The sequence below is a fragment of the Lactuca saligna genome, chromosome 5 (assembly GCF_052625555.1).
Source record: "Lactuca saligna cultivar CGN05327 chromosome 5, ASM5262555v1, whole genome shotgun sequence".
NCBI classification, from domain to species: Eukaryota; Viridiplantae; Streptophyta; class Magnoliopsida; order Asterales; family Asteraceae; genus Lactuca; species Lactuca saligna.
The window spans coordinates 30,902,489-30,974,577 of record NC_136421.1 but is presented as its reverse complement, the minus strand read 5'-3'; the positions used below and the strand labels follow the sequence as shown (position 1 = coordinate 30,974,577).

Here is a 72,089-nt window from a genome sequence, read left to right as displayed (position 1 = left end):
GAGTCCACGCTATTTAATGAAACCCTAATTCCCAATGTTTGAGACCAATTTAAAGGGGCTTATGGCCGTCATTTGTGGCCACCAACCCCAGAGAGAAACCCTAAAGAGCTTTTGAGCGTTTTGGGAGAGAGAAGAGGCCATTGTTGACTTGTGAAGCTTGGTTTGGCAAGGCAAAGGAGATTCTAGCTAAGAGGAGGCAAGGGAGGTGGACATCCTTCGATTTTGGAGCTCAAAGCATCATTTTGGAGGTATATTTTGGCTTCCTTTTCTGTTGTTATGATGAACATGGGGGTTTAGGGTTTCTTGACCCCTTTGTTGGTTAGATTTGATGTCCATTTCGTCCGTATTTGTGGTGAGGCTTGAGATGGGATCCATAGAGGTCCAGAGAAGCTTTATTCCTTAAGATTTATGAGGATTCATGGGAGTTTTGACCTAGAGTTATGAGATATGGGGCTAAAACATCATTTAGGAGCAAATAGTTGTTGTTTGAGCACCAAGGTTTGGACTTTACGTGATTATCATGCTTGGGGAGGCCAGATATATGATTATATGGAACAGATCTGACCTCAGAAGTGAGTTTGAGTTTATGCATGGCATGGACTCACCGATTGTGAAGAATAGACTCGGCGAGTAGCATGAAGTTTGCCCGTAACCACTCAGCGAGTGGTCTTGTCGAGTTGAGGGGTCGACTCAGTGAGTCAGGGAGAGTCAGCGGGGATTTAGTCAAGCCGGAACTCGCCGAGTTGTTCTTGAGACTCAGCAAGTTGAGTCGTGGTGGCCCCGCGATTTATGCCAGGTGAAACTCGTCGAGTCAGAGAAGTACTCGGCATGACAAGAGAAGATCCAAGGGAGTCAGTGGACACGTATAGACTCTCCGAGTCGCCCTAGTGCACTCGCCGAGTCCAGTTAAAGTTGACCGTTGACCTTGTTGACCTTTAGGGTTGAGTTCAGTTGTATTAATTAGTGTATTACTTTGTGTGATTAGGCGGAGGCTAGATCAAATTTATTCCAAGACAGATATTTACCAAGATACGCGAGGTGAGTCTTCTCACTATACTTTATCTTGAGTAGGTAAATAGAGTTATGTGATACAGTGTTTTATATATATTGTTTTTGCACTGCATTCTTCTATGTGATTTATGTTGTGCATGCTTGCAGAGTTAGAACCTGAGGGTTCACAGAGTTTGGGTGCACGGACCCACAGAGTTATAGCCTCAAGTGGCTAATATGTGTTATATGTGGTATTTTGGGGAACTCACTAAGCTTTGTGCTTACAGTGTTTTGTGTTATGTGTTTCAGGTACTAGTGAGGATCGTGGGAAGGCGCCGGCTTGATCAGTACACACACTGGATTTTTATGCTATGAGATCTTGGGATTGTTATATGTTATAAATTGAGTTTCAAACAATGATGTTTTATGATTTACAAATGAATTATGTTTTTATAAATGCGAAAAATTGTTTTGGAAATTTACGGTGTTACAAGTTGGTATCAGAGCCTTGGTTTGAGGGATTCGGGTACACCTTCGGGAGTATTTGAACTCAAATTGAGGATTTGGAAAATATTTTCAAAAGAGAACCTAGTTTTCTAAAAGAAGTAAAAGATTTTTAGAGAAACATAGAGCAGAGACGTATGTACGATCAGTCAGCGCCCGAATGGTGATTTCCCAAAATACCCTTATGTTATATGTTTATGAGATTGATATGATGTATCCTCTTGCTAGAGTGGGCTAGGTATTCCTATTAGGACTAGGGTGGCCTGATTTGTGATGCCTTAGCCTAAGGGAAAGTGACATGCTATGAGATGCTTAAGAGTGAGTAGGTAGCAGTGACGAGCTATGAGAGATCTATAGTGATTAGATTATGCATAATAGAGTACTTGGGACTTGGGATCCTAAGAGGAGGACTTGGGGTGTACACTGATACGGTGCGGACAGTATTATTGGGCCCGTACTACTGAAAACACATGGGCGGTGTATAATTCAAGTAAGAATCTTTAGGATGCCAGAGATCAAGGAGGGATACGTTATCGAGTGCGAGTATGCTCGAATGAATTTCTAATATATCGTATGTTGTACTTTAGAGGTAGATCATGGTGAGGACACGAATTATGCCAGAGAGCAGCAAGACTAGTGATGAGGAGATCCGCCGGATCATCCATGAGGAGGTGGTTGCGGCCATTAGGGCAGAGATACCAGAGATGTTCGGGTCTATTAAGACCACGCTGATTGAGACTTTTGACGAGCGTTATGCTGCTCTTTCTGAGGCTGCTGTCGTAGCGGCCACTGCAGCCGTCACTGCTGCTAGGCCGCAAGGGGCTGACTCGTTGTTGTTCAGGGAGTTCAGCAACAAGAAGCCACCAAAGTTTGATGGGATGCAGGATCCGATTGCAGCGATGAGATAGGTATCTGACATTGAGGGATGTTTCTATACTTGCTCGTGTCCGGAGCACTTGAGGGTTCGGTTTGTGCTGAACCAGCTTCGCCTAGGGGCAAAGGACTGGTGGAAGTTCGTGACAGCACACTATTCTCCAGCAGAGCTTGCTGCGGTGACCTGGGAGAGGTTCACCACCATGTTTCGTGATGAGTACATTCCCTCGGTGGAACGAGATCGGTTGGCACAGGAGTTTTTGACCCTCAAGCAAGGTACGGAGTCTGTTACGGCTATTACCAGGATGTTTCATGAGAGGGCAATGTTTTGCCCTGAACACGTGTCTACTGAGCAGGCACAAATGAGCCGTTATTTGAGTATTTTGAGTAGAGATATCCAGGAGTTCGTGTCGAACTACTCATACCGGACGTTTACCGAGCTTCAGGCAATTGCTCGGAAGAGGGAGATCGAGCTTGATACTCAGGCAAGGGAGGAGGCGGAGTCTCATGGGAGGGATCGGCAACCAACACAGTCTCAGCCGGCAGCCAAGCGGGCCAAGCCCGCTGATTCCATGGCAGGGAGCCAGAAGGGCCGCACTTGTGGGAAGTGCGGCAAGGGTCATGATGGAGTTTGCAGAGCGGGATCTTGCTACAAGTGTGGCAAGGAGGGGCATATGGCCAAAGACTTCCCAAAAGGGTTTGCAGTATGTTTTCACTGCAACCAGACCGAACACCGGAAGGCAGAGTGTCCGTTGTTGCGAGGGACTACCCAGGGAGAACCACAGGGATCTGCCCCTGCTACTATCATAGCTACTGAGAGCCGGCCAGTGAAGGCCGAGGTACCGCAGGCACGAGGGAGAGCCTTCCAGTTGACCGTGGAGGAGGTCCGCGCAGCACCCGATGTCGTGGCTGGTATGTATTCTTTCATGTAAATATTTAATGTTTAAGATTTTATGCTTATATTATGATATGCGTAGGTACTTTTCTTGTGAATTTTGTACCTGCTTTGGTGTTATTTGACTCGGGTGCGAGTCGATCTTTTATATCGTTGGCTTTCAGTCGGCACATCAGCATTAGTGGAGAGGCGTTGAGTCGACCTCTGAGAGTTTCCATCACCGAAGAGAGAGAAGTATATGCCACGGAGGTGATTTGAGGATGTGTACTTGAGATTTTTGGTGTAGAGTTTCCTATTGATTTGGTCCCGATTGCGATGGGGGACGTCTGTGTCATCGTAGGCATGGATTGGTTTAGCAGATTTGGAGCAGTTATCGACTGCGAGCGACAGCTGGTGACTATACGAGACCCAAGTGGGGGAGTTCTTACTGTGTACGGCGAGGGTACCCGTCCCGATTCAGCGTTTTGTTTGGCTGCTAGAGCGAGCCAAAGTCTACAGCAGGGCTGTAGTGGTTTTGTAGCGTATGTGACGGATACGAGGGTTGGTGTAGGGAGACCGAGTGCGGTTGAGGAGGTCCCGATAGTGTGTGAATTCCCGGATGTTTTCCCTGAGGAGTTACCAGGTGTGCCTCCCGAGAGGCAGGTGGAGTTTCGCATTGATTTGATTCCGGGGGCAGCACCTATCGCCAAGGCGCCCTATCGCCTTGCACCTCCAGAGATGCAGGAGTTATCCTCGCAACTTCAGGAGCTGCTAGGGAAGGGGTTTATACGGCCGAGCAGCTCGTCGTGGGGAGCACCGATGCTGTTTGTGAAGAAAAAGGATGGTTCGCACCGAATGTGCATAGATTATCGAGAGCTGAATAAGTTAACGATCAAGAATCGTTATCCTTTGCCGAGGAACGATGATTTGTTCGATCAGCTGCAAGGAGCACCTTGGTTTTCCAAGGTTGATCTCAGATCTGGATATCATCAGATGAGGGTGCGCGAGGAGGATATCCAGAAGACTGCGTTCAGGACTCGTTATGGGCATTACGAGTTTGTGGTGATGCCATTTGGGCTCACCAATGCGCCTGCAGCATTTCATGGATCTCATGAATAGGGCATGCAGACCGATGCTGGATCGATCAGTGATTGTGTTCATTGACGACATTTTGGGGTATTCAAAGTCCAGGGAGCAGCATGAGGAGCATTTGCGGGAGATCCTCAGCGTGCTAAGATCGGAGAGGCTTTATGCCAAATTCTCCAAGTGCGATTTTTGGTTACGAGAGGTGCAGTTCCTTGGTCACCTCATTAACCAAGAGGGGATTTTGGTCGATCCGGCCAAGATCGAGGAGGTAATGAGATGGGAGGTGTTGAAATCTCCTTCTGAGATCAGGAGTTTTCTAGGGTTGGCCGGCTATTATCGAAGGTTCATCAGGGATTTCTCCAAGATTGTTGTTCCTCTCACCAGATTGACCCGAAATGGTGTGGTGTTCAGCTGGGGCCCAGAGCAGCAGGCCTCATTTGAGACTCTTCGCCAGAGATTATGGGAAGCCCCGGTGTTGACTCTTCCAGAGGGGATGGAGGACTTCGTGGTGTATTGTGACGCATCAATATCTGGGTTGGGCGCGGTGTTGATGCAGAGGGGGCATGTGATCGCATACGCATCGAGGCAGCTGAAGCCCCATGAGGCAAGATATCCCACTCACGATCTAAGGTTGGGGGTTGTGGTGTTCGCCCTCAAGATTTGGCGCCATTACCTGTATGGGGTTCGGTGTACGATATTCGCGGATCACAAGAGTTTGAAGTATTTGATGGATCAGCAGAATCTGAACATGCATCAGAGGAGATGGTTGGACGTGGTAAAGGATTATGATTGCGAGATCCTGTACCACCCGGGCAAGGCTAATGTGGTGGCCGACGCCCTAAGTCGTAGAGCAGAGAGCGCCCCGATTCGGGATAATTGTATGAGATTGATAGTGATGACTCTGGTATTGTACACCATCATAGGGGCTCAGGCTGAGATAGTGAGACCGGAGAACCGCAAGAGAGAGTGAGTTATCGGGCAGGTGACGGAGTTCGTGACCAATATCAGAGGGCTTATGACCGAATTTGGGTACCGTTTGTTGGAGGAAAGCGTACCACCTTGATGGAGGAGGCACATAAATCGAGATTCTCGATCCATCCCGGAGCCACATCAAAGCTAGTGGGAGCATAACTGGTATGGTAAATGTTGCAAGCGAGAAATGTTAATTATAGAAAACAAAGTTCAATTCGCAAAGTTTCAGGGTTTGAAAAGTTGTTTTGCTATAATTAAGGGAGAGGAATTCATACTTCATTTCAAATCTAAAAGCTTAGATTTGTATTTTAATCAAATTTTGTCATATATATATATATATATATATATATATATATATATATATATATATATATATATATATATATATATATATGTGAATGTTATGTTGGAATGGTTCAACATAAGGAAATTCTATATATGGAAAAGGTTAATTGTGTTCTCAAAACTTGGTTATGATTACGACATCCCTTTTCCTAATCTAAATTTTGAGAACATGGCAAATAGAAATATTATAGCAAAAGACTGATCAAGTGTCATGTCTTTATGTTAGACATTATAAATCGTATACCATATGCTTCGGGTATAGGATCGATTGCATATTCTATAATATTCTCATGTTCCAAATTTTCCAAATGTCTAGGGTATTAAGTGGGAAAACGACTAGAACCGGTCATGACTAAAGTGGCTAAACAACTGTTAACCACAATCTAAGGTTCGCCAAAGATTGGTCGCTTAAGGACAGTTGGAAGTATAGTAATGGAAGGCCCATATTGACATTATTATGAATAGACTAGAGTCTATTAATAATGAGTTGTCGTATGGAAAATATGGAATGTTTCCATATTGGGAGTTGAAGAATAGACGAGAAAGTTAGAAACTTTTATGCATGAAGGATGTTCAAAGGAATTTACTTTGAATTTGAGACTTCATTTCCATGGAATTGTCTTGTAACAATCTCCAAAGGAATGTTTTGTAATATTAGACAAATCATACAAGCCAAATTCATGACCGTCTTAAATCAATACCTACTTCCAAAGTATGACTGACTGTGGAGAGTTTGAATAACTTAGTCATTCGGGAAGAATGACCTAGTTATTCTGGAAGTCAAAACACGCAAAGTGAAACACAAGAATAATATGTAATCCTATATGATCCCAAACTCTTAAGTGTAAATAAAAACCCTTTTATCTAAGCACCATATTGATTACTCATTATTCATTGTTTCAATTTATCAACTCAATACTTGAATCAAAACAATAGTCATGCCATGCACCAAGCATGCATACTATGTTTACCTTTGGTCCTTTCTTTTGTGGAATAAATCAATTGAACACGGCTCCAGTGATGCTCAATTCACAATCCTAAATCCTTATTGTAAATTTAAGAATACCAAACTCTTGTCATTCACTGTAATCCGTTAGATTCTAAACTTATATGCAATGATCCCCTTGTAATTACTATGCACAGAAGTCACAAATACTAGGCAACAGACATTATAGAGTATTCCAATGGAAAGCAATTCCATGGAAATGAAGTCTCAAATTCAAAGTACATTCCTTTGAACATCCTTCTTTGCATTAAGTTCTTTAATCTTACACAGATTCAAAGAATAACTTCCACCTATGGAAACAATTCCATATTCCCATTTTGACCATCCAATTTTGAACAAGAGTTGCCTCTTTTCAAGATATGTTAATATGATCTTTTACTCTATACTTCCAATTATCCATGAGTAACCAATCATTGGTAAACCTCAAATTGTCCTCGACAATTGCTTAATCATTTTAGTCGTATCCTGTTCTAATCCCTTTTCCCTTCTTAATGCCCTAAGCATTAGGAAAAATTAGAATGGATGAATATTATAGCACATGTAATCGATCCTATGCCCGAAGCATATGGGACATAATTCATGATGTCTTACATAAAGACATGATACATTACCATTCCTTTGCTATAAATTTTTTATTTTCCATGTTCTCATAATTCGAACCATGAAGTGGGATTTCGTACTCATAATCGAATTTTGAGAATGCAACATATATAGAATTTCCTTATGTTGAACCATTCCAATATAACATTTATATATATTCTTGACTAAAGTTGATCAAAATCTCAATCTAAGCTTGTAGAATTGGAATGAAGTATAAAATCCTCTCCCTTAATTATAGCAAAACAACTTTTCAAAGTGAATTGAAACTTTTGTTTTCTTTAATTAACATTGCTAACTTGCAACATAATAATCATGCCCCTACTAGCCTTGTAACAACCCGTTCCCGGTATGTTAATTAATTGTTAATTGTCTAAGTTTTCAAGAGGGACTCGGCGAGTTCTAGCCTGACTCGCCGAGTTGGGTCGCGTATTTTGTGCACGCGGGAGTCGGGGACTCGGCGAGTCCATATCCCGGACTCGGCGAGTCCGTCCGTCTGGGTGAAACCCTAAATCCTCGGGTTTGCCCACTATTTAAACCACATTATAGCCTCATTCTCGCCACTTTCACCCTAAGAACACAGTGAGAGAACCCTAATCCTCCCTTGAGAGTTTATAAGTGATTTGGTGCCATTTTGTGAAGGTGTGAAGAAGGAGAAGAAGAAAGAAGCAAGGAAACGAGTTGTAGTGCAAAGATCCAAGGGCAAATCTGAGTTTATTGAGGTATTTTCGGAGTTCCCTTCTTGTTTTATGCTTCAAACTTCCATTAGAGCTCTTCTAAGAGCTATTTGATGTTTGTTCCAAGCCTTATGTTTGCATGAATGTCTTAATAAGTCGAAATACCTTTGGATCTGAATGTTGGGGTGTTGTAGAGCCTAGATCTACTGTCTTTTTGGAGTTACATTGCATATTATCCATGGATCTACTCATTTTGTGCATCTTTTAGCCTTATTTCCCTTATTCACGAGGTTGTGCACGTAAAGTTGGAAACTTTACATGGTAAAACAGCTTATTGGACCCAGATCTATCATTTGCATGTGTTGGATTCAAGAGAAATCGAGTAAAAACTAGCTGCATGGCAGCGAATCGGTGAGTCGGGATGAGCGACTTGGCGAGTCGGGTCGCGAGTCCCCGATTCCTTCGTTTTTAGCAGTGCCGAGTGCACCCAGTGAGTTAGAGAGTGGACTCAGTGAGTTGAGGGTAGACTCAGTGATGGAGGGATTCGACGAGTTGTTCATACAACTCGGCGAGTCCAAGGCAATCTCCTTAGGATCAAGAACAACTCGTCGAGTCTGTTCATACGACTCGGCGAGTCGGATGAAGATTGTCTGAGTTCTTGGATCAAGAGGGTACTCGTCGAGTCGATGCCACACTTGACGAGTCGCAGTGAGTATGAGTTGGAAGTGAGAGTGAGACTCGGCGAGTTGGGCGGCCCAAATCGGCGAGTCAGCCCCAAAAGTAAGTTGACTTTGGCCAAGGGTAAAAGAGTCATTTTACCCCAAGTGCAGTGTTTAGTATTTAATTGAGTGTGTTCATGGACTTGTAGCCGAGGAGTTTCAGGAGCAGCAGCCGTTAGCTTTCAGAGACACACACTCAGCCTCCAGTTTACGAGGTGAGTTTCCTTCCAGTAGGGACGGGTCTAAGGCCACAATGTCAGCCCGTCCAGTTAGCAGTAGTTTCCGGACTTGATCCGATGGAGTAGTTAGTATGTTTGATGCCTTCGTGGCTCAGACAGGATTTGTAAGCTATGTTTTATGTGTTATGTATTATGTGTTCCGGGCTACGGCCCGATGTAGTGTGCAGTATATGTGTTCATGCTAGTTGTTATGATATGCTATGCTATGCTCAGTTCCGGACTTCGGTCCGATGCAGTCAGTTCCGGACTTCGGTCCGATGTAGTCAGTTCCGGACTTCAATCCGATGCAGCCAGTTCCGGACTTCGGTCCGATGCAGTTAGTTCCGGACTTTGGCCCGATGCAGGGGACAAGGTCCCAGTCAGTTCCGGACTTCGGTCCGATGCAGTTAGTTCCGGACCTTGGTCCGATGCAGGGGACAAGGTCCCAGTCAGTTCCGGACTTCGGTCCGATGCAGTTTCCGGGCTTCGTCCCGATGCAGTGGGCAAGGCCCGATATGTGTTTATATGATATTGTCATTGTATGGTATGTGGTATTTTGGGGGAGCTCACTAAGCTTCGTGCTTACAGTTTCAGTTTTGGTTTCAGGTACTTCGGCAAGCAAAGGGAAGAGCTCGGAATGACGGCATCGCACACACCACCGCCTCAGCTTTAGCCTGGGATTGATTTAGTTGTTTGATTTGATGTAGCATGATATAGTTTTCCGCTCAGTATTTTATTATGTTTTGGAATACATCACGCATGGTTTTATTACATGATACTCTGATTACAGTTTTGATTATATTAAAAACAAAAATTTTTGGGTCGTATTTTTGGGTCGTTTCAAGTTGGTATCAGAGCCCTGGTTTGAGGGATTCGGATACACTTCCGGGTGTATCTGAACTCAAACTAAGGGAAATGAAAGATTTTATTAAAATAAAAACGTTTTATAAAAGGAATTTTGAAAGTACTTAGAAAGGAAGAATTTTTTTTTAAAAACAAGATAGAGGTGTGTGCATGCGGTCAGCCGAGCTCAAGTAAGTACTCCCAAATTACCCATACAAGTTATTTGTTCAATTTCAGTTTTAGTAGAACAGCATGCTAGTATAGGACTAAGGATTTAGGAGAATGCCTTATGTGCCTGCTTATGTGTTACAGCTTTATGAGTATTGCATGCTAGTACTGAGTAGGCAGCAGTAGGATAGCCTGATTAGGTTATGCCTGATAGCAGGAGCTTAGCATCTTATGCTAGTGCAGTTTCTTGTTATGAGAATAGTTTGCTTGAGTCTGTTTTCCGTGTCCGAATGCTGCTTGCTTTGTGCTTAGTGGGGTTCCGAGTGATGGGAGTTAGCCATTAGGTGAACACGTCACACCACATGTGACTAGGATTGAATAATCTCAGAGTACTGGAACTGGCCCTATTGCGCAGCTCTTGTTTGAGTCCAACCGTTATAGGGATGGGTCTTTTACTCGAAGGATTATCTGATCCTCATCACATGTGATGGTGTTTAGGGAATGGCTAATTGGCGTTATGAGGAAACCTTCAGCAGCTGAGGACCAGTTGTGTTGAGCCTAAGATTTTCCTAGGGCAAGCCTAGGATGAGAGTAGCAGAGTATAGCAGTAGTAGAAGTGACGTGGTGGAGTCAAGGCAGTTCTTGAGGAAAGTACGGATAGATGTGGAAGGTAGTATGGGCCCGTACTACTGAAAGCAGAGGATCCGTACTCGAATCAAGGAAGGCCAAGACAAAACCAGGAAGCTAGTAGCAGTGTCGCGATCCCTTGAGATATTTCAATGTTCTGATGTTGTTATGATATGTTTCAGAATGGTAGTTTTGCGCCCGAGACCAGCAGGCGGCAGCTCAGATGCCGGAGGGGGATCAGGATCGGGATCAGGCCCGGAGGTCGGGCAGATGGATGAGCAGACCAGAGAGTTCCTTTCTTCTGAGGTTACCCGCATCATATTGGAGTAGACTCCTGTGATCTTCGGTTCGATCAAGGAGGGTATTTTGGAGATGATGGATGAGAGACTGAGTACTTTCCGGGCTGAGATGGCGGCCGTGATGGGGTCGCGCACTCTTACATTCAGGGAGTTCAGGGCGTGTGGAGCTCCAGACTATCATGGGGCGCGGGACCCCATAGCGAGTACTAGATGGTTGGCGGATGTGGCCAACGCCTTCCGCACTAGCAGGTGTCCCGAGGGGGACAAGGTCAGATTGGCGTCCTGTCTACTGAAGGACAGGGCACGGGATTGGTGGGAGGAGGTCGGACACGCCATCGGGGATGATGCGGCGTTGGATGCTATGACCTGGACTGATTTCTCTACCAGATTCAGGGCGGAGTTTGCACCAGTCATTGAGGAGCAGCAGCTAGCCAGGGAGTTCCAGGATCTTACTCAGACTACCGAGTCAGTGGCGGAGATCACCGCCAAGTTCAGGGAGAGGGCTCTTCTTGTTCCTCAGTATGCAGCCGATGAGGAGATGAAGAAGGCCCGTTATCATGAGATGTTGCAGAGTGATATCCGCATGTTTGTGAGCCGGTCCAATTGTAAAATGCTGGACGACATGATTGCTAGAGCCAGGGAGAGGGAGATTGATCTCGAGATGGAGAGGAAGAGGAAACCGGAGGCGGTTTCGGGTTCAGGTAGTGCGGGCAAAAAGCCCAAGATTTCAGATCACAGGTCCAGGAGTCAGCAGAGCCACGGTCGGTGTGGCAAGTGTGGGAGGATGCACGAGGGGGCGTGCAAGGCAGGGAGTTCCGGCTGCTACAAGTGCGGTCGGATTGGGCATATGAGCAGGGATTGTACGGCCCCTGCTACTGCGGTTTCAGCATCAGACCTGATTTGCTTTCAGTGCAATCAGAGGGGACATAAAAAGTCCCAGTGTCCCAGTCTAGCTGCAGCAGGGAAGGTGGTTGCATCTGCCCCTGCCACCTTGAGGATTACAGATGGCCGGCAGGGCCGATCTGATGCACCAGCAGCGAAGAGCCGGGCGTTTCAGATGACAGCAGAGGAGGCGCGAGCGACTCCTGATGTGGTGACGGGTAGGTATCTTTCCTTCACCTTTTGATTATTATTGTTATCATTTGTATATTTCTTGATGATATGCTTTATTTAGGGTCGTTCTTGGTGAACGGCATTTCTGCTTTGGTATTGTTCGATTCGGGAGCTACTCGATCATTTGTATCGCTTGCGCTTAGCAAGAAATTTAGCAGAGCTCCAGGGGAGCTGGATTGTCCGTTAGAGGTTGAGATAGCAGATGATAGGACCGTGAGGGTCGGCAGAGTGCACAGAGGGTGTTCTCTTCAGATATTCGATGAGCAGTTTTCAGTGGACCTGGTTCCTATTCCCCTGCGAGGGAATAAAGTTATCGTGGGCATGGATTGGCTAAGCCCCAATGGGGCGGTGATTGATTGTGAGCTTCAGCTAGTGAGGGTTCGCACTCCCAGAGGGGGAGAGTTAGTATTCAGGGCGAGAGGCCACAGCGTGGTCCGATCTTTTGTTCCGCCGCAAGGGCGAGGCGCTATGTTCAGCAGGGTTGCGCCAGTTTTATCGCATACGTCTTGGATGCCCGGGAGAAGGGCAAGACGACGATTGATGATGTTCCTATTGTTCGAGATTACCCAGATGTGTTTCCCGAGGATTTGCCGGGGATACCTCCAGAGAGACAGGTTGAGTTCAGGATCGATCTAGTTCCTGGTGCGGCTCCGATAGCCAAAGCACCATATCGGCTAGCTTCCCCTGAGATGCAGGAGTTGTCTACACAGCTTCAGGAGCTGTTAGACAAGGGTTTCATTCGGCCGAGCAGTTCGCCTTGGGGAGCGCCGATCTTATTTGTGAGGAAGAAGGATGGGTCGCATCGGATGTGCATTGACTATCGGGAGTTGAACAAAGTAACGGTGAAGAACTGTTACCCACTTCCGAGGATAGATGATTTGTTTGATCAGCTTCAGGGAGCGTCTTGGTTCTCCAAGATCGATCTACGCTCTGGATATCATCAGATGAGGGTTAGGGATGAGGATGTACAGAAGACTGCTTTCAGGACCCGGTATGGTCATTATGAGTTCGTGGTGATGCCATTTGGGCTCACCAATGCCCCAGCCGCGTTCATGGATCTCATGAACCGCGTGTGCAGACCGATGTTGGACCGGTCGGTGATAGTATTCATAGATGACATCTTGGTATATTCCAAGACTCAGGGGCAGCACGAGGAGCACCTGCGGGAGGTGTTGGAGACTTTGAGGAGGGAGAGACTTTTTGCAAAGTTCTCCAAGTGTGAGTTCTGGTTGCGCGAGGTGCAGTTTCTTGGCCATCTCGTCAACCAAAAGGGTATTTTGGTAGATCCGGCCAAGATTGAGGCCGTGATGCAGTGGGAGGTCCCGAGGTCTCCATCTGAGATTCGGAGCTTCCTAGGGTTGGCAGGGTATTATCGGAGGTTTATTCAGGACTTCTCCAAGATAGCAGTGCCGCTCACCCGACTAACCAAGAAGTCGGTGGTTTTTCATTGGGGGCCTGAGCAGCAGGCGGCGTTCGAGACTCTCAGGCAGAGATTGTGCGAGGCCCCGATCCTTACCTTGCCAGAGGGAGTAGAGGATTTCGTAGTCTATTGTGATGCATCGATCACAGGTATGGGAGCATTATTGATGCAGCGAGGCCATGTGGTAGCTTATGCCTCGAGACAGTTGAAGCCTCACGAGGCCAACTATCCTACCCACGATTTGGAGCTGGGGGCAGTTGTGTTTGCCCTCAAGATTTGGAGACATTACCTGTATGGGGTCCGTTGTACTATATACACGGATCACAAGAGTTTGCGGTATCTTATGGATTAGCCGAGTCTGAACATGAGGCAGAGGAGGTGGTTGGACGTACTAAAGGATTATGATTGTGAGATCCTTTATCATCCAGGGAAGGCCAACGTGGTGGCCGACGCCCTAAGCCGCAAAGTGTCGGCGGCCCCTATCAGGGATCTGTGCATGAGGATGACAGTGATCACTCTGCTGTTGGAGCGGATCAAGGAGGCTCAGGTGGAGGGCCTCAAGGAGGAGAGGCAGAAATGTGAGAGGATAGTGGTGATGGGTTTTGAGCATTCTAACACTTCCTAAGTGTACATGCAACCCTAATAACCTTGGATCTATGTTTGTCTAATTTGTCATGCAAAGTTGAATTCCAAGGTTATATCCTATCTAGCATACATGGGGAACAATTTTAACATAAAGTATAGATAGAATAACTTACCTTGTTGTTGCTTGTGTTCCTTGAAACCTTGTGAGCCTAGCACCTCAAGTGGTGATGCCTCAAATGCTTCACACAACACCAAATGCTCTTGGAAGAACTTATGAGAGAATACACACTCTTCAAAATCGGCCAAGCCCCCTTATTCCTTAGTGTAACCGATTTGGGAGGAGATCATATTACTTATATAGTGTTGACACATCTAGGGTTAAACCCTAATGTGTCATGACTCTTCATTTCCATGACCCATGGGTTTGTAACTCCCATGGAGCATCCATGGAGCATCCTATGGGTGGAACCCAACTTGATGATCCATGGAGCCTTTTAGCCCACTATACAAGATATGGATGATTTACTTAATCAACCCATATATTTAATTAGTTATCTTTTGATCACTTAATTAATTCTAAATTAATTCTTGATCAAACTAATCAAATAATATTATTAATATATTAGAACTTATAATATATTAATAATCTCCAAGCGTTATTTCTCTCATTTAGTCTATCCAATTGCATGGTGCCATGCAACCCAAATGGACCATGCCGGGTCGGGTCAAGTACATACCAGAAATAGTTATGGACTTAGACACCTTATCCAACAGGTTCCCACTTGGATAAGTCTAGTAACTATTACTGCAAGTATGACTTCAGGAACCGATCGGCAATCGTAGCTCTTTACAAGGTTTCTCGAAACTTGAGAAGATGATGGTACTCCATTTAAGATAAGTGATCATAAAATCCTCTGTTCTAGATATCAGTCGGACAAATACATGGAACAATGTCTTACTTATTGTCCAACATTTGTTTCCCGATTTCCGATTTGTTTGACAAAGAACTTTATTGAACACATCAATTTAGTTCTGACCGGGCCCGGTACATAGGTCAAAACAAAATCATCGAGGGGCCCAGATATCAGCTTCTAATCCAAGAAGGAACAGATAAACTTCGACTCATATGTTTGTTCTACTACTCATTGAATTACACATAAGAGCACGATTTTATAACATCGAGTTACCAATGCGTTTTTCGTACAATCAATGCATAACCAACTTGTAAGTAACAAATCATATCTCTAGGTTTAAAGACTTATATGATATTACCGTCTCACGATCACTCGAGATAGAATTCCATGAAGTGATTCCAGTGAGCGTGGGTTGAGTCCAATGCTCAGAACTTATGAGCACTCATGATTGTTGTAGCCTTGTCCCAGACCTCTACAACCAAACATGACAGTCTTGATTCATACCTACTTCCGACATATGACCGACTGTGGAGGTTTGAATAATATGTTATACCAAACAAAATTATTCTGGAAGTCAAAACATGCAAAAGAAATATAGTAAACGATCGACAAGAGATAGCAACACTTTACTCATAAATAAAACACTTTTATTCATCATCAAATGTCAATTACACTTTACAAATTTCGAGATTATCTAACTACTAAATCTAATATCATCCTTCAGCCCTATGCTCCGAGCATGCTGGAGATGCTTAACCCGAGTCAGTCCCTTCGTGAGGGGATCTGCCGGATTCTCATCTGATGATACCCTCTTTGCCACGAGGAGTCCTTCTTCGATCCGATGTCTGATGAAATGGTATTTTCTGTCGATGTGTCTGGATCTCCCGTGATCCCTTGGTTCCTTGGCTAAGGCAACAGCACTTTCACTATCACAGAAAATTTCCATCGGCTCTTTAATAGCTGGTACAACTCCAAGGTCTCCAATGAAGTTCCTCAGCCATAACGCCTCCTTTGCCGCTTCGCTAGCTGCAATATACTCTGATTCACAAGTAGAATCTGCCACTGTCTCTTGCTTGGAACTCTTCCAAGAAATTGCTCCTCCATTTAGGGTAAAGACCCAGCCCGACTGAGAGCGGAAGTTATCCCTATCAGTCTGGAAGCTAGCATCACTATACCCTACAACTCTCAAGTCATCACTCCCACCGAGGGTAAGGACCCAGTCCTTAGTCCTTCGTAGGTACTTGAGAATATTCTTTACCGCAATCCAGTGTGCCTTGCCAGGGTTCCCCTGAAACCTGCTAACCATGCTTAAGGCAAAGGCTACATCAGGTCGAGTACACGTCATAGCATACATGATCGAACCTACAGCCGAAGCATAAGGTATTCGACTCATTTCTGCTATCTCAGCCTCAGTGCTAGGGCTTTGTGTCTTACTCAGCTTGGCGCTACTCTGGATGGGCAGCTCTCCTTTCTTGGAGTCTTGCATTCTGAATCTCTTCAGAACCTTCTCCAAGTAGGTACTTTGACTAAGTCCAATTAGTCTTTTACTCCGATCTCTCAAGATTCTTATCCCCAAAAGATAGGCAGCTTCACCAAGGTCCTTCATAGCGAAACACTTTCCAAGCCAGGACTTTACTTCCTGCAGGGTTGGAATGTCGTTTCCTATGAGTAGTATGTCATCCACATACAATACCAAAAAGCTAACTATACTCCCACTAGCCTTGACATATACACAAGATTCATCTTCACTCCTAGAAAAGCCAAATTCCTTGACCTTTTCATCAAAGCAAAGATTCCATCTGCGAGGTGCTTGCTTTAATCCATAAATGGATTTCTCAAGCTTACACACTCTATTAGGGTACTCGTTACTGACAAAACCCTCTGGCTGACTCATGTAAACATCTTCAGCCAACTTTCCATTAAGGAAAGCGGTTTTGACATCCATTTGCCAAATTTCATAGTCATGAAATGCGGCTATGGCTAACAGAACCCGCATAGACTTAATCTTGGCTACCGGAGAAAAGGTCTCATCATAGTCCACTCCAGGAATTTGAGAGAAGCCCTTTGCAACCAGTCTAGCCTTATAAGTGTGTACTTTACCATCCATGTCGGTCTTCTTCTTGAAAACCCATTTGCACCCTACAGTCTTTCGACCTGGTACATTCTCAACCAAGTTCCAAACTTGATTGTCATACATGGATTGTATCTCGCTATCCATAGCCTCTTTCCATTTGGCAGACTCGGGGCCCGCCATGGCTTCCTCGTAGCTGTTAGGGTCATCTTGACTTACTAGTGTCTCATCACTAATAAGTGTCTCACCTTCTGCAGTAATATGGAATCCATAGTAATGCTCAGGTGCACTCCTAACTCTCGTGGAACGCCTCAGAGGTACAGATTCGTCAATTGGCTCAACAGGAGTTTCCTCCTCAAGTTGAGGGCTAGAGTTTGAAGTTCCTTCACCACTTGACTCTTGAATTTCTTCAAGATCAACTTGCCTCCCACTGTCTCCTTGGCTTATAAACTCTCTCTCTCGAAAGACTCCTCTTCTTGCTACAAAGACCACATTGTCACTAGGTCTGTAGAAGAGGTAACCAAAGGATTGCTGTGGGTAGCCGATGAAAATACACCTCTCGCTTCGGGGTTCGAGCTTATCATGAGTCTCGCGTCTCACGAAAGCCTCGCAGCCCCAAATCTTGATGTGGTCTAGTTTAGGTACTTTACCAGTCCACATCTCGTGAGGAGTTTTGGAAACTTTCTTTGTAGGGACTAGATTAAGGATATGGGCGGCAGTCTCTAAGGCATACCCCCAGAATGAGATTGGTAGCGAAGCTCGACTCATCATGGAACGAACCATGTCCAACAAGGTTCGATTACGCCTCTCAGCCACACCATTCAACTGCGGTGTCCTGGGAGGTGTCAATTGTGAGACAATCCCACATTCCTTTAGATAGTCGAGGAACTCTGAACTAAGATACTCACCACCTCGATCGGATCGAAGCATCTTAATGTTCCTGCCCAATTGATTCTCGACTTCCTGTTTAAATTCCTTAAACTTCTCGAAAGTCTCTGACTTATGCTTGATTAAGTAGACATATCCATATCTACTGTAATCATCGGTAAAAGTCAAATAATAACGATTAGCATCCCTTGTGGCATGTTTGAATGGTCCACACACATCCGTGTGTATAAGGTCCAACAAACCTTCACCCCTTTCACATGAGCCTGTGAAGGGTGACTTTGTCATTTTTCCAAGTAAGCATGATTCGCAACTATCATTTGACTTTAGGTCAAACGACTCCAAGACTCCATCCTTTTGGAGTTGGCCTATGCGTTTCTTGCTTATATGTCCAAGACGACAATGCCATAATGATGCTTTATCCAAGTTATTATTATTAGTAGAATCAATACACAAAACGTTATTTCCTAAGTTATCTACAATAGATACAGCTTCATACACACCATCACAAGGTAATGCTTTAAAATAAAGTACATTATTAAAGAAAGCATTAATCGAACCAACTTCATTATCAAACGAAAAGGTGAAACCTTGTTTGTACAATGCATGAAAGGAAATAATATTTCTTGCCATTTCTGGCGAATAACAACATTTATTCAAATCTAAATTTAACCCACTACTTAGCGATAAAGTATAAACTCCAATCTTGGTGACAGGTGTAACTTTCCTATTCCCCATGATTAAGTTTATTCTTCCTTGCTCCACATTCTCACTTCTTCCTAGTCCCTGCAAGTCACAACAAATATGAATACCGCAACCTGTATCAAGGACCCAAGATTTCGAATGGGGTGAGTTATTAGAAATGATAGTGTAAATACCTGCATGGTTGGGTTTGACTTTCCCATCCTTTACATCTTGCTGGTACTTTGGGCAGTTCCGCTTCCAATGAGCTTTTTCGTGGCAATAGAAGCATTCAGCCTCTTTTAGGTCAGAAGAAGGAGTAATGAAACCTTTCTTGGTTCCACTTGAAGAAGAGCCATCAAGGGTCCGAGCCTTGGTACCCTTTGAAGATCTCTTTCTCTTCCTCCCTCGACTTTGCCCGATTGCCAAGACCGGAGTTGTTTCTGGAGTAGGAGTGATAGCAACCGACTTCCCCTTAAGACCTGTTTCTGCGGTCTTGAGAAGTCCCTGAAGTTTGCTGAGGGTGACCTCTTCCTTGTTCATGTGATATGTCATGCGGAATTGATCATAGCACGATGGTAAGGAGTGCAAAATGATATCTATTGCAAGCTCCTCAGGGAAGTTCACATTGAGCTTCAGCAACCGATCCACATACCTTTGCATTTTCTGCATGTGGCTCGTGACGGACTCTCCGTCCTTCATCATGGTTGTTATCATGGAGCAGATGACTTCGTACCTCTCTTGTCGTGCACTTTGATGGTATCTTTCCATCAAATCTTGGTGCATTTCATAAGGGTAGAAGTCTTCATAAGACTTTTGGAGTTCAGCTGTCATGGTGGCTAACATGATGCAAGCCACCTTGGTTGCATCTCTTTCATGAGTATGAAAGTCAGCGATCTCCTGGGGAGTTGCAGTGGACTCGTCAATTTCCTTAAGCTCCTTGTCAAGGACATATTCTTTGTCCTCGTAGCGGGTAATCATCCTGATGTTTCTGATCCACTTATTGAAGTTGGATCCATCAAAGGTGACTTTCCCACATAGACTCATAAGAGTAAAGGAGCCATTAGGATTCGAGCCAGAAGCATTGTTTGAAGACATCCGAAAAGAAGAACAAGTTTAGTTTAGATTTAAGAGAGTCCTTAATAAAACACCCAAATGTAATATTAAGGCTAGGATCCAATCACAATATAATATAACTTAGAAGAGGTATGCCGTAATCTAAGCTATACCATATTTGAAAGGTAGGTGAATGACGATTCACCAATTTCCACCACGAAAACCGAAATATTAAATATTTAGTTTTTATTGGTTTTAGAAATTCCTAGATTCTTTGAGATCCAATGAACTTTTCAAAGGCATGTTTCGATCTCGGGAGTGCCCTCCAGGTTTTGTGACTGGGATGCCGAGGATCACAAAACGAGGTGTGAAGTAACCATGCAAATCACTTGGTACCTTTAAAGTTTATCACTCAATCGATGTGCCGGTAAACCACACACGCTCCACCGATACTATAATAAACCTTAAGTCACCCTTTACCTACCTTGTTAAGTCCAAGTTAGTGTGCCGGTTAACCACACACGCTCCACCAACGACTTTGACAAAGTGTAAAGTGTAATTTCATGGATTAGCACCTTATTCACATTTTTCCTAAAGTAACTAAGATTGGGAATTTAATAAACATTTAGTTACTTTATTATATTCATCATACTTTGAATGAGAATTTATAAGTCCTTGTCTTACCCGTTCGGCTAACGACCCTCCACCAGTCAAGCAAGCGGTGGGTGAGAATATACACCCATTAAGTCACCATTTTATAGGCAACAACCTTATACCCACCTTATAGACCGGCTTCGTGAATGAGGCGTACTAGCGGTAAGACGACTTGTTCTTATACATATATATATATATAATTATTAAATTATCATAATATAAGTATAAGGGTTGAATTTTAACTTTTAAAATTCTAGGGGTTGGAACTAAAGTTTTAACTTAACTTTACTTGTTCCAAAACTTGAGGGCAAGTTTTGTAACTTTCAAAACTTTTCATTTCTTGTAACTTATGAGTTTAATAGAGTCATAAAATGAAGACTCTTCATTTTTATAACTCTTGTGTTTTCTTAATGGTTTTTAACTCAAGTGACTCTTGGTTTTCCATAACTTAAGGATAAGTTATGGACTCCATTAAAACACATTATGATCAAGAATTAAACTACCAAATAGGTTACAAATAATTCCTATGATCATCTAAAACATCATAAGAACAAGAGCATGAATATGAACATAATCAAAAATTACATAAAACTTTGTAATTTTGATAACTAGTTGTTGTAAATGAATTAGCAAAACATTACACCACCAAAAACAAGTTTATATTTACTAAAACAGTTTAGGGTAATGTTTCTAATTCATTTTCCAGCAACTGAATCGAAATTCTGCACTCATTCGACCCTACTCGCCGAGTGCATGAACATGACTCGCCGAGTTGGTTGAAGATACACATGGACACGACGAGTCCCCCCTATAGACTCGACGAGTCCGATCGCAGACAGCAAATTTTCGATCCTGTTTTCAACTTTTAAGCACAAATAAGAACAAACAAGCCTAGGCTCTGATACCACTGATGGGTTTTGAGCATTCTAACACTTCCTAAGTGTACATGCAACCCTAATAACCTTGGATCTATGTTTGTCTAATTTGTCATGCAAAGTTGAATTCCAAGGTTATATCCTATCTAGCATACATGGGGAACAATTTTAACATAAAGTATAGATAGAATAACTTACCTTGTTGTTGCTTGTGTTCCTTGAAACCTTGTGAGCCTAGCACCTCAAGTGGTGATGCCTCAAATGCTTCACACAACACCAAATGCTCTTGGAAGAACTTATGAGAGAATACACACTCTTCAAAATCGGCCAAGCCCCCTTATTCCTTAGTGTAACCGATTTGGGAGGAGATCATATTACTTATATAGTGTTGACACATCTAGGGTTAAACCCTAATGTGTCATGACTCTTCATTTCCATGACCCATGGGTTTGTAACTCCCATGGAGCATCCATGGAGCATCCTATGGGTGGAACCCAACTTGATGATCCATGGAGCCTTTTAGCCCACTATACAAGATATGGATGATTTACTTAATCAACCCATATATTTAATTAGTTATCTTTTGATCACTTAATTAATTCTAAATTAATTCTTGATCAAACTAATCAAATAATATTATTAATATATTAGAACTTATAATATATTAATAATCTCCAAGCGTTATTTCTCTCATTTAGTCTATCCAATTGCATGGTGCCATGCAACCCAAATGGACCATGCCGGGTCGGGTCAAGTACATACCAGAAATAGTTATGGACTTAGACACCTTATCCAACAAGTGGGTCGAGTAGCATCGTTTTATTACGATAGTCGGGGTTTGTTGACGCTTCATGGTAGGGTGTGGGTACCGTACTTGGGTGGAGTACGGCAGGTATTGATGGATGAGGCTCATAAGTCTCGATTTTCTATCCATCCAGGAGCGACGAAGATGTATCGAGATCTTCGATCTGATTATTGGTGGCCCTGCATGAAGCGAGATGTCGCTTGGTATGTGGAGAGATGTTTGACCTGCCGGAAGGTCAAGGCAGAGCACCAGAGACCCCACGGCAAGATGCAGCCGTTAGACATTCCCTTGTGGAAATGGGAGGACATCACCATGGATTTTGTCACCAAACTCCCTAGGACCGCACGCGGGGTGGACTCGATATGGGTAGTAGTGGATCGGTTGACGAAGAGTGCCCATTTTATTCCGATTCAGGAGAGTATATCGGCGGAAAAGTTAGCCGATATCTATGTGCGAGAGATTGTGGCACGTCATGGAGTGCCGGTATCGGTGGTGTCGGACCGAGATGTTCGCTTCACGTCCAGATTCTGGAAGCGATTCCACGACGAGATGGGTACTCATCTCCATTTCAGCACCGCTTTCCATCCTCAGACTGACGGGCAAAGCGAGAGGACGATTCAGACTCTCGAGGACATGCTTAGGGCATGTGTTCTAGACTTTGGGGGCAGTTGGGATACGTATCTTCCGTTAGCGGAATTCTCGTATAACAACAGTTATCATGCGAGCATTGATCGACCTCCTTTTGAGATGTTATATGGCAGGAAGTGCAGGACCCCGATTTGTTGGGGCGAGGTCGGTCAACGAGTCATCGGGAGCACCGAAGTGGTGCTCAAGACGACTGAGTTGATCCAGCAGGTCCGTAGTAGGCTGCAGACTGCGCAGAGTCGGCAGAAGAGCTACGCTGACAGGAGGCGTTCGGACTTGGAGTTACAGGTGGGAGATATGGTTCTTCTGAAAGTCTCACCTTGGAAAGGTGTGATCAGGTTCCGGAAGAGGGGCAAGCTGGGCTCCAGATTTATTGGTCCTTTCAGGGTTATGGCCCGGGTGGGTCGAGTTGCTTATCGGTTAGATCTTCCTGAGGAGCTTAGTCAGATCCACAACACTTTCCACGTGTCGCAGTTGAGAAAGTGTTTGGTGGATGAGTCAGCAGTCGTTCCCCTAGAGGATATTCAGGTTGATAGCAGCCTGAATTATATTGAGAGGCCGGTCACGATTCTGGATCGGAAGATCAAGACCTTGAGTAACAAGGTCATCCAGCTAGTGAAGGTGCAGTGGCAGCACCGGAAGGGATCTGAATGGACGTGGGAGGCTGAGGAAGAGATGAGAACGCACTACCCGGAGTTATTCGCAGATCCAGCCATAGCAGACTTCGAGGACGAAGTCTGAGACAAGTGGGGGAGAATTGTAACAACCCGTTCCCGGTATGTTAATTAATTGTTAATTGTCTAAGTTTTCAAGAGGGACTCGGCGAGTTCTAGCCTGACTCGCCGAGTTGGGTCGCGTATTTTGTGCACGCGGGAACCGGGGGACTCGGCGAGTCCATATCCCGGACTCGGCGAGTCCGTCCGTCTGGGTGAAACCCTAAATCCCCGGGTTTGCCCACTATTTAAACCACATTATAGCCTCATTCTTGCCACTTTCACCCTGAGAACACAGTGAGAGAACCCTAATCCTCCCTTGAGAGTTTATAAGTGATTTGGTGCCATTTTGTGAAGGTGTGAAGAAGGAGAAGAAGAAAGAAGCAAGGAAACGAGTTGTAGTGCAAAGATCCAAGGGCAAATCTGAGTTTATTGAGGTATTTTCGGAGTTCCCTTCTTGTTTTATGCTTCAAACTTCCATTAGAGCTCTTCTAAGAGCTATTTGATGTTTGTTCCAAGCCTTATGTTTGCATGAATGTCTTAATAAGTCGAAATACCTTTGGATCTGAATGTTGGGGTGTTGTAGAGCCCAGATCTACTGTCTTTTTGGAGTTACATTGCATATTAGCCATGGATCTACTCATTTTGTGCATCTTTTAGCCTTATTTCCCTTATTCACGAGGTTGTGCACGTAAAGTTGGAAACTTTACGTGGTAAAACAGCTTATTGGACCCAGATCTATCATTTTCATGTGTTGGATTCAAGAGAAATCGAGTAAAAACTAGCTGCATGGCAGCGACTCGGCGAGTCGGGATGAGCGACTCGGCGAGTCGGGTCGCGAGTCCCCGATTCCTTCGTTTTTAGCAGTGCCGAGTGCACCCAGTGAGTTAGAGAGTGGACTCAGCGAGTTGAGGGTAGACTCAGTGATAGAGGGACTCGACGATTTGTTCATACAACTCGGCGAGTCCAAGGCAATCTCCTTAGGATCAAGAACAACTCGTCGAGTCTGTTCATACGACTCGGTGAGTCGGATGAAGATTGTCTGAGTTCTTGGATCAAGAGGGTACTCGTCGAGTCGATGCCACACTCGACGAGTCGCAGTGAGTATGAGTTGGAAGTGAGAGTGAGACTCGGCGAGTTGGGCGGCCCAACTCGGCGAGTCAGCCCCAAAAGTAAGTTGACTTTGGCCAAGGGTAAAAGAGTCATTTGACCCCAAGTGCAGTGTTTAGTATTTGATTGAGTGTGTTCATGGACTTGTAGCCGAGGAGTTTCAGGAGCAGCAGCCGTTAGCTTTCAGAGACACACACTCAGCCGCCAGTTTACGAGGTGAGTTTCCTTCCAGTAGGGACGGGTCTAAGGCCACAATGCCGGCCCGTCCAGTTAGCAGTAGTTTCCGGACTTGATCCGATGCAGTAGTTAGTATGTTTGATGCCTTCGTGGCTCAGACAGGATTTGTAAGCTATGTTTTATGTGTTATGTATTATGTGTTCCGGGCTACGGCCCGATGTAGTGTGCAGTATATGTGTTCATGCTAGTTGTTATGATATGCTATGCTATGCTCAGTTCCGGACTTCGGTCCGATGCAGTCAGTTCCGGACTTCAGTCTGATGCAGCCAGTTCCGGACTTCGGTCTGATGCAGTTAGTTCCGGACTTCGGTCCAATGCAGTTAGTTCCGGACTTTGGTCCGATGCAGGGGACAAGGTCCCAGTCAGTTCCGGACTTTGGTCCGATGCAGTTAGTTCCGGACCTTGGTCCGATGCAGGGGACGAGGTCCCAGTCAGTTCCGGACTTCGGTCCGATGCAATTTCCGGGCTTCATCCCGATGCAGTGGGCAAGGCCCGATATGTGTTTATATGATATTGTCATTGTATGGTATGTGGTATTTTGGGGGAGCTCACTAAGCTTCGTGCTTACAGTTTCAGTTTTGGTTTCAGGTACTTCCGCAAGCAAAGGGAAGAGCTCGGAATGACGGCATCGCACACACCACCGCCTCAGCTTTAGCCTGGGATTGATTTAGTTGTTTGATTTGATGTAGCATGATACAGTTTTCCGCTCAGTATTTTATTATGTTTTGGAATACATCACGCATGCTTTTATTACATGATACTCTGATTACAGTTTTGATTATATTAAAAACAAAAATTTTTGGGTCGTATTTTTGGGTCGTTTCAAGCCTAATGATTATTACTTTACTAGCATAACACTTATGCTCCCACTAGCTTTGACATGTATCCAGAAATCTGTTGGACTTCTAGGAATCAATATTTTATTGACTTTCTTACCAAAGTTCAGATTTCTGATACGAGATTGCTTTGATAAGACTTTATCAAAATCATACACCTCTCCTTAGATAGCTCGCATGTGTGTCTAAACAATTATGAATAGGGATGTCGTAATCATAATGTTTAGACCTTTTTTTCATTCTCACAATTTCTATCTCCTTAGTGAAAGAGTTTCCTCACCATCATTTTCATGAATCGAAGAGAAACCTTATGACACTTCGGTTTTATGGTGTAAGTGTTCCTATCCATGTGAATTTTTCATAACCATAATCACAAGACAAGGTTAGTGGCAAATCCAAACTCAAATGGATTGAACTTGTTCAATCTTATATTTCTTGCCACCTGGTAGCACAAGGGCCTACCATTGCTTCCAGGTTGTTATGCAAACAATTTGCTTACTCATAGAACTCACATTCATATTCAACATAAACTGGAATGGACCAGAAATAAGAAAAAATTCAACACAATAGGTTACAAACCTCAAGTTGTGGGATAGTGATTACTAATGCTCTTCATTAGTTCTTAAAACTATCTCAAGACTCCCACTGTCCTCTTGACATATAAGATTCTCTTTGTCAAGAACCAATCCTTGACAAAACAAATATCCAAGAGTTAGTGTAGATTCTTATCAGGTTAAACACTTCACACAATTGGTCTTAGTTGGTCTTTGTTTTATCAAAAACATCACAACTTACCAATTTCAAATGTACAAAAGTAGAAACATTTTACTCTACATTTGATAAGTGTTATAAACTTTCTAAAGATTATGTCACTCAAGTTACAATCTTGGAGTATGACTCTAAGATTTTATTTTGGAACGAAGTACGATTTATCTTTTGACTTAACCATTTCAACAATACACGATTCCCCTCCTAAGTAAAACAAATGTACTAAGGTGTCCTTAGAGAATCAATTGTGATATGGTTTCATAATCACTAAGATAATCATAAAACAAGATACTTAAGTACTCTCCCATCTCTTCAGATTGGAGAAACTTTAATCTTTCTGCCTTATTTGATTCTTCTCATCCGTTCTACCATACATTGAAACTTTTCCATTGTTTCAGAATTACACTTTAACTTGTAAGTATAACCATATTTACTAAACTTTAGTAAATCATAACGAATAATCTTATCAACCTTTGTGGTGGACCTGACCAGTGCACAACCAAATGTAACCGATCCATTAGTCCTTCACTTGACTCACATGTACATGTGAACAAGAAATTAGTCTTAATTTCCCAACGATGAAAATTCACATTCATCATACAATACAAGTGGCATGATTCCAAGTTTCTATCCAACTGAAACTTGGGTGTTAGAATCTTTCCTTATTTTATAAATTATGACACTACCACAAATAACATAATGAAATCCATTTTCCAATATTGCTTATCAATGGAAACATATAAACAACAATTTTTCACAAATGTCATTGTAAGGATAATTAAAAATAAATAAAACAAAATTCTTCTTTTATTTTAAAACTTACAGAAAAAAAAACTTATCATTACAATGCAAATACATATGAAGACTTTCTTGTTATCTATTTCTAAGCAATATTTCATAACTCTTATGAAGCGGCTCAAAATTCTGGTCATCGAACCATGCGATCAGAATCAACACACTCTTTCTTTAAGCTTCTTTTGATTCTTCCTAAACATCAAAATGCAATTACATTGCATTATGTATTTAGAATCTCCAAATAGGATCTTAATAGAGTTAGATAATGGACTTTAACTAAAGTAGAGTCAAACATTAGACTTTACTATCCTTATGGACTTTTAGGTAAATTTGGCAGCTTCGCAACCAATGCCCCTTCATTTGGCAAAAGAAACATATGGACTCTTTGGAAATGGTACACGGAACTATCACCGACTTAGCCTTTATCTTTACCATTGGGTCAAATGACTTGACCATGGACGATCCCTTTCAATTGGGAAGAGAAAGTTTTTATGCACTTCTAATGTTACCATTGTCAATGTCCATAGAAGTTTGGTAAGTTGATCTTCCAATCAAATTTCCAGTACCCCAAATCATTGTTGATTTAGCAGCATCAAGCAAACAGGTAAGATCATTAAGGGTCATGTGGTGATTTGTCATCAGGGAGTGATTGAAGAACCAAGTCAACAGCCAGCTACCTCGAGACTCTGACACCCGACTCTCCCGGCTTTTCAATATGTGACTTAACCTCTAAGATGTTAGCACATATAGACTTTGCTTTACCAATAGCGATTGAATGACTTAGAACTTATCAAGTCTTGAAACTTTTGGGATATGGAGATTTATTGGTGGAAGTGGAGGAAGTGAAGTATGATTTCCAGTCCCACTAACGCACAACAAAGGGATTGATCTTTCACCTTGATTGCCATTTGGATATCATCTTCATTAGGAAGCTTGTTCCTAAAGATTTAGGAAGACCATAGTTGTCTGAAGGAGACATCTATAAGGTAGAAATTCAAGTTAGTTGATTTAAAGTCCTTAATATAACTCCCAATATGAAATATTAAGGATAGTACCCAACAACCTACTTATAACTGGAAGAGGGATGTCGTAATCCGAGTTATAAATAGTTGAAGGTAGGTAAATGACGATTTACCAATTTCCACCATGAAAAATGAAATATAATTAAGTTTTAGTTGGATTTGAAATTCCTAGATCTTTTGAGATACATTGAAATTTCAATGGCATGTTTGAATCTCGATTGTGCCCTCTCAAGTTTGTGACTGGGATGCCGAGGATCACAAACAAGGTGTGAATAACCATGTAAATATATTTGGTACCCTTAATATTTATCACCTAATCGATGTGTCGGTTAACCACACACGCTCCACCAATGTATGATAAATTTAAGTTACCCTTTGCCACACTTGGTGAATCCCATGTTTGTGTGTCGATTAACCACACACGCTCCACTAACGACTTAACATACGTGCAAACTACAATTTAATGGGTTAGCACCATTTCACATTTTCCTAAGTAACTAAGATTAGGAGTTTATAAGTGTTTAGTTACTTAGTATTTATCATTATACTTTTAATGAAGGGAGAATTAGAGTCCTTTCCTACCCGTTCGGCTAACGACCCTCCACCAGTCAAGGAAGCAGTGGGTGAGAGTGGACACCCATTAAACTGCCATTTTATAGGCAGTAACCTTATACCCTCCTTATAGACCGACTTCGTGAATGAGGCCTACTAATGGTAAGATTGACTTTATCTTATACATATCTATATAATTAAAATTATAATAATAGTAGAAGGGTGTATTTTAAACACTTAAAATACTTGGTGGTTTAATCTATTAATTAAACTATACTATTAATTTAATTAAACATAAACCATGTCTTTATGGAATTATTAACTCTTTTAATTAAACACTTTAATTAATTTAATGAAGTGCATAAAGTTTGAATTTTAACCTTTTAAAATTCTAGGGTTTGGAATTAAAGTGTACATAGGGGGTGACTTTATAAATTCCAAAACTTGAGGGCAAGTTTTCGAAACTTTTCAAAACTCTTCATTTCACTTATGAGTTTAATGTACATTAAAATAAACACTCTTTATTTTATGTAACTCTTTATTCTTTAATAACATCTTTTAAAGAAGTGACTCTTTAACATCCATAACTTTATGACAAGTTATGGAATCATAAAACAATTTAATGAAAAAGACTCTTCAATTTTTGTGTAACCTATGGCACTTTTATGAGTTTAAGATTCATAAATATGACTTTTCACATAACTTGAGGACAAGTTACAAAAAGACATTTTATAAAATTCTTTTAGATAAATTTGGATTGAAAACAACTAACATGTAATTTTTTTTATTAATCTAAATTAACACATAAAACAAGGTAATACAAAAAAAATTGATAACCCATAACTTGAGGACAACGTATGGAGTTTATACAATTTCATTAAGATCAAGAATTGCACTAACAAACAATTTGCATATAATTCCTATGATCTAACAAAACTCATAAGCATGAACATTCATAATCAACAATTTTCAAGAATTACATAAACATATATAAACTTGAAACTTTGATTATAGCATTGAAATTGGTTTAACATAATCAATACCACATTAAAACCAGGTTTTATAAGTCCAAAACAGTCAAAGGTAATGATTCTAGACCAATTCCAGCACCAAAACTCGAAGATATGTTGTTTGGGGGTCCAACTCATCGAGTGCATGAACCAACTCAGCAAGTTAGATGAACTTTGCCTTGGACTCGTTGAGTCCCTTCATGGGCTCTTCGAGTCCCCTATCCATACAGCACAGTTCTTCATTTTTTTTAGCAGTTTGCATCAAGTATAAGTGAAAACAAGCCTAGGCTCTGATACCACTGTTGGGTTTTGAGCATTCTAACACTCCTATGGTGTACATGCAACCCTAAATACCTTGGATCTATGTTTTATCTCTGTATTGGTGCTTGATTCCATTGAGCTCAAGAGCCTAGTGCCCCAAGTGTGACACCTCAAATGGTTCACACAACACCATGAACATTTGGAATATCCATGAGAGAAGATATGAGTGCATAGAAATTGGCTTGCCCTCTTATGTATACACTAGTGCCAATTTCTCCCACCAATGGGGTCTTTATATAGTGTGGCTATTAGGGTTACACCATGTAACCCATGACTTTACCCATTCCTTATGCTCCATGGGTTTTAACCTCCAAGGAGTATCCATGGGCCACCACATGGGTTAAACCTAACATATGGAATCATGGATCATAAGCCCACATATATAAGAATCAATGATTTACATAATCAATCCCCATATATTTAATTAGTCTCTTTTTTATCACTAAATTAATTCCAAATTAATTATTAATCAATACTAATTAAATAATATGATTTCATATTAATATATTAGAACTTATAATATATTAATATGTCACAAATATCTTCTTCTCATTAAAAGGTCTACCCAAATGTTCTGATGCCATGCAACCCAAATGGACCATTCCGGGTCGGGTCAAGTATATACCAATTATAGTTATGGACTTAGATACTAATCCAACAACATGGTGTAACCCTAATGAGCACACTAGATAAGAAGCCTCATAGCTCATGAATTTGGCACCTAAGTGATAGGAAAGGAGGGCTAGCCGATTTTGAGTGCAAGGATACTTCTCTCAAGTTATTCCAAGTTGTTGGTGGTGTTGTGTGATTCCATTTGAGCTGCAACACTTGGGGCACAAAGTTCTTAAAGGTCCAAGGCCTCCAACCACAAGAAAAGGTATGTTATCTAACTTGTTTTATTACCCCAAATATCAAACTTTTGTATGCTAATTAGGGTAATACCTTGGAAAGTTCAAGTTTGCATGTATAATAGAGAAAACATAGATCCAAGGTATTTAGGGTTGCATGTATAGCTTAGGAGTGTTAGAATGCTTAAAACCCAACAGGGATAACCCTTTAAGGAATAATAAATAAGAAAATGGGGATGTGTAATTTGGTTAATTATTTGTTTGATGATTAAACACATTAACTATATTATTGTTGGTTTAAAAAACCTATTTACTCACCAGGTTACCCAACATGACCCACTCAACTTCTTTGTATCACATGTAGCGGTATAAAGTTGCATGCATGATGAGAGATTCAAGGAGATGTAGACCATTAGTATAATGAGACATTGTAAGTCTCCTTTTATGCTTATGTTTTGTATCAGTTATGACATCCCAAACTTTTATAAATCAATGACATGCATTTCATCCGAGACGCGTTGATTTGATATTATATCATGTCAAGGATATTTTTGGGACCAATTCCGCAATTAAATAAATATTCTGTTTTAAAGTAAGTATAAATAAAAGTTTTAGAATGGCCATAAATTTAGGGATGTCATAGTTGGTATCAGAGCATTAGTTTAAGTGAACTAGGAAATTGTAGGATTTCTAGAATTAAACTTAGAGTGCTAAGAAATGTTTGTGAGGTATGCGACCATATTATTTTAGGTAATACACCTGAATTAACACAAGCACTAGCTTACTTTAGGATAAGATGCCTAATTTTCTTTTATGTGCTAAATGATTTGTAGCATGCTTTAGGTTGCCTAAATTGTTATTTCTTAATTAGATTTAAGGTCTGTTGCCGACCTAGAAATAGGAAATTTTATGTATTCAGGTTTCTAAATGTATAATTACGGTATTAGAACTAGCATAGAACTTTTCAAAGTAATAAAGATGATTATGCATCTAAACCTTCTCTGTCTATATTCTTGTCTCGGTACAACGAACGTCTGCTTTGGTGTACATAACATCATGATAAGAACTCATGGCGGACCGAGAAAATGAGAAGGCTTACAATAGTGAATGATACCTATCAGAAATATCATTGATAAAACTTTTGGTGGAACTCCTAAAGTCGTCCCATTATCTGGTGTTTCCACCGCCAACCAAGTAGAAGAAGGATCGTGGTTGAAAATACGCGAGGAAGAAACCCTAGAAAAGTCTATTAGGACGTGTGCTTATTTGGACACATAAGTATATGATAACTTCTTTTAGGAATAATAACTTAGTGGACTGCAAGACAATACTTGGGACGAGTATGAGTAGGTGTAAAAGTTAGTAGAGGCCTATACTAATGGAAGCACATGACTCACACTTAGATTAGGGAAAGTCACAATGTTACTAAGTCTCTAAGTAGTTTAGATATTTTATTCATTTCCATCATTAACTTTGTACCGGTTAAGACTACGGAGATAATTATTATTCCAACGCTAGTGGTCATACTGAATTGAGTCCGACTAATCTACAAAGTAAGATCGACGTAGCATCCGACTTCAGGAGAAGATAATCAAAGCGATCAGTAGAGGTATCATGTTCGTCATTAAGATCAAGCAGCCTATAGTTAGAAGTGCTACATGATAAAATGTGATTATATCACATTAGAACATCGAGGAAGGTGTCTTTCATGCTAGATTTGATTCAAAGAGACTTAAGTCTAACCATTACAACATCCGATGAGAGATCATTCGAACATGATCCAACCATCTGTTACACTAGTCGAAGTAAGAATCTTAATTTAGGTTAAGTCTATTGATAACGCTTATTTTATACATATAATTTAGGTGTTTTCTTATTATTTTATGATATATTTTTATATTATTTAGAGCTAAAAGGTACTTACAATGCTTTGAATTGTAATTTACAGCTATTATGTTGCTGGAGCGGAAATGGAGAAAAAGGCCCGGAAAAATGGAGTTGGACTACAAATAAGAAGAATTGGGCTGAAGGAGGGCCGAACGCCCTACGTTCCCAGTACGAACGTGCTGCATTCGTGGCTTGGTGATTACGGGATCGCTTGAAGGAACGTCGAGCGTTCCTTGGACCTACGCGCCGCGTTCGCTTGGCGGTGTAAAATTACTATATATCGGCATTTAATTCGTTCTAAGAGGGGATTCCGACTTCTAACCTATTTTAGTCGACAAGTAACTACTGGTAAGCCGTTTTGAGGGTCTAGAAGGCGGTCGGAAGGTCGTTAAGCTGACAGGAGTGAAGATCTGAAGGATTAGACAGTGAATTCGTGTAGATAATCATGTGGTTTGTTATTATGACCATGTTTAGCATTCCACTGTGATACTATTATGTTTTTACTTTCTGATTTTGGTGTCAAAACCATTTGCTTTGTGTTTATGATTAGATGAAACCTTGATTATTGGATTAATTGTTATATTTGATTTATTTTCATGTTTAATTTATCTTGTTAAGCTTGTTAAAAGATCCTCATGTGTTAATGACAATTATTTTCTATTAATTATTAAGTATACCAAGTTGTATGAACATCTGCTTGATTGCTTGCCTCTTATGATTTTGATGACCATCAAGATTATATTCCTAGGAATAGTGAACATGAAACTAGGGTTAACTAGAAAATAAGTAAATTAATGTGTGAGTATATGTGATGACCAATCACATATAAGTTGATTGAATTGACAAATTTAATTAACTATTGTTACAAGTCTTGCGTGATACGAACTGAACACTAGGAATCATGTTAGTTTAATCAATTGATCACTGCTTGAATTGACTTGTTTGCTAAATGATTAGTAATAGTGAACATGAACCTAATCATTTTAGAAATTGATGAACATGAATAAATAAATATGTGTGTGCAATTATCTATGATTTTAAGATGTAATCTGTCTAAACCAAAGTACCTAAAGAGATGTCTTCCTGTCAGTTTATCGAGATTTGCTATTTAGTTGTTCGTTTGAGATCTTATAAACCCTTTCTTTACTGCTTTTCTGTGTTTTGTGTAACCTATAATCAAACATTTTAAATTAATTCACTACCATTCCCCTTGAGTTCGACACTCTTGCTTATCAAAGCTATACTATGCTCGATCGGGTTCACTGCCTTTAAGACGTAGTTAGATGCGATAAATTAGGAATTATAAATAAAAAAACTATTGCATTAAATATTTGCATCATCTATCCTAAAAAGAGTAGGAGCATCTTGTAACACCCGTGTTTCTGGGCTAAAAGCATTAATAATGTTGTAATAGTCTAGGTCAACCTTTGTAACTCATTTTGAAGTAATAAAGAGGAATTATGTGAATATCATGTGAATTATATGCTTATTTGCTTAATTATCATGATTTAATTAATTAATAATGAAAATAAGCATTGAAAATAAATATTAGAAAAAACCGATATCTTTTAAGAAAGTTGTAGTGGCCGAAACAAGGATTCCAGAAATATAAAGAACGCCGAAATCCGAGTTATAACGAAGAAGTTATGACCTGTCGAAATTTCACGACGGAACCAGCACGGCACCGGGAAGCGTAAAAAGTAAATTTACAATAAAGTGATTTTTAGCCGTAATGATCTAATCCAAAGTCATAGTATTCGTTAAGCCGAGAATTTTGATAAAAAGAACGTCCAAATCTGACTTCATATGAGAAAGTTATGATTTTTCTAAGTTTTAGCGGAGCAGTAGACAGCTAAAAACTCAAATTTAAAATCGAGTGATATTTAGCCGACACAACCTAAACAAGAATTGAAAGTCACGTTAATAGTAGTACAACGATAAAAAGACTGACGAAAACGGACGTTGGATGAAGAAGTTATGAATTTTTAACGGATTTTCCTGTTCCGGTCCATAATATTAAAATTAAAGTCAAAATTAGTCAACGAAGTCTAAACGAAAGTTGTAGAATATATTCCCGCCTACGCGTGCATATAAAGAACGTCAAAAACGAAGCTCGTATATGAAAGTTATGAATTTTAGAAGTTTTGGGTGCAAAATCTGAGGAATTTCGCATGCATTGCTCGGAATTGGCCACGTACGAGCCTCGCATGCATGACGCGTGTCGGATTGTAATACGACCGAAGGGAGGTCCAACCGAGATCAGGCGCGTGTCGCATCCATGGAAGAGTCCGAAGCGACCACATCTCGCTTACCAGCCTCCGAACCGCCCTTCGCATCCGAGCCTCGCACGAGCAGCATGGCCTTCGCACCTGCTGCCACCTGCCCTCGTTGCTGCCACGCGCTTCGCCCCCTCGCTGCTGCGTGTCCCTTCTCGGTCGAAGCTCCGGATCTTCCCCTTATTTGTGGGTTGAAAATCCTATACAAAGCTCCGGATCTAAATTTATTGTTGATCGATGAAATTAATAAATTTATTATTATTTGTGGGTTGAAAACCCTATATGCTCACCAGGCTCCCAAGCCTGACCCACTCAGCTTTCTGTTTTACAAGTAGTGGACCCAGAGCATAATTTGGATGATGATGAGGGATTTTTGGATTATAGGCCAGTAGTTGTAAATAACTGTTGTAAGGCTTATAATGTACTGTTTATGCTTTTGATCTGTATCGAACATGGCATCCCTAGTCTTTTTAATGAAACACATATATACGAAAATGCTTTGATAAATCTTTATCATATTTTTATTTTGGGAACAAATTCCGCAACACTTGTATGTAAAATATTACTCTAATTTTCAAACAAGCATAAACAAAATCGGTCTTTTCTGGCCATGAAATTGGGGATGTCACAGTTGGTATCAGAGCATTAGTTTAAGCGAACTAGGAATTTGTAGGATTTCTAGACTTAAACTCAAAATGCTAAGCGATGATTGTGAGGTGTGAGCACTAGTATATTTTAGGAAAGATGCCTAAAATATTTTATGTGCTAAATATTATGTGTTTGCCATACATGATATAATTTGTTCGGATCTATGGTCTGTTGCCGACCGGATCCAGAAACCTCATGTGTGTAGGATTCTAAGCGTATGATTATGATATTAGAACTAACATGTAAACATTTCAGAGTCTATAGTGAATAGAGATCTAAATTCACCTTATTCGGTGTATAGATCAAGAATGACAAGAACTCGCAGTGGAGCCGGGAATGCAAATGGAAATAGAAATCAACCACCAGTACTTGAGCAAGTACCTATTAAAGGAGCTGCACCGGAGCCAATAACGATGGTTGGAGTGCAAATGATGATTCAGACAATGTTGGATCGTCAAATGGAGGATACCAGGAGGTTGCTACAACAAAATAGAGAAGAAACTACGATACCGGTTGAACAGCCTGATTTGAATGAAGGGCAATCAGTAGGAGGGAACTACAGTGGGACTGTTGGTCAATCCAACCCACCGATAGTTAGACGAAACAAACAGGATGGAGGAGGTGATGGAAATGGATGCAAATACAAAGATTTCATGGAATCCAAACCACCGTGTCTATCCGGAAGTCCAACACCGGTAGAAGTTATAAATTGGATCTCCGAAATGGAGACAATGTTTGACAGTTGTGAGTGCAGCAACAAACAGAAGGCCGTACTTGCAATTCCTATGGTGTATTGAGCTGGTGGAAGTTACTAGCTGATTCGATGCCAAAGGTAGAAGCTAGCAAGATGTCTTGGGAAGATTTTGTGGTACAACTAAAATTGCAATACTGCTCTGAGCAGGATCTTCTGGAAATCAATAATGAGTTTCAGAATTTAAAGAAAGGAAAAATGAGCGTTACTGAATACGCTGCTAGTTTCACAGAAAAGATGAAGCTTATTCCATACTTAGTTCCAACTGAACTCTCTAAGGTCAATCAGTTTGCACATGGTTTACCAGCGGATTTTGGTCTAATGTTTAAGCAAGCAACCACATTGAAAGCCACCATCTGGGTTGCTAAGAATTTTGAGACCCAAATCAGGGAGAAGGGTCTGGAGAGGACAGATGTTGGTGAGAAGAGGAAGTTTGAGGGGCCTTCAAGGCCCAAAAAGAAAAGTAAATTCTCGAAGTCTGGTTCGAGAGGAGTAGGAGGAGAAGCAAAATGGTGCAACAAGTGTAAAAAGAAGCATGCTGGGAAATGTGGCGAAGAGGTCACATGTTTTAAATGTGGAAAGCCTGGTCATTATGCCAATGAATGCATCCTCATCAAGAAAGTTTGCTATGGGTGTGGTGAGGAAGGGCACATCTCAAGGGACTGCCCAAAGAAGAAAGGGGAAGCAAGGCCCAATCTCCCGCCAGAGCCTTCCAAATGATACTTGAAGCTGCAAAGGAGGAAGTGGATATCGCTTCAGGTACTTTTCTCGTAAACGAATTGCCTGCCCAAATTTTGTTTGATTCTGGAGCCAACTACTCCTTTATTTCGCATGAATTTGGTAGAAAACTAGCTTTGCCTGTCAATAGACTAGATAATGCTTTAATAGTCGAGGTTGCTAGTGGCAAGTTCATACCTGTTAGTGATCGTATTAGGAACATTGTCATCGACTTAAACGTAAACGAATTCCATGAGGAGCTACTACCCATAGAGTTGAATGGTTTTGACATCGTTTTGGGAATGGATTGGCTTAGCGCCAACGATGCTGAGATTCTTAGCAAAAAGAAGATAGTAAGGGTGAACCCACCAGGAAAAGAGTCATTTATGGTGTATGGGGACAAACGCAGAGTGAGTTCTGGAATAATCTCCACAATGAAAGCCAGAAAATGTTTGGGCAAGGGATGTACATCATATCTAGCATTTGTGATCGATGCTAAGAAGGAAAAGAAGGAGGTGCAGGAGATACCAGTGGTGTGTGACTTTCCAGAAGTCTTTCCCGAAGATCTTCCTGGATTACCCCCTAATAGACAAGTACTTGTTACCAGGAACAACACCAATAGCAAAAGCACCATACCGATTAGCACCAACGGAGATGAAGGAGCTTATGACACAAATTCAGGAGTTATTGGACAAAGGTTTCATTAGACCTAGTTCATCGCCCTGGGGAGCTCTGGTGTTATTCGTAAAGAAGAAGGATAGGAGCATGAGAATGTGCATTGATTACAGAGAGTTGAACAAAGTAACGATAAAGAACAAGTACCCATTGCCGAGGATCGATGACCTGTTCGACCAGTTATTGGGTTCGAGCTATTTCTCGAAAATCGATCTTAGGTCAGGATACCATCAACTAAAGGTGAGAGAGCAGGATATCGAAAAGACTACGTTTAGAACAAGATACGGACACTATGAATTTTTGGTTATGTCATTCGGACTAACCAATGCCCCCGTAACATTCATGGATTTGATGAATAGGGTTTGTAAGCCATTCCTAGATAAATCTGTGATAGTATTCATAGACGACATCTTGATTTATTCGAAAAGCAAGCAGGAGCATGAAAAGCATCTGCCTGAAGTGCTAGAAGTCCTGAAAAAGGAGAAGTTGTATGAAAAGTTCTCCAAATGTGAATTTTGGTTTCAAGAAGTCCAATTTTTAGGTCACGTGGTCAACCAAGATGGGATAATGGTTGATCCAGCAAAGATTGAAGTTGTGATGAAGTGGGAACAACCAAAAAGCCCTACGGAGATTCGAAGCTTTTGGGGATTAGTTGATATTACCGAAGGTTTATCCAAGGCTTTTCTTTGATAGTTGCTCCATTGACAACTTTGACCCACAAAGGAGCTACTTATACTTTGAGTGAAAAGCATAAGGAAGCCTTTGAGAAGTTAAAGAAGAAATTATGTGAAGCACCAATTCTTTCTTTGCCAGAAGGAGTTGAAGACTTCGCAGTTTATAGTGATGCATCTGCAATTGGGTTAGGTTGTGTTCTGACCCAGTGGGATAAAGTGATAGCATATGCATCAAGACAACTGAAGGAGCATGAAAAGAACTACCCTACTCATGATTTGGAGTTGGCAGCGGTAGTTTTCGCTCTAAAAATTGGAGGCATTACCTCTATGGCACGAAGTGCAAACATTTCACTGATCATAAGAGTCTCCAGTATCTCTTTAATCAGAAAGAATTGAACATGAGTCAACGCCGCTGGCTAGAGTTACTCAAGGACTACGATTGTGAGATACTCTACCACCCTGGTAAAGCAAATGTTGTTGCTGATGCTCTCAGTCGGAAAGTCAACCTTGAAAAGAAAAGGCCAAGAGCATTGAGAATTGAGGTTGTCTCAACAATTGTGGAGAGTATAAAGAAAGCTCAGGAAGAAGCTTCAGAGAAGAATGATCGAAAAGAAGAACGTATGGGCAAAACATTAGTATTCGGTACAAACAACCAAGGGTTGAAGGTATTCCAAGATAGGATTTGGGTACGTAGACGGGAGGAGTAAGAGATGTTCTGATGGAAGAAGCTCACAAGACCATGTACTCGATTCATCCTGATAGTACGAAAATGTATATGGATTTAAAACCCTATTACTGGTGTCCAACGATGAAGTTCGATGTTGCTAAGTATGTGGTCGAGTGTGTGACATGTGCAAGAGTCAAGGCACAGCATCAGAAACCGTATGGGAGTTTAGAACCTTTACCTGTACCCATGGGTAAATGGGAAGACATCACCATGGGTTTTGTGACTAAACTACCCAGAACAAAGAGCAGTCACGACATGATTTGGGTGGTCGTGGATCGTTTCACCAAGAGTGCACACTTCATAGCAGCCAATGAAAAATGGTCTATGGATAAGCTTGCGAATGCTTACGTGAAGGAAATTGTGAGACTTCACACTGTTCCTCTAACAATTGTATCAGATCATGACAGTCGTTTCACGTCACAATTTTGGAAAAGTCTACAAGAGGAAATGGGTACCAAGTTGTGTTTAAGTACAGCTTACCATCCACAGACTGATAGTCAGAGCGAAAGAACAATACAAACACTTGAAGATATGTTGAGAGCATGTACCCTCGAATTCCACTCGGGCATAAAGATGGCACCTTATCACGCTTTGTATGGACAGAAGTGTCGTACGCCGCCTTGTTGGCTTGAAGCTAGAGAAAAGCAGTTTATGGGACCTGAGATAGTCCATCAGACTACTGAAAAGTTGATAGTGATTAGGGAAAGGATGTTAGCAGCTCAGGATCATCAAAAGAGCTATGCTGACAAGAAAAGAAAACCGATAACATTCGAAGTTGGTGATTCGGTTTTGCTTAAAGTCTCACCGTGGAAGAGACTTATAAGATTTGGTAAAAGAGGAAAGTTGAGTCCAAGGTTTATTGGACTATTTAAAGTTCTTCATAGGATTGGGAATCAAGATTACAAGCTAGAACTACCAGAAGAACTAGATGGTATTCATAACACTTTCCATGTGTGTTATTTAAGGAAGTTCACGGGAGATGTTGCCAACATAATTCCAATATCTGACTTAAGGCTGGATGAAAGCAAGAGGTTAATCGAAGAACCAAAGGAAATCGTTGACCGTAAGACTAAAAAGTTGCGACGCAAGATGGTCGATTTAGTGCTTGTGCAATGGAAACATACGAATGGGCCAAATCTCACCTAGGAAATGGAGAGTGACATGATGAGTCGCTACCCGCATTTGTTTGCTGATGTGTGATTCCGGGATCCTAAGGGGGGGGGAGAATTGTAACGCCCGTGTTTCTGGGCTAAAAGCAATAATAATGTTGTAATAGTCTAGGTCAACCTTTGTAACTCATTTTGAAGTGATAAAGAGGAATTATGTGAATATCATGTAAATTATATGTTTATTTGCTTAATTATTATGATTTAATTAATTAATAATGAAAATAAGCATTGAAAATAAATATTAGAAAAGGCCGATATCTTTTAAGAAGGTTGTAGTGGCCGAAACAAGGATTTCGGAAATATAAAGAACGCCGAAATTCGGGTTATAACGAAGAAGTTATGACCTGTCGAAATTTCGCGACAGAACCGGCATGGCACCGGGAAGCGTAAAAAGTAAATTTACAATAAAGTGATTTTTAGCCTTAATGATCTAATCCAAAGTCATAGTATTCGTTAAGCCGAGAATTTTGATAAAAAGAACGTCTAAATCTGACTTCATATGAGAAAGCTATGATTTTTCTAAGTTTTAGCGGTGCAGTAGATAGCTAAAAACTTGAATTTAAAATCGAGTGATATTTAGCCGACACAACCTAAACGAGAATTGAAGGTCTCGTTAATAGTAGTACAACAATAAAAAGACTGGCGAAAACGGACGTCGGATGAAGAAGTTATGAATTTTTAATGGATTTTCCTGTCCCGGTCAATAATATTAAAATTAAATTCAAAATTAGTCAACGAAGTCTAAACGAAAGTTGTAGAATATATTCTCACCTACGCGTGCATATACAGAACGTCAAAAACGAAGCTCGTATGCGAAAGTTATGAATTTTAGAAGTTTTGGGTGCAAAATCTGAGGAATTTCGCATGCATGGCTTGGAATTGGCCACGTACGAGCCTCGCATGCATGACGCGTGTCAGATTGTAATACGACCGAAGGGAGGTCCAACCGAGATCAGGCACGTGTCGCATCCATGGAAGAGTCCGAAGCGGCCACGTCTCGCCTACCAGCCTCCGAACCGCCCTTCGCATTTGAGCCTCGCACGAGCAGCATGGCCTTCGCACCTGCTGCCACCTGCCCTCGCTGCTGCGTGTCCCTTCTCGGCCGAAGCTCCGGATCTTCCCCTTATAAATAGAAGGGTGCGAACCTTTCCGAGTAACTTTGGAAAATTGCCATTTTTCACCCCTAAACTTATATTCTGACTATTTTGACTTCCCCCGAAGCCCCAGAATCATTTCCAACACCCGAAACACGTCTCGAAGTGCCCGAAGACCCAGAAAATTTTATCTTTTCGATTTTGATGCTCCAACCCTCGCAGAGCCTGGTTTCTCAATAAAACTCCCGGTTTTATCAGAAACGATCATTTTGGGGAACGAATTGTTGCCCGATTATCATCAAATCAAGTGAGTGTATAGTCACTTTCATCTTACACATAGATATGAATTATTTTCTATCAAATATGTGCTATGTGTAATTATATTGATTGTTTATTTGAGATGACTGTTGAATAAATGTTTTATACAAGTTATAAACTATATATATATTTATCTACAAATATGTTGGGTAAAACATGGGTAGACGAAATAGTTGATGTGTGTTAAAATGATGAGAGACCTCGATGTTGTTGTTGTTCCAGTCATCTAGCGGAGTTTGGATGACGACCACGGACTCTTCTAGACAGTGTAGTGGAACGCTAACAGACTCACAACCTGTAGGTGTTTGTAGGCTTGATGTTCACCGGTGTACTCCATCCCCTTCATGGTTGCCTAACGGACATATATGGCTAAGGAATCCCCTTAGCAGTAAAGTCCATCCCGATGATAAAATCTTTAGACTAGGTCCCTTGTATAGGTGTTTAGGGACGTAAAGTGAGGATAACGGGAATGAGTAATCAGGGTTATTGTTGGTTTGATAAAATTAATAAATTTATTGTTGATCGATGAAATTAATAAATTTATTATTATTTGTGGGTTGAAAAGTCTATATGCTCACCAGGCTCCCAAGCCTGACCCACTCAGCTTTCTGTTTTACAGGTAGTGGACCCAGAGCATAATTTGGATGATGATGAAGGATTTTTGGATTATAGGTCAGTAGTTGTAAATAACTATTGTAATGCTTATAATGTACTGTTTATGCTTTTGATCTGTATCGAACATGAAATCCCGAGTCTTTTTAATGAAACACATTTCTACGGAAATGCTTTGATAAATCTTTATCATATTTTTATTTTGGGAACAAATTCCGCAACACTTTTATGTAAAATATTACTCTGATTTTCAAACAAGCATAAACAAAATCGGTCTTTTCTGACCGTGAAATTGGGGATGTCACACATCTAATGGAGATCAAATTTAGAAGGAAGAGTAGGTGCAACACCATCAATAGTCCAGAAATCTTAGAAGTAGAAACTCAAGGGACGTAAGAGTTACGGTTACCACTTAGAATGGAAAGAAAACATGCAGATTCATTATATAAGCTTTGTTTTGTTGATGATGCTGAAAGGTAATCATCCTGTGTGTGTGTGTGAGAGAGAGAGAGAGAGAGAGAGAATCGTAACGCCCGCAAATTCGGGAAAAACAGTTAAAATATAATAAGTAGTACAATATTGTTATACTAAAAAATTGTAATTAAAATAAAAGAAAGTACGGTGTTGTGATAGTATAAAGTTGTAGTTAAAAAAAAGTAGAAAATGTAATGCTATGATTGTAAAAACGTTGTAATTAAAATTAATTTTCCATGTTTTTTCAAAAATAATAGATAATGATTACAAATAATCACTAAAACATTATATGTTTATATAAAATGTTAAAAGAAAAATGAAAATTGTCAATTGAATAATTGTTAATAATTTAATGTATTTGTATATAACGGTAGAGTAATTAGTAAAATTTTGTATAATATAATTTTTTTTTTTGATTTAGTGTCATTTGAATAGACTGTGGACATCTTATCTAATTTATTTAATTTTATAAAGATTATATGATTAGTAACATTTTGTTTAATATAATTTTTTTTGATTTAGTGTTCATTTGAATAGACGGGGGACATCTTGTCTAATTTATTTAATTTTATAAAGATTATATGATTAGATCTTTTAATTATATATATATATATATATATATATATATATATATATATATATATATATATATATATATATATATATATATATATATATATATATATATACGTATGTATTAGAACTATTTTGGATCATTTAATTTGGTTTTAATTAATACTTTTGCTTTATTAATTTAAGTCATTAGAAATATAGCATAATTCAAAATTGTTATTAAGATAAGATTTTCCATTTTTAAATTTTAAATTGAAATTAATTTATTTTAAAAAATAAAAAAATAGGGATGGTAGATATATTAGAAAAGTGACAAGTGTCAAAGAAACATGCTATAAAAATAACATGATACATTAATAAATTTTGTTTATTATGATATAAGTGGATTGTAAAAAAAATATTGAAATTCACCAACAATAGTAGGAACTAGAAAGTATAAATTTGAAACAAAGATGAACTTTTAGCTTTCAAAATTTCAATCTGCTAAAACAAAAATATGCTATGTTTATAAAATCAACATAATTAAAAGAGGAAAATACAAAGATTCACAAAGCTATTACAATGTATAGATATATTAACATGGTTGAATCTTTTATCTCCCTCATCTTTGTTTAATAACCTAGATGACTTTTTAGACAAAAGGAAGAAAAATGTAAAACCAGATAGGTTATATTTACCCAAACTGACAACTAGTGCATATTTTAAATAAAAATTTTGAGAGATCATTTTTCAAGCATAGAAACTGATTGCTCATGAAAAGGTTTGGGTTGTTCTTATTTCTTTCTTTTTTCTATATGTAGATAATTTAACATTTAAAATATATAAAATACAAAAAACAAATAGGCGCAATGCTGATGTTGCAATCTCTATTCAAATCGTCTGTAACAAAACAAAGAAAGAGTAATTGCATTAAAAAAAAAAATCATAGTATTCCACGGGTATTCTTAAAAAATCATTATTAAAAACCAGAAACTAAACACTTACATTTAGTTAGTTATCACAAAATTAACGTCGATGAGAACAAACATGTATCTAAGTTTTCAACTTTAGAACTAACAGATTAAATCGATATAAGATAACAAACACAATGTTGTTGTGTTCATAGCTAACAATTTTTTTCCCTCGCCGCCTTCAAAGTTTTCATCTAGGATTTAGATTCCTCTGTTTGTGAATCAGAGCTGGGCTCAAGTGCCTTGAGAGTGAGAGAGGATGGAATAACAATGGTGGATAGGGAGCAGTGGGCGAATCAAGAATTTTGATATGGAGGTACAAAGATATCTCGGATATTAAAAAATATGGTACAATATCTTAAACTATGAACATAGTACATGTTTGCAAATAAAAAAATTTATATACATAAAACAATTTTTTGGAGATGTTGAAATACCCCCAACACCCCATCTAGCTCCGCCACTGACAGAGAGAATGGAAATAGAAGAAATAGAGTTGGAAGGACTATTGAGGGTTTGAGTAGCTGCAATGTTATTTTTGTTGGCCCTTCAAGCTCCGGGAAAAATCGAGTCTCAAACAACGTCCGAAGTGAAAATACAATTAAGCTATGAGTGTCAATGAGAAAGTTAAGGTTGAAAAGAATCCGATAAATGGTTTATATTTTATTTATGGGTATGATTTTTTATTTAATAGTTGATCTACCTCTTCTAATAAACAAAACATTGAAATGTCACATGTTCCATTTCTAATTAGGTTAACTGACACGTAGCAATTTTTAAGAAATCCCTAAATTTTTTTTTTTTTTTTGGTATTTCCTTATTTTCCGGAAAGTATTTATAAGGAATTCAAAATTCAAGTTTTCATTTTTTTAATTCTAAAAATCTCATTTGAAATTTTAAAAAACATCATATCCTAATAATATAAATATTCGAAAAATTAAGAAGTATTTATAAGAAATTTTCAAATTTTCTTTTTTTGGTAACTCATAAACAATCTTTGATTTAAAAATTCGTATACCCCCTGTAATCCAATTTCATGTTTTTTATTTAAAGTTTGAATTTAGTCCTTATACTTTGTTATTGTACCAGCATAAATCGGTGAAACTTTTTTTTCCAATAACTTTTTACTTATATAATTACTTTTTTATCTTTAAATAATTATCAAAAATTATATTACTTTACTTTCAATCACAAATACCTTTACAAGTTTTTTAACACAATAAATTATTATTGTTAAATTTTAGTTTACAAAATTAATGTTTCATCATTAACGTTTAATTTTTTTTTTTTTAAATATGCATACAAAATGCCTAGTAATAATATACAATAACAATGACTTAATCATATATTTATCTATATACTTTTATATAGTACATACTCTTTTTATAAATTGTTTTGAACACCTTTGAACGTCAAAATTCCATTGAAATTGGAAATGAGATAATTTTCATTTGTTTTGTTATGATCATAAATAAAAATTAATATCAATTGATGTAAAATGTTGATTTTCTTTTACAAGAACCAATTTTCTCACACGTTTAGTTATATGTTGTTTTATCGAAAAAAATGAGCATATAATAATTGAAGTTATTGATTTTAGATAAAAATTGTAATTTAACCAATAAAACGTCAAATGATATATACCAATAAGTGTTTCAAAATGTAATTTAAAAGATTTTCTTTTTTACTTCTCAAATTCACCCCGGCTATACTTACAATCTGAAATACATTGCCTTTTACTATGTTGATATTTAATCTTATTTTTGTCTTATAATAAAAATTTTGAACATACCAACCGTGGTTTTCATGGGTTATAACCTAGTTTTAATTTAAATTTAAACTGCAATAAACCGGATAGTAAATGGTTTAAGCGGAAATAAATTGTAAAAGGGTTAAAATGATGACAAGTGACAAAAAAAATCTAAAAGAATGACATTTGGCAAAGAGTTGTTTTGTTTATTAGAAGAGATAGATATCAATAGGGGTGTAAGTGAGCTTAGGTCTAGCAAAATTGTATCATGAACAACAAACCAACATGTTATCAACCAAACCAAGAGAGTTGATAGCCAATATAGTTGGTAGCCAATATATTTTTTGGTACTACCGTACCAATTGAGCAATGTTGGTATGGTAATGGTTCAAAAGTTAGAATGTCATGGTAATATCGTACCAACCGATATATATATATATATATATATATATATATATATATATATATATATATATATATCATATACTTCAACTGCTAATTGTGTTTAGTGTTTACATTTTTAAGAACATTATACAATTCATTTGATCGCATTAGTCAATAGTTATTATCACGTTAAAGCATAAAATGAAAACGTTACTTTAGCCAGTGGCGAATCTAGAACCAAAATCAATGTAGTTTCTTATATAAATGAATTAGAAAAAAGTATGAAATTGTAGGTCTTTTGGCAAAAATAAAGTAGTTTTTTATGTTTTTTTATATAGAATTATTGTATTAAAAAAGAAAAAAGGTAGGTGTTGGGTCAAAAATATGGTTTATACGACCTTGAGTGTGAATAGCTACGTGTTGGGTCAAAAATATGGTTTATACTTTGCTTTTCTGAGCATTTATTGTTTTATTATTTTGGGCCGAAAATTGTATTTGATTATTTGTATTTTGGGCTTGGCTTTAAGTCTATATATATATATATATATATATATATATATATATATATATATATATATATATATATATATATATATATATATATATATATATATATATATATATATATATATATATATATATATATATATGGTGAGGAGTGCATGTGAGGGACATATCCAAGGTGCTTAAGTGTGTGTTCGTAAGGTGTGAGAGAAATTTAGAGAGAAAAGTGTGTGTGTGTGTGTGTGTGTTTGTGTGTGTATGAATCTATGTGTAAGGAGCTTCATTCCAACATTGAATACATCATAGATTCAAGTTATTCTTCTTCTCCTTCTATTCTATTTTGATCTGAAATCATCCAATTGATTGGGATTCCGCACCATCAGACCTTCTGGATGCAAATTCAATCGGTGAATTACGGTTTGCGTTTTCTTCTCTATATTCCTGAATTTACCTTACACTTATTAATTTTAAAGACAATTTTCATTTTCTTAATAGTTTTCCGTTAGTAGTTATTATTGGGAAGTGATATCAACAAGTAATAACAGGCAATCTGAGTCTGTGTAAAGTACCAAAGCTGAATTGTCTAGGCTCTGTGTTTGATGCGCTGGTAGGCACGAAGAATTTAATGGGCTTGACTAGGCAAATATGAACCTAATAAATCAAATGACTTGACAAATCTTGACCTAGATAGATCCGTTTAGCCTGACAATACGATGCTCCATATAGGTTGAGCAGGGATATATACATGAAAATCCACCAATCACACTAAAGAACCCGTATCTAGAACTGTGGTTTTACTTTTCCTCGATGTACGGATTATGTCCTTAATTCCGGTATTGACGGAGCGACTGGGGAATTCCGATAAAGTAGGTCTGTAGAAAATTATTTTATTTCTTTCTTATTGTTAGTTAGATGTTGCCTTATCTACGTGATTGAATGAGATCCGATCTGGACTTCAACATATGCAAATCTATTTCTCTGCATCGTATATCTATGAAATTCTTCTTATATGTTAGCCATATGTTGTCTCATTTGTGTGATTAACAATCCAACTTGGTACACAGCATATGCAACCTTCTACTTCTCAATCCCTCTAAAACTATAATTAATCATAATCTAAATCTATCCTCTCTATGAATAATAGTTTGCTCACCTAAAGTAAGGAATATCTCGGAAGTTCTTGATTATTGGGGTATATCAGGAAGCGGGAAACATGTTCTAGTACATCTAAAATTGAACAATTCTAGATTGTCTGTAGATCTTGCTGCTTAATTTAGGTGGACAACAATATCTTTCATCATCGTCAGATAAATGGTCCTTAGGAATTTTTATCTAGTAACTTAGGATCAGTATGTCCTGTCACTGATAGCATTCCTAAAATTTGTCACAATTTTTTGTGCTTAAGTGGACCACAATACCGGCGATCGACCAGATCTATTCATCAAGGGGAAGGTACTGACAAACGGATTAAGACTATCTAACAACTTTGATCCCAAATATTTTAAGTTTCTGTTAAATTTGTTCATAGTTTTCCTCTATGCACAAATTAAGCAGGAGGATTAAAAAGAATTCAAAAATCAAACAAAAATCAGAAAATTAAAAATCCAAAAATAGTGTTATATTCCGTTTTATTTCTTGTTCAGAGAAATCAAAAATCCAAAAAATATTTTTGTTTCTGTATTTATTTTTCCAGAAAATTTAAAAAAAAAAAACCAAAAAAAAAAAAAACCAAAAAAAAAAAAAAAAACAAAAACAAAAATATTGTGTGCTAATTTTTCTTTTAGTTTTGTTTTGTCTTGAAAAATGATTTCAGGTGTAAATGAGACTCGTGGAGACTGTATCGAGGTTTTTGAGCTAAAGCTTCATTCGTGATCATCGAAGAATTCTCATTCGAAGGAGCAAGAAATGAGGATTATTCTTTCAACATTCAATCTTTCAACCCCTGAAGAAGGTGAAGCTGAAATTGAATATTATGTGACGGATTGCATTGAAGTCTCCTCAATTGGTCTGCTTCTATCTTGTACCTACTGAAGTGATCCAGAAGATTATTTCTCTTTGTTAGTTCTCTCTGAAGATTCTCAAGCTGAAAACGTTATCTTTCAAGAATCAATACATGAAGCTTCCTCACCCAATGTGCGTTCAATGTCAAATCTTGAAGAAAAGCCCAACTGCACCAGATGAAGTCATTCATTGAAGATTCATCAAGATCATCTTGATGTTGTGAAGAATTTGAAGATAATAGTTGAAGCCAAGCTCCCAATGAAGATTGACAAGAAGTGTCAGCTACTTTTTAGGGGGAGCTTGTTGGGTCAATTTGAAAAGAAAGCTATAAACCAAGGGGGAGATTGTTGGGTCAAAAATATGGTTTATATTTTGCTTTTCTAAGCATTTATTGTTTTATTATTTTGGGCCGAAAATTGTATTTGATTATTTGTATTTTGGGCTTGGCCTTAAGTGTATATATATATATATATATATATATATATATATATATATATATATATATATATATATATATATATAGGGTGAGGAGTGCATGTGAGGGACATATCCAAGATGCTTAAGTATGTGTTCGTAAGGTGTAAGAGAAAGTTAGAGATAAGAGTGTGTATGAATCTATGTGTAAGGAGCTTCATTCCAACATTGAATACATCATAGATTCAAATTATTCTTCTTCTCCTTCTATTCTATTTTGATATGAAATCATCCAATTGATTGAGATTCCGCACCATCAATTGGATCTGATTGATACACAAGCAAATTTGGGAACTTACATTATGCCCTTGACTTTAGCGTTACTTTAACATAATTCTTTTGTAAAATAAAATAACTACGTAACTATTTTCTATATTAAACGTCAAAATTACTCGATGTTTTTTCTTATTTTAAAATATTATAATAAAAAATTGAAAGAAGTTGGTATATATCATTACCAATTTGTACCAACCAAACTTGTTGGTAGCTAACTATATTGGTACAAAGTATACGTGGTACGGTATTTGTAGCAATTTTTTGTTACAAATTATAGTTAGTACGGTACACGGTTTAGAAAAAAAATAAATTGGTACCGTATCAATTCCACCCCTAAGTGAGATGAGCTATCGTGAACTACTCTGGATCGACTCGTTAAAAGCTCGACGTCTGGACTTAGGATCAAATTAAACAAGCCCGAAGCTAAATATGAGGGTCGTTTATTAAACGAGCTCGAGCCAAGCTTCAAGCAGTGAGCTCGTGAGCCTAAACGAGCTGCTATATAATATACCTTATTATTTTTTTATATAATAAAATATAATAATTTCTTTAGGAATTAGGGATGTAGGGTATAAGTAAAAGAGCTTTTTAACAAACTTGAATCGAATCTAAGCTTATTTTGGCATAACATACAAAAAACAAGCCGATCTCGAGCCTGAACCAAGCCTGAATAATTCTTTACGAGATCGAGTCGAGCTCGATACAATAAAGCTCAAATCGAGCCGAGCTCAAGCTCGAGCCCCTCATAACTTAAACGAGTCTGAGTCGAACCTGCCCAAGCTTGGGCTCGGCTTGACTCGTTTACACCCCTATATGTCATATCACTAATTATTATGCTTGTCATAATAATTATGCGAAGTAATCATTTGACCTACAAAAGTCGATTGATAGTGGGTAACATTTAAATAAAACATATAGTTTGCAGGTGTTTTTTGTATAAATATCTTAATTGGATGGTGTTTTTTTTAACATATAATATTTGCATAGTGTTTTTTGAATGATTTTAAAACATAGTTATCCTCCTATTTATTTTTTCTCTTAATTAATTTTTACCGGTAACTGCCAATTACCGTAAAATTACATTTGAACAAAGCATGTAGTTAGTTGGTTTTTTTGTTTGAAAATCTTACATAAATGATGTTTTTAAGCAGACCAAATTATAACTATATTTTATGATAAAACATAATTATACTTATATTTCACATATGTTTGAATCATTTTAAAACATAATTATACTTATATTTCTCATTTGTTAACGACGCAACCAAAAGGGTTTATCCACTTTGTCTTGAATTTGTATGGTTACGTTTTAAGAGTGTAAATTGGTACATCTAAAGATACACAAAGTACAAGTTGAAAACGAAAAAGAAGAATATCTAAAAGACATGATCCGTAGAAATTGAATGCTTTAGGGAGCAGTGACACATGGTGCTCACTATACCCATGGTCCTGCTTGCTATCTAAATTATTGCTCATTAAAGGTAGGCCTATCAAACAGAAAGAGAATGCTACATTTATCTTAATAATTATTTCAGAAATCTTGGTAATATTTTTATATTTTAAATGTTTAAATATCCTGTAATTCATTAAAAAAGATTAAGGATATTTTTATATATAGAGAAATACTGAAATACATATGGCTGAATATAGCAAAATGATTGATGTTAATCATAAATCTTATAATAAACTAAAAGATTAATATGTAACCTTGTTATTACTTTAAACCAAAATAAAAATATTTATATTGAACTAGTTGTGAGAAACATTTATTACATTCATAAATTTAATATATATATATATATATATATATATATATATATATATATATATATATATATATATATATATATATATATATATATATAAGGTCATTTGAAAACTTTGAATTTATTAGAAAATAAAAAAAAAATTATGATTTATTATAATGAAAATATTTTTTATCTTTTAAATTTAAATAAATAATTTTAATAAAGAAAAGAAACGTTAATTTTGGGAATTTTGAAATTAAAAATTATTTATTAGTGAAATTAATATTCATTTATTACTACATTTATTGCAATTACTATATTAAAAGATTATGTGGAATTTAATAAAATAGAAAAACTCATAAAATTATATGTGGAAAAAAAAATAATTCAAAATAACCACAAAATTATATTTGGTAAATTGAATAAAAATGTGACAAGTAGCAAAAAAATCGTTTATTTATTAGATAGGACTTTGGATTTATAAAACAAAATTAAAAAAATATAATGAATTATTGAAATTGATTTTTTTTATCTTTTAAATTTAAATAAATAAACAAAATAAATTAATGGGTTTAATTTGGGAATTTTGAAATAAGAAGATAAGTATATTAATGAAATTGATATTCATTTATTACTACATTTATTGTAATTATTACATACAGTATTATCTGGAATTTATTAAAATTGGAAAACCCATAAAATGACATATGAAAAAGAAATTAATTCAAAATAACAAAAAAATAACATTTGACAAATTGAAAAATATATCAATAATATGTTAGCGATGGGTTACACGTAAATAAAATTATATAATTTTTTATCCATAACTATTATTAATTGTCTTCATATTTATATTAGTTTAATTTTAAACAACTTTTTGGTATTTTTAATCATAATGGGTTTTTAAATTCCAACCATAATTTTTAAAATAACATAATTTTTTTTATTTTATGTAATATTTTATTCTATTTAATTTTTCTTTAAATCTATTTTTAATTTAATTTATTCCTATTATAAATCAAGTTAAAATTACTCATTTGAATATTTTTATTTATTTAAGGATATGCTTTAAGAAAAATTTTAATTCATTTAACATCGTGTTTTTATCCGTGGTGCACACTAATAAAAATGTATATTTAATGTATATTGTTATATTAAACTAATTTAATAGATATCCTATTGGTATTTTCCAATTTGGATCATGATGGTTTATCAAAAATCGATTTAGGATTTAATGTTATTTAATCGATTGAAGTAAATAAATTGTTAATAAATATATTTTTATAAATATTTATTAGATAAAAGTAAAATTACTGTTAGAAAATATATATTATAATATTTATCTGATTATTTTCCTTGTAAAGAGTTAAAATTAATAGCAAAATCATATATTAAGCCTTGTGGTATACATACCACGAATGGAATCATGATCTAGTTGGCCACGATAACGGATCGTGCAAACCACCCCGACGTTCCGTGGTTGGGCTTGGTCGTGCTTCTTCGTGTTCCCGACGATGGATTCAAACGAACAATGTGATTAGTTGTTGGGTATTTTGGCCGCTGAATGGCTATTTTGGCCGTTTCTTTTTTTTTTCAAACTCAATTCACTAAATATAAATAAACATTCTATTATACCAAAACTTACACCTCATTCTATTCTCTAAAACCATAAAACACATACACATTCCACAATACATATGGAATTTTTAAAAAGTTTTGACTCGAATGACGACGTAGATTCGTCGAGACATTCTTCAACGTTGTGCAACACATTCACGATGAAGAAAGTTCGAATGCAGCTCATACAAGGGCGGTCGACAATCGTGATCGCCAAACCACACACGACTTATTGGTACGTGATTACTTTCCCGATAAATGTCTTTATTATGAAGACTCGTTCGAACGTCGTTTCCGTCTGAATAAGGCTATATTTTTACGTATTAGTAATGTTTTAGAATCTCGTTATGATTTTTTCAAACAAAAACCTGACGCTAGAGGAAGAATGGGTTTTAGTAGTATACAAAAATGTGCGGCTGCTCTTAGGTATTTAGGATACGGTATAGCATTTGATGCATCTGATGAATACTTGAAAGTATGCGAGAGGACCGCAGTTGAATGTGTAGATTGGTTTTCTGCATGTGTTTATGAGGTTTTTCACGAAGAATATTTGTGCAAACCTATTCAACGTGATATCGAGAGATTATATTTGGCTCATGAAGAGAGGCATGGATTTCCGGGTATGCTTGGCAGTCTAGATTGTACGCATGTGGCCTGGGAAAAATGTCCAACTGCATGGCGTGGTCAATTCACTCGAGGAGATATAGGTGAACCAACTATCATCCTAGAAGTTGTTGCATCTCAAGATTTGTGGATATGGCATGTCTTTTTTGGAGTAGCGGGGTCTAACAACGACCTTAATATTCTTGGTCATTCTCTACTTTTCAACGATATTTGGACTGTCAAAGCACCTGATATGACGTTCACGGTGAACGGGCACGCGTACAAATACGGTTACTACCTTGGTGATGGGATATACCCGGATTATTCTACATTGATGAAGGCATACTCGGTTCCTCGAAGTGAAAGGGCAAAAAAATTTACAAAAAAACAGGAATCGGCGAGAAAGAATATCGAGAGGCCATTTGGAGTCCTTAAGCAGACATGGAATGTAAAGAAATATGCTACATGACTATGGGATAAAGAAAGAATTAAACGAATGGTCCTAGCATGTATTATAATGCATAATATGATTATTGAAGATGAAGGTCGAGCGATTTGCATGTATGATCCGAACGACGTTGTCGTTCCAATTGAGGAGTTCGTATCCGGAACGAATGTATTTTTAGAGCGAGTTGTTGAAATTCATAACAGTGAAACATGTTTCAATCTTCGAGAAGATGTCGCGGAACATTTGTACCAATGTAGCATGAACGACGATTAGGATTTTTATATGTATGCTTGTTTGTTTTTTTTAATTAATGTAATGTTTTTTTTCTAGATTAACTAAGTAATGTAGTTTGAAGTTGTTATTTTATTTTTATAATTAATGAAAAAAATAGTTTTAAAAAAATGAATGCTTTTTAATTATAAAAAATGTAATTTTATTGTATTTTTTTAATTAAAAAAAATAAAAATAATGATGTGGAGTAGTGTGTTAGTGGTAGGTATCTCATGTTAGTGGTAATGAAATGTAATGCTTATGTGGCACCACCACATATGTTGTATTTGGTGGGTATATCGGATAGTCTTAGAAGCTAAAAACTAGAATAGTGATTACAAGGAAAAAGAAGATAAATAAAGTACACAAGACATTGCATAAAAAACATGAAGAAATAAATCAAAGGACTGAGAATCGTGAAAGGACGTTTGAAAATAAAACCAAAACCAAACAACCATAAACAATATTATATGTCAACAGAACCTCCATATAACCTCCAATAAGCCGTCAAAATCAAGGCATAAGTACGAAAGTTGCAAGCGATCAAAATGAAGCAGCAAACTCAACATGATATTAACATCGAGAATCACATCCAACGAATATGAAGCAGCACCACCGATATATATACATGAAGAGTTACATATGTAAGAAAGATTTAGTACATGTACTTGTGAAAATAATCAAACTACATTCATAACTCCTTGAATGATCTAAGAGTGCAATGAAAGGCACCACTAACAACCATGCCATATGCGTCAATTCCAATGTAATTTTTCTTTTGAATACATGAGAGGATAATTCCAATGTAATTTTTCTTTTGAATACATGAGAGGAATATATCCAAGTTCCTTCGCATCTTGTTAAATGGCTTAGACATCGGTCTGTCCACACTCTTGCAAAGAAAAAATGAAAGGCCACGTGTGTATTCTTCTTTCAAACTCTTGCAAAGAAAAAATGAAAGGTCACGTGTGTATTCTTCTTTCAAACTGTGAAAGCCTTCCAAAAGGCTATGTGGTCCCACAATTTATTAAATCTCTTATTTCATATTTGTTTTTATATTGATTATTGGGTATCAAAACTTATATATATATATATATATATATATATATATATATATATATATATATATATATATATATATATATATATATATATATTTGTTAAAAGATATAAAATGGTTGACCATCTTTGAAAGAGTTTTTGTATTGCACTAATATAGATGGTAATTACAAAAGTTGATGGGTTACGATTGAAAGATGAGTGAGATTTCACTAGTGTTTATAGAAATATCAATGAATAAAATAGAGAGCTCGTGTGATAAAACCAAATCCATCAATTCCAATAGTAATAGTTATAGTACCTAAAATCGTAAGAACAAATATATAAATAAAAGAATAAGTACCTCCATAACTCACTGAATGAGCTAAGGGTGCTAATGAAAAAGCAATTAGTGTGACCGAATTATCAGATATTCCTCGTAAGGACTATTTGAAATTAATCTTTGAAGTTATTTTCATAAAAAAAATACTATATAAAGATTACAAACACAAATTCTAAATGCTCCAAGTTCTTACGAATACAAAATGTTAAATATGTCGAGACATACAATGGTGTAACAAAATGATCAAGAGATAAAGGTAAAGTAAACGACATTAAATACATCTTAACTCTTAAATACAAAATATTCTAAATGTTAAGAAGTTAAATCCATCAAGTTCTTCGACTACGTTTTCCAATTAAAATACATGTCAAAATAAGTATGTTAGGCTTGAAAAGCCTAGTGAACATTATCCGAGTCAACTGTTAAGTGTTGGATAATGTCAACGATCCAAACCGAAAATCAAACTTCTAAAAAGGTTTTTAAAACATCAAAATATTTGTATAAATTTACTATGTTGGGGAAAATATTTTAAAGGTAAGCATTGCTAAACAATATCGAACTCATTAATAATAGTTGAACAATTTCAAAAAGAATGTAATATGCTTCTAATCATCATCCCCAAGCGAATCTCAAAGTGAAACATATCTCAAGTCTTTCTCTCACTTGTTCTTAAAGGACTCCCAGTGAGAATGTAACAAAGGCAAAATAGCTAGAAAACATATGTAAAAAATGGCCATAACACGATTTCTATATGAGGCTCCAATAAATCTCGTTGTACTAAGTACAAGACTACAAGTGAACCATGACACAGGATTTCAAGACCTAACAGTAACATGCATGTGAAAGTTTCATTGGAAACTATTTACAACATTCATGACTTTTGCATGTAAAGGTTTACTTGGAACTCAAACATCCATAACATTTGTATTCGGATATTATTTATCTTCAAAAATATTAATTAAATGGGTTCATCTAATATATTATAATATATTATGACAATTACCCAATATAGTGAATTGTTTTTAGGGTTAAAATGTGTTTATTTTTAATTTAAATTTTGTTACAAATCTGGTCCGACTTTATTATGAATTGGTTCAATTGTTTTACAAATATCATCCAAATTTGTTTTTTTTTTTTATAGTTTTTTATTAAAAAAAAAATTATAATCTTTTATAGACATTTTACTATATATTAATTTTTACACATTTTTGAACATAGTATTTATTATAAACCTTTTATATTTAATATTTATAAAAAAAAAATAAGCCTTTTAGTACATTTTTTAAAAACTTTAACGTTTCAAGCTTTTAAAACTTTTTTACAATTTTTTTACTAACTTGTTTTCATGTTTTATAACATTTTCTTTTATTTATAGCTTTTCTAGTTTTTTTTTTTTTTGGATAATTTCATTCATATTCTTAGAAATTCTAAATATTACTTCTATATCCTTATAAAATTTAAAATAACATATATATCCTTCTCAAACGATAAAACTCTCACATATATCCAAAGTGATAATTTAAGTAGGTTTAAATTAATCAAATATTAAAAAACTTATCCAAAAACTAAAATCCTTTATGTTTTTACTAAAATACTCTTCCTAAACAAAAGATTAGCAACATTAAACCACTTTAATTAGGAGTAAACCTAATTACGCTAATTCTTCCATATCACAGCTATGGAACTGTCGACTAAACATTGTGCTTCTTTTCTTCATGGCGATCTCTCCTATCATTTAGATTAAGGCACTAAAATTTAAGGAATGGTCTCAAATTATGGCATTAAAGTTCCTATTAATGTTTGAGGAATTGTTTCAAATTGTGGCATTAAAGTTTCCTTGTATAGAAAGGAAAAAGCTTTGTACACGGAAGAATCTTGAACATTCAATTCTGATTAAATAGCAATTACATTCTCGTCTCAAGGGTTCTAAATAATAGTAAAAAAATTTAATAATAATATTGATTTTCCTCTTGAATAACATTCACAGTTACATTCAATATTGAACTCATGAAGATTGCACAAGAAGAGAAGAATGACGACATTATGGAGAAGACGAGGAGAAATACGATTGAATCATTAAAACTTGTTATCCTAATTGAAATGGTTTGTTCATAACTATTAATTTGAGAATGGTATTTTAGTAAAACGCATGCAATTTTGATTTTTGGATAAGTTTTATAGTATTAGATTAATTTAATCCTAATTAAATTATCACTTTAGATATATGTGAGATAGTGAGAGTTTTATAGTTTGAGAAGGATATATATATGTAATTTTAAATTTTATAAGTATATAGAAGTAATATTTAGAGTTTCCAAGAATATGAATGAAATTATGCCTTTTTTCTAAATATAACGTTTTAAGCTTTTTAATGTTTTTTCTACATAATTAATTGGCTTTGTTGATAACTTGAGTACCCACAAAGAATAGTGTTAAGTTCTTAACCCTTGTTTTTATAAGATAATCAACAAGGTTTTTTTTGCATTGTTTTTAAGAACCTTTTTTTTTTTATTATTTAAGTGTTACAATGACCGCTTTTTGATTCCACCGCCAATTCAACTGGGTTTCTAAATTTTTTTTTCTTATTTACCTACATACATAAATATATAAATTTAAACATTAAAAATACATATATAAATAAGTTTAAACATTAAAAATATACATAAAAACAAGTTATAGATCATTCCAAATATATTAAGAAAACATAAGTATAAGTTTTACATCAAAACATATAAATAAAAAAATATAAGTATAACATTGAAACAAAATATAGTTTAAGATGAATACACATGTTTCAAAAACATTCATAACATTTACTATGTATCTTTATTCAATTTTTTTTATAAAGAAAATCTAAATAGATGTGAAAATACCACCAAAATATGTTACACAAAATGCCAAAATGTTTCATTTCAGTGTGTGTGTGTTTTTTTTTTCAATATAACCGGTTCAATTGATTTTTTATAAAAATAAGTTGATTTGTTTTGATTCAAAAATAGACATAACATAGATACTAATTGAACCGTTCACTTGAATGGTCCCACCAGTTTGAACCGGTTTTTTTAAAAACACTGGCTTTCTGTTACTCATATAAATGTCTAGATGAATTCGACAAATTATTCGAAAAATATATATATTTAGATGCTTAATTTTTTCTCAACCAGTCGAATTCATACATCTTGCACACAACATAATCACACAGTTAAAACTTATACGTTGTAACAATAACCGTGCCATTGAATTTAACTACAAAATAATAAGTTCATACTAATACAATACAAAATATTGTAAATATTCTAAACTGTACAACACATAACAAGGTAAACTTCTATTAAAACCATATATATCACTATTTAAGATTTAGCCGATTCGGTTTATGAGATTTAGCCGATAAACACATTCCAGTTTTGTATCACGTAACAATTTTTTCAATAATTTCAGTAAATTTATGAGTGAAATACACTAGTGTTATGAACTACGATTATAATGATATAGCAATATCAATAGCAAAATTATCTTTTACGGTAGTCGTATTCATAAAACCAAACTCCAAGTCAACATTACGACTTCAGTAAACCAATTAGCAACAATAAAAACTATCTATCCATGAATGTATGAATTATGATATGATTGGATACGAAACGAAATCAACCAAAAACAATTGCATACATGCAACAAGCATATGTACTTGAAAAACCAGAAAATGTAATGTAGGTGTATATCTTGACTTCTTGTTGTTGAACAAGATCAGATGGGTCCACCCAAGACTCTTTTTAAATCCAATTTCTGTTCATTTGTAAGCCTTGTTGGATACCTGACATCAAATTTAATCACGAGATTTCCCTTCTTTCTTGGTTCCTTTGAAACCGGCATTCCTTCGTTGGGGACAGTTAGTTCGTATCCCGGTTTCACAATCTCGGTTACGGGAATTCGTAGGATTCTGGCATCGAGTGTTGTGATTTCGAGGGTTTTTCCTGTGAGAGCTTCTAGAAGCGGGATTTCTTGATTCATGGTCAAGTCGTTGCCATCTCTTGTGAAGATTTCATGAGGTTTTTCATCGATTATAAATATCAGATCTGCTGCTATCACACCGGGTTCTTGGTTTCCCTTTTCTGGAAATGTAATCTTTGTCCCCTTTTTCCAACCAGGTTTTATTTCAATTGTTAAGATCTCCTCAACTGTTCGAATCTTACTGCATGCAAATAAATAACTTTTGTGACAAGTTTCTAATAACATGTTGGCTTTTGTCTTAAAGGTAGTCTTTTGTTATCTATCTTCCAGTTCGTGTTTATAATGAAGACCAAAAAGGCAACCTACATAATTGATAGCATAGAAGTTGATTTTCATCGGGTTGTTTTGATGGTTTTTCGGTATCTCTGTATACATGTATTCAATCGGAATGGATTTCAGGGACTTGAATCTAGGTTTTAGAACATGATGTTATCTAATCAGGTAATCAGGGATTAAGCAGCAAAAGTCGGATGAAAATCAAATCATCTATTGATATCCAAATGGTGTATCAATCAATGATTACCCTGCTCGTTTGCAGAATTGATGTAAAGAATTTTAGATAAGGGAATGGTAAAATACCAGAAAAGACGTACCCTGAAGAATTGGCTACAGTCCTAGAGATCTTCATCTTCTTCTTGGCGCCTTTATAAAGATCCTCTAAGCTACAAGGCAACAAATTCTCCACAGCGGGAGCCTTTCTGGCCGATGAACTCTCCCCACCGTTTGGAACCCTAAAAGCCCCATCTTTGAACGCCCTACCGGCACTCCGCCCAGCAGCGCCACCGCCCGCGGCATCAGATCCTCCAAACAATTCCGCATAAATATCCTCAGCGTCCCTAGGGTTAAACCGAAACGAAGGATCAGGATGCTGGTGATTATTGGTATGATAGTGGTGAGCGGTGTAACCTCGATTGGAGGAAAAAGGATGGGGCGGAGGGACTTGGCCGGACTTCAAAGCTTCTTCCCCATAAAGATCGTAGATCTGACGCTTCTTGGGGTCGCTTAACACATCATACGCTTCAGAAATCTGCTTGAATTTGGCTTCCGCTTCTCCTTTGTTACTGCTAGGGTTTCTATCCGGGTGCCAAATCATGGCGAGACGACGGTAGGCTTTTTTTAGGTCTTCGTCACTAGCATTTCTGTTCACTTTGAGGATGTTGTAGTAATCGATTCCCATTTTGGTCTTAACCGATGGCCAATTGGTTAATTAATCATGAATCAACGAAACCAGACGACGCAGATCACCACCACGACGGCGTCGGCTGGTGATTATTTACAGTTGACCCCCGATTTTCCTCTCCGAAAATTGAAAATGTTGACCGGAAGTCGGTGATGTGATTCGATGGAGAAGAAAGGGTTCAATGGAAAAGACGTGTTGGTGTGTATGAATCTATGATGAAGCCGGTGGTGGGACCAAAGGATCTAGTGGGTCCACAAGAATGTAATTACTTCCTCAATTGGAAAATATTATTTTTGTATTTTAAAAATGTGCAAAAGATAATACTAACATGAAAACTCAAATTAATATTCTTTAAGTTTAAGGTGCCCTTTCTTTAAAATAAGACCATGAGCTTAATAGAAAACATACGAGGATCGGAGTCGATATTGGGATAAGGTATTCGTCTTTGGATACCAAGTTTTTTCCAAACTAGCAATAGTTGAATAACAAGTTTTTTTCAATGTAGCAACAGCTAAAGTTGATACGATTGAAAGTATCAATTTTTAAAATTTAGAATTGATTTTAACATGTCTTGTTGTTTTATTAAAGTTGTTATCTACGCTGTGTCATACGGTATTGATATTATGTCTATCGTAGAGTATGATATATTTATGTATTACACTATTTGTACGGTTAACTCCATAGGACAATTTGAGTAGATATTTGTGATTGTATTTAATTTCCACTTGTTTTTTGTTTGTAATACATCGTTTTTGTGTTATTCGGTTGAGATACTTGACATGGTTTTTGTGAGTATTTATGATTACTATGATTATGATCATTAATAAGCAAAATATTTTCGTTTATTTATGAAATGGATGAAGTGAAGGGAGTACATGTGTAAGGCTTTGGAGTATACTTCCACACCATCAGGATCGGTTCTGAAGATTCAAATGCTCAGAACGAACCAGAAAAAAAATGCCCTTATACCCGAACGTATAATGAATAATTATATAAACTAATATATATATATATATATATATATATATATATATATATATATATATATATATATATATATAAGAAATTTAAATTAAATTTTGAATTGTCATAACGAAAAACTAAAAAATAAATTAAATTAATAAACAAAATGATAAGTATAAATTTATAAAAGTTGAGGGTCTAAAGATCAATTTTTGGAAATTTATTTAGTAAAGAGAATTGATATAAAGGATAAATTGTTAAGTATGCATCATAAATGAAGGGTAGAAATTATAACTTTGAATATCAATGATAAATGATATGAATGAAAATAAGCCAACGATTAAAAAGTAACAATTGATATTGCAAATAATCGAACCCGTGTGGATTGAATTTAAGTAAACACGTGTTAACCTGCTGAACGAAATGGCATTTGTGTTAAAAATTTGAAAACATAATATATAATAATATCTTAATTATATAATTTTGAAAAACTTGGGCCCTATTTTTTTCGGGGCCCTGTGCGGCTGCACAGCTTGCCCTCCCTTAGATCCGGGCTTGCACACCATCTCCCTCAACAACGTCTCCTTCCACCTCATCACTATCTCATTCCACAACCTTGGTGGTGTACCTACAACATCGTTGAACCATCATGGTGTGTAGAAAGAAAAGAGAGCAACAAATAAGTAGAACAAAACGATTTGGTGTGGTCTTCTGCTGTAAACACCATGTGAGGCCACAAATCGATCGAATTGGGGATGATGTGCAAGGTCGTGACTACCCTGCCACCTCGCCATGAATGCTTCTTGTAGCAATCGTATCCTTCGTCCTAAAGTGAACATGACTCGCAAGTTGTGGTTGTATGTACATCTCGTCCACATTCATTGGGTAAATCAAGTGCATGAAAGATAGCTTATCATTAGTTATACCTCAAAATATATTGAAGTTATAAATCCTAAATATATTGAAGTTATAAATCCTAAATATATTAAAGTTATAAATCTTGACATTTAGCCCAAATAGTTTAAACTTTTTTACAAGTTGATGTTCAATATAGATGTTCAATATCATAAGAATGTCTAATATCGGAATTGTCTTCAGTTTTTTTAGGATCGATTTTTAATTTTAAAGAACCAAATACATTGGTTTTGAGATCGCCCCAACATTTGGGAAACATTGGAGCCAGTTTCAAGAATTTTTGTGTAACATCACAAAAATCACAACCAGTTTTAAACTCCGGCATAACTATACCACTTTGCATAGCTTATCCTTTAACAATGGACAAAATTATAGACTTTTGTACGACGATCTATATTAATAATGAATAAAGAATGTTATACTTTCTAAAAATTCTAAGAAAAATTGTTACAACTTAGAGACAAAAAAAAAAAAAAAAAAAAAAAAAAAAAAAAAAAAAGTGGGATAGGAACTTCATTCCACCGGACCGTATAGTATGGATCGATATTGAAAGTTTACCTCTTCGGGCTTGGAGTAAAATAGGTTTTAAGAAGATCATGGCCAAATTGGGTTGTATCGTTCAACAACCGTGTTTGTATTTTAACATCATACTCTGGTATTATATCAGAGGTGGTGAAAGTTAGTGTCGATAGTGTCATTTTTTCCGTTAGAATCAAAGAAGCACCAGGATGGACTCCATCTTTCTCATGTGATTTTACCAAGAATGAAGTTGTTCAAGATGGGAGATATGATAATTTACATGAGAATGAAAGTATTGGTTCTCTGGATAAAAGGGATGAAGCTTCACAATACCCTTTTGGCATATATGAAACTTTGGAAAATTTAGACAAAGTAGAAAAGCATCCTTCTAAACCCCCAATACAATCTAACGGACCTTTTCAGGGGTATTTTAGGAATAATGAAGCTCGTAATAATCATCAAAATATGCATGAAGACCCATCCCCTCCTATCACATTACTTGGGCTTGTAGTATATTCGCCAAAAAGCTTCAACCGGAGGTCCAGATGGCTACTGCCCCAGTGGTCGGACCTGTTGTCGCCTCGGCAACAGCAACAGTTGCACATTCCTTTGTTGTACAGCAACACTACGACTCATCTGATGCCATTCCGACAGATGGCTTAGCTGCTGGTTCTTCCTCCAAAACAAATGAGAAAAATCAGAATCCAAACCTTGTTAATAAGTCATGCTCAGGTGTCAATTCTTTGGGTTTTTCGGGAGGATATGGTAGAACTTCGGGTATTAATATTTCAGAGGAGGATCTTTCTCACCCTCCTGGTTTCTCAAATAAATGTAATTCCCTTATGAGTGATAATCAAAGTGTATTGGGTGGAATTTTTTCTAAAAATTCATTTTTAAATTAATTAACAAAAACTCTTGAAATGGGTAAAGCTATGGGTTACAATATGGACGGTTGTTTTGATCGATTAAAAGAATTAGTTGAGGGTCACGTTGAAAGACAAATTCAAAAATGGATTGTCTTTCAATTAACGTTCAAGGGGCGGGTTGTTTGGATAAGAGATCTTGGATTAAAAATTTGTAACCTCCATAAAATAAATTTTCTAGTGATTCAAGAAACAAAGATGGAAGCGATGGATTTGGTTACAGTTAGTTCGTTTCGGGGTAATGCTTCTTTTATGCATGCTTTTTCCTCGTCTCGGGGATCTTCAGGTGGTATTCTTGTTGTGTGGGATCATACAATTATCTCGCAGAAAAATGTTTTCACTTTTACTTGGTTCGTTGTTATCGAGGCGATTTGGGTTCCTTCGGGTTTGGCTGTCATGTTTATAGTTGTTTATGCTCCGCAAGGTGCTAATGACAAAAGAGAACTTTGGGATCAGATTTCACGAATTATTACGTCGTTTTTTGGCTAATGTATAGTTATGGGGGATTTTAATGAGGTTCGGGATGATTCGAAGAGATTAGGGTCACAATTTAATCCGGGTAAAGATACTGTTTTTAATGATTTTATTAGCCATCTAGATCTTGTTGACATACCTCTAGGTGGTCCTCGCTTTACTTGGAGTGACAGATGGGGTTCGAAATTTAGTAAACTAGATAGATTCTTGGTCATGGAGGGTATTATGGGTTCTTTTCCTCATCTTATGGGTCTTGTGTTAGAAAAAAAAATCCCGATCATTGTCATATTCTTTTGTTGGAGTATCGTGTGGATTATGGTCCTAACCCGTTTTGGTTATTTCACTCTTGGTTTCTGTTGGACGGATTTTATGAGGTTGTGCGGGAGTCTTGGTTGAACCCCGAGCTGGGGACGTGTTCGGATAACCCTTGGATTATTTTTAAGAAGAAATTATAGCTTCTTAAAAAATATATCAGGGTCCGATATTCTACTAACCGGGATCAACTTTCTAATAAGAAGAAAAAATTTCAAGAGATGTTGGAGTGTATTGATAGGCGCTTAATGTAAGATGATGGTTCACCTGATTTGAGAGAGCAATGGGTTTCTTTACTAAAGGAGATTTCGGATCTAGATCATTTCTCATAGTTGGAGCTCGCCCAAAAGGCTAAGATTCAGTGGAGTATAGAGGGTGATGAGAACTCAGGTTACTTTCATGGAGTTATTAATCGCAGAAGGCACCAAGTTTCTATTCGTGGTCTCTTGATTGATGGAGCTTGGATTGATAACCCTATTCGGGTGTAGGGGAAGTTTCATGCTTACTACCAGTCTCTTTTTCACAGCATATGGGAAGACGCCTGTAACGCCCCATTTGTCAGGTATCATAATGGTTCAATTTAAATTTCATGTTTTAATACTTACTCGAAGAGTTGATGCTATGACTCGCCGAGTAGAAGCGGGTTGGGACACGTTATTTAATGAGTTGACTCGACGAGTCGGGAAGGGGACTCGACGAGTAGGAGCTGGCAGAGGAAACCCTAAATTTCAGGGTTTTTGCACCATATATATTGGACCATTAGCGCCTCCCATTGTCCATTATCACCCCTTGAGATCCAAAAACCCTAATTTCGTGTGAGTGAGCTTTGTGAGTGTTTTGGAGCTTTGGGAAGTGATTAAGTGAAGGAAACTTATAGATCAAGCAGCTAGCATCAAGGAAATTCGTGTAGATCTTGAATACATCTCAGTTTGGGCACGTTTTGGAGGTAACCAACTGATATTTTGATCTATTTCTTCTTAGAACCATTCATGGATGGAGACAGGGTTTTCTTTAGCATATTCATGAAGGGAGTGTGGTGTATGAGCTAGATATGAAATTGAAACTTCAGATCTGAACATCCCTTGGGTCCTAAGTTCATAAAGTTCCTTGTATGGTTTTCAAAATAAAGGATGGAAGATACGAAGTGTACGATCAGCCATAGCTAATTAGTAGATCCCAAAACACCATACAGTTATTTGATAATATGATATGTTTAGACAGCATGCTAGTACTAGGCTAGGGATCTTCAGGGATCGCATGATAGAAATTGTCTAATTACTTGATGTCTGCTAGCCTAGGGTCTTCTTTGTAGGAGATTGACATCATTATTGTGGTTCCTTGTGTATGTATCATGGTTATATACAATTAAGATCTTATAGCCTGTGAATGCTAGATTTGGTCTTATGATTAGGGCCAAGTTGGATATTCGAAAGTCTGTGAGGTCTACCATTATGTATAACTAGCATACACTGGTGCTATGGGTTGATGAAAGTCTCATGGATGGTGGAGTTATGAAGGGTTAGTAGATCAGTAGTGAGATGTTTAATATTCCTCTAGAAGTGAGGATGGGGAGTTCGTTATGATTATGTATATTATTAGGGTTTGTGTTATTCGGTTAAGATACTTGACATGGTTTTTGTGAGTATTTATGATTACTATGATTATGATCATTAATAAGCAAAATATTTCCGTTTATTTATGAAATGGATGAAGTGAAGGGAGTACACGTGTAAGACTCTAGAGTATACTTCCACACCATTAGGACCGGTTCTGAAGATTCAAATGCGCAGAACGAACCAGAAAAAAAATCCCCTTATACCCGAACGTATAATGAAATAATTATATAAACTAATATATATATATATATATATATATATATATATATATATATATATATATATATATATATATATAAGAAATTTAAATTAAATTTTGAATTGTCATAACGAAAAACTAAAAAATAAATTAAATTAATAAACAAAATGATAAGTATAAATTTATAAAAGTTGAGGGTCTAAAGATCAATTTTTGGAAATTTATTTAGTAAAGAGAATTGATATAAAGGATAAATTGTTAAGTATGCATCATAAATGAAGGGTAGAAATTATAACTTTGAATATCAATGATATGAATGAAAATAAGCCAACGATTAAAAAGTAACAATTGATATTGCAAATAATCGAACCCGTGTGGATTGAATTTAAGTAAACACGTGTTAACCGGCTGAACGAAAGGGCATTTGTGTTAAAATTTTGAAAACATAATATATAATAATATCTTAATTATATAATTTTGAAAAACTTGGGCCCTATTTTTTTCGGGGCCCTGTGCGGCTGCACAGCTTGCCCTCCCTTAGATCCGGGCTTGCACACCATCTCCCTCAACAACGTCTCCTTCCACCTCATCACTATCTCATTCCACAACCTTGGTGGTGTACCTACAACATCGTTGAACCATCATGGTGTGTAGAAAGAAGAGAGAGCAACAAATAAGTAGAACAAAACGATTTGGTGTGGTCTTCTGCTGTAAACACCATGTGAGGCCACAAATCGATCGGATTGGGGATGATGTGCAAGGTCGTGACTACCCTGCCACCTCGCCATGAATGCTTCTTGTAGCAATCGTATCCTTCGTCCTAAAGTGAACATGACTCGCAAGTTGTGGTTGTATGTACATCTCGTCCACATTCATTGGGTAAATCAAGTGCATGGAAGATAGCTTATCATTAGTTATACCTCAAAATATATTGAAGTTATAAATCCTAAATATATTGAAGTTATAAATCCTAAATATATTAAAGTTATAAATCTTGACATTTAGCCCAAATAGTACAAACTTTTTTACAAGTTGATGTTCAATATAGATGTTCAATATCATAAGAATGTCTAATATCGGAATTGTCTTCAGTTTTTTTAGGATCGATTTTTAATTTTAAAGAACCAAATACATTGGTTTTGAGATCGCCCTAACATTTGGGAAACATTGGAGCCAGTTTCAAGAATTTTTGTGTAACATCACAAAAATCACAACCAGTTTTAAACTCCGGCATAACTATACCACTTTGCATAGCTTATCCTTTAACAATGGACAAAATTATAGACTTTTGTACGACGATCTATATTAATAATGAATAAAGAATGTTATACTTTCTAAAAATTCTAAGAAAAATTGTTACAACTTAGAGACAAAAAAAAAAAAAAAAAAAAAAAAAAAAAAAAAAAGTGGGATAGGAACTTCATTCCACCGGACCGTATAGTATGGATCGATATTGAAGGTTTACCTCTTCGGGCTTGGAGTAAAATAGGTTTTAAGAAGATCATGGCCAAATTGGGTTGTATCGTTCAACAACCGTGTTTGTATTTTAACATCATACTCTGGTATTATATTAGAGGTGGTGAAAGTTTGTGTCGATAGTGTCATTTTTTCCGTTAGAATCAAAGAAGCACCAAGATGGACTCCATCTTTCTCATGTGATTTTACCAAGAATGAAGTTGTTCAAGATGAGAGATATGATAATTTACATGAGAATGAAAGTATTGGTTCTCTGGATAAAAGGGATGAAGCTTCACAATACCCTTTTGGCATATACGAAACTTTGGAAAATTTAGACAAAGTAGAAAAGCATCCTTCTAAACCCCCAATACAATCTAACGGACCTTTTCAGGGGTATTTTAGGAATAATGAAGCTCGTAATAATCATCAAAATATGCATGAAGACCCATCCCCTCCTATCACATTACTTGGGCTTGTAGTATATTCGCCAAAAAAGCTTCAACCGGAGGTCCAGATGGCTACTGCCCCAGTGGTCGGACCTGTTGTCGCCTCGGCAATAGCAACAGTTGCACATTCCTTTGTTGTACAGCAACACTACGACTCATCTGATGCCATTCCGACAGATGGCTTAGCTGCTGGTTCTTCCTCCAAAACAAATGAGAAAAATCAGAATCCAAACCTTGTTAATAAGTCATGCTCAGGTGTCAATTCTTTGGGTTTTTCGGGAGGATATGGTAGAATTTCGGGTATTAATATTTCAGAGGAGGATCTTTCTCACCCTCCTGGTTTCTCAAATAAATGTAATTCCCTTATGAGTGATAATCAAAGTGTATTGGGTGGAATTTTTTCTAAAAATTCATTTTTAAATTAATTAACAAAAACTCTTGAAATGGGTAAAGCTATGGGTTACAATATGGACGGTTGTTTTGATCGATTAAAAGAATTAGTTGAGGATCACGTTGAAAGACAAATTCAAAAATGGATTGTCTTTCAATTAACGTTCAAGGGGCGGGTTGTTTGGATAAGAGATCTTGGATTAAAAATTTGTAACCTCCATAAAATAAATTTTCTAGTGATTCAAGAAACAAAGATGGAAGCGATGGATTTGGTTACAGTTAGTTCGTTTCGGGGTAATGCTTCTTTTATGCATGCTTTTTCCTCGTCTCGGGGATCTTCAGGTGGTATTCTTGTTGTGTGGGATCATACAATTATCTCGCAGAAAAATGTTTTCACTTTTACTTGGTTCGTTGTTATCGAGGCGATTTGGGTTCCTTCGGGTTTGGCTGTCATGTTTATAGTTGTTTATGCTCCGCAAGGTGCTAATGACAAAAGAGAACTTTGGGATCAGATTTCACGAATTATTATGTCGTTTTTTGGCTAATGTATAGTTATGGGGGATTTTAATGAGGTTCGGGATGATTCGAAGAGATTAGGGTCACAATTTAATCCAGGTAAAGATACTGTTTTTAATGATTTTATTAGCCATCTAGATCTTGTTGACATACCTCTAGGTGGTCCTCGCTTTACTTGGAGTGACAGATGGGGTTCGAATGTAACGACCCGTTCCCGGTATGTTGATTTAATGGTAATTATAGTGAGTTTTTCAAGAGGGACTCGGCGAGTTCTAGCCTGACTCGCCGAGTAGGGTCGCGCCTGAGGGCACGCGTGAGCCGGGGACTCGACGAGTCCATATCCCTGACTCAGCGAGTCCATCTGTCTGGGTGAAACCCTAAGATCCCCGGGTTGCCCACTATTTATACCACCTTATAGCCCCCATTCTCGCCTCCCTCACCCTGAGAACGCAGTGATAGAGCCTTAAACCTCCCTTGAAGAGCTTATATGTGTTTTGGTGCCATTTTGTGAAGGTGTGAAGAAGTAGAAGAAGGAAGAAGCAAGGAGAAGTGTTGTAGTGCAAAGATCCAAGGCCAAATCAGAGTTAATTGAGGTATTTTCGGAGTTCCATCTTGTTATATGCTTTAAACTTCCATTAGAGCTCTCCTAAGAGCTAGTTGATGCTTGTTCCAAGCCTTACACTTGCATGAATGTCTTATTAAGTCGGAATATCTATGGATCTGAATGTTGGGGTGTTGTAGAGCCCAGATCTACTGTCTTTTTGGTGTTATATTGCATGATAACCATAGATCTACCCATTTTATGCATCCTTTAGCCTTATTTCCCTTATTCACGAGGTTGTACACGTAAAGTTGGAAACTTTACGTGGTAAATCAGCTTATTGGACTCAGATCTATCAATTGTATGCATTGGATTCAAACAAAATCAAGTAAAAATCAGTTGCATGGCGGCAACTCGGCGAGTCGGAAGAACGACTCGACGAGTTGGGTCGCGAGTCCCGAGTTCTTCAGTTTTATCAGTGTCGAGTGGACGAGGTGAGTTAGAGAGTGGACTCAGCGAGTTGAGGGTGAACTCAGTGATGGAGGGACTCGGCGAGTTGTTCATCAACTTGGCGAGTCCAAGGCAATCTTCTTGGGATCAAGAACAACTCGTCGAGTCTGTTCATCCGACTCGGCGAGTCGGATGAAGATTGTCTGAGTTCTTGGATCAAGAGGGTACTCGTCGAGTCGATGCCAGACTCGACGAGTAGCAGTGAGTAAAAGTGAAAAGTGAGAGTAGGACTCGGCGAGTTGGGTGGCCCAACTCGGCGAGTCAGCCCAAAGGAGAGTTGACTTTGACCGAGGGTAAAAGAGTCATTTTACCCCAAGCGCAGTGTTTAGTATTTGATTGAGTGTGTTTATGGACTTGTAGCCGAGGAGATTCAGGAGCAGCCGCCGTTAGCTTTCCGAGCCACACACTCAGCAGCCAGCTTACGAGGTGAGTTTCCTTCCAGTAGGAACGGGTCTAAGGCCACAATGCCGGCCCGTTCAGTTAGCAGTAGTTTCCGGATTTAGGTCCGATGCAGTAGTTAGTATGTTCGATGCCTTCGTGGCTCGAACAGGATTTGTGTGCTATGTTTCATGTGTTAAGTATTATGTGTTCCGGGCCATGGCCCGATGTAGCATGTCGTATTTGTGTTATGCTAGTTGATGTGTTATGCTATGCCATGTTCAGTCAGTCAGTTCCGGACTTCGGTCCGATGCAGTTAGTTCCGGATTTCGGTCCGATGCAGGGGACAAGGTCCCACTCAGTTCCGGACTTCGATCCGATGCAGTTAGTTCCGGACTTCGGTCCGATGCAGGGGACAAGTTCCCAGTCAGTTCCGGACTCGGTCCGATGCAGTCAGTTCCGGATTTCGGTCCGATGCAGCTAGTTCCGGACTTCGGTCCGATGCAGGGGACAAGGTCCCAATCAGTTATGGACTTCGGTCCGATGCAGTTTCCGGGCTTCGGCCCGATGCAGTGGGCAAGGCCCGATATGTGTTTATATGTTATTGTATGGTATGTGGTAGTTTGGGGGAGCTCACTAAGCTTCGTGCTTACAGTTTCAGTTTGGTTTCAGGTACTTCCGCAAGCAAAGGGAAGAGCTCGGGATGACAGCATCGCACACACCACAGCATAGCTTTTATCCTGGGGATGTCTCTTGATGTTTTGGATTGATGTAGTATGATACAGTTTTCCGCACAATATTTTATTATGTTTTGGGGATACATCGCATATGTTTTATGTTATGATACTTATATTATGGTTTTGATTATATGGAAAAACGAAAAATTTTGGGTCGTTTCAAGTTGGTATCAGAGCCCTGGTTTGAGGGATTCGGATACACTTCCGGGTGTATCTGAACTCAAACTAAGGGAAATAAAAGATTTTAATAAAAATGTTTTACAAAAAGAATTTTGAAAGCACTTGG

At 37.6% G+C, this 72,089-nt stretch overlaps 2 protein-coding genes and 1 long non-coding RNA gene across 3 annotated transcripts; 2 read left to right on the top strand and 1 right to left on the bottom strand.

Moving 5' to 3' along the window:
- The first annotated feature begins 47,057 nt into the window (after positions 1 to 47,057).
- Positions 47,058 to 49,565, top strand: LOC144998461 (uncharacterized). The gene is made up of 2 exons (XR_013660333.1): positions 47,058 to 47,314; positions 48,711 to 49,565. It is a non-coding gene; the product is annotated as an uncharacterized LOC144998461 (long non-coding RNA).
- Positions 49,566 to 53,398: 3,833 nt separating this feature from the next.
- On the top strand, positions 53,399 to 54,085 carry LOC145045169 (uncharacterized). Its single transcript, XM_078993510.1, has one exon. It carries the CDS (start codon positions 53,399 to 53,401, stop codon positions 54,083 to 54,085), a length of 687 nt encoding a protein of 228 aa, XP_078849636.1.
- Positions 54,086 to 59,205: 5,120 nt separating this feature from the next.
- On the bottom strand, positions 59,206 to 61,099 carry LOC144996882 (DNAJ heat shock family protein). Its single transcript, XM_078956645.1, has 2 exons — positions 60,320 to 61,099; positions 59,206 to 59,907 (listed from the first exon to the last, which is right to left on the bottom strand). Exons 1-2 carry the CDS (start codon positions 60,901 to 60,903, stop codon positions 59,463 to 59,465), a joined length of 1,029 nt encoding a protein of 342 aa, XP_078812771.1. The 5' UTR covers positions 60,904 to 61,099; the 3' UTR covers positions 59,206 to 59,462.
- Between the last annotated feature and the right edge of the window lie 10,990 nt (positions 61,100 to 72,089).

Coding starts and splice junctions, on each gene's coding strand:
- LOC145045169 (XM_078993510.1), top strand. CDS start 53,399: ATGGGTTTTAGTAGTATACAAAAATGTGCGGCTGCTCTTAGGTATTTA.
- LOC144996882 (XM_078956645.1), bottom strand. CDS start 60,903: ATGGGAATCGATTACTACAACATCCTCAAAGTGAACAGAAATGCTAGT. Junction 59,908..60,319: donor ACTGTAGCCAATTCTTCAGG/GTACGTCTTTTC, acceptor ATTTGCATGCAG/TAAGATTCGAACAGTTGAGG.